At 45.4% G+C, this 72,089-nt stretch overlaps 3 protein-coding genes across 3 annotated transcripts; 2 read left to right on the top strand and 1 right to left on the bottom strand.

Moving 5' to 3' along the window:
- The first annotated feature begins 45,642 nt into the window (after window positions 1-45,642).
- Window positions 45,643-46,318, top strand: LOC101669852 (uncharacterized). Its single transcript, XM_044535222.1, has 2 exons — window positions 45,643-45,832; window positions 45,904-46,318. The coding sequence occupies exons 1-2, from the start codon at window positions 45,751-45,753 to the stop codon at window positions 46,110-46,112; spliced, it is 291 nt and encodes a 96-aa protein (XP_044391157.1). The 5' UTR covers window positions 45,643-45,750; the 3' UTR covers window positions 46,113-46,318.
- Window positions 46,319-53,047: 6,729 nt separating this feature from the next.
- On the top strand, window positions 53,048-53,760 carry LOC123113902 (uncharacterized). The gene is made up of 2 exons (XM_044535221.1): window positions 53,048-53,241; window positions 53,338-53,760. Exons 1-2 carry the CDS (start codon window positions 53,157-53,159, stop codon window positions 53,532-53,534), a joined length of 282 nt encoding a protein of 93 aa, XP_044391156.1. The 5' UTR covers window positions 53,048-53,156; the 3' UTR covers window positions 53,535-53,760.
- Window positions 53,761-67,172: 13,412 nt separating this feature from the next.
- LOC123113901 (transcription factor bHLH106) lies at window positions 67,173-69,050 on the bottom strand. Its single transcript, XM_044535220.1, has 2 exons — window positions 68,580-69,050; window positions 67,173-68,029 (listed from the first exon to the last, which is right to left on the bottom strand). Exons 1-2 carry the CDS (start codon window positions 68,847-68,849, stop codon window positions 67,544-67,546), a joined length of 756 nt encoding a protein of 251 aa, XP_044391155.1. The 5' UTR covers window positions 68,850-69,050; the 3' UTR covers window positions 67,173-67,543.
- Between the last annotated feature and the right edge of the window lie 3,039 nt (window positions 69,051-72,089).

Here is a 72,089-nt window from a genome sequence, read left to right as displayed (position 1 = left end):
TTGATTCCTTGCAATAGTTTTGCGATATAAAGATGGCAATATTAGAGTTATGCTAGTGGGTGGTTGTGGATTGTATAGACACTTGTGTTGAGGTTTTCAAGTCCCGTAGCATGCACGTATGGTAACCGTTGTGTGACAAATTTGAAGCATGGGGTGTTTATTTGATTGTCTTCCCTATGAGTGGCAGTCGAAGGACGAGCGATGGTCTTTTCCTACCAATCTATCCCCCTAGGGGCATGCGTAGTAGTACTTTTCTTCGAGGGCTAATAAACTTTTGCAATAAGTATATGAGTTCTTTATGACTAATGTGAGTCCATGGATTATACGCACTTTTACCTTTCCATCACTGCTTGCCTCTTCGGTACCGTGCATTGCCCTTTCTCACCTTGAGAGTTGGTGCAAACTTCACAGGTGCATCCAAACCCCGTGATATGATACGCTCTATCACACATAAGCCTCATTATATCTTCCTCAAAACAGCCACCATACCTACCTATCATGGCATTTCCATAGCCATTCCGAGATATATTGCCATGCAACTTCCATCATCATCATATACATGACTTGAGCATTTATTGCCATATCACTTTGCATGATCGTAAGATAGCTAGCATGATGTTTTCATGGCTTGTCCACTTTTTGATGTCATTGCTATGCTAGATCATTGCACATCCCGGTACACCGCCGGAAGCATTCATATAGAGTCATATCTTTGTTCTAGATATCGAGTTGTAATATTGAGTTGTAAGTAAATAAAAGTGTGATGATCATCATTATAGAGCATTGCCCCATGAAAAGAAAAAAAAGAAAAAAAGAAAAAAAAGAAAAATAAAAGGGGCAATGTTACTATCCTTTTTCCACACTTGTGCTTCAAAGTAGCACCATGTTCTTCATATAGATTGTCTCCTATGTTGTCACTTTCATATACTAGTGGGAATTTTTCATTATAGAACTTGGCTTGTATATTCCAACGATGGGCTTCATCAAATGCCCTAGGTCTTCATGAGCAAGCAAGTTGGATGCACACCCACTTAGTTTAAAGTTTGAGCTTTCGTACACTTATAGCTCTTAGTGCATCCGTTGCATGGCAATCCCTACTCCTCGCATTGACATCAATTTATGGGCATCTCCATAGCCCGTTGATTAGCCGCATCGATATGAGACTTTCTCCCTTTTTTGTCTTCTCCACATAACCTCCATCATTATATTCTATTCCACCTATAGTGCTATATCCATGGCTTGCGCTCATGTATTGCATGAGGGTTGAAAAAGCTGAAGCGGTTAAAAAGTACGAACCAATTGCTCGGCTCGTCATCGGGGTTGTGCATGATGGGAGCTTTTTGTGTGACGAAAATGAAGCATGGCCAAACTGTATGATTTTGTAGGGATAAGCTTGCTTTGGCCTTGTTGTTTTGAAAAGACATGATTGCTTTATTGGTACGCTCGAAGTATTATTGTTTTTTATGTCAAATGATAGACTATTGCTTTGAATCACTCGTGTCTTAATATTCATGCCATGATTAGACATATGATCAAGATTATGCTAGGTAGCATTCCACATAAAAAATTATCTTTTTTATCATTTACCTACTCGAGAACGAGCAGGAATTAAGCTTGGGGATGCTGATACGTCTCCGTCATATCTATAATTTTTGATTGTTCCATGCCAATATTCTTCAACTTTCATATACTTTTGGCAATTTTTTATACTATTTTTGGGACTAACATATTGATCCAGTGCGCAGTGTCAGTTCCTGTTTGTTGCATGTTTTATGTTTCGCAGAAACCAATATCAAACAGAGTCCAAACGGGATAAAAACGGACGGAGAATTATTTTGGAATATTTGGGATTTTCTAGAGGAAGAATCAACGCGAAACGGTGTCCGAGGTGGCCACGAGATAGGGGGCGCGCCCTCCCCCCTGGGAGTGCCCTGGACTCTTGTGGGCCACCCGTAAGGCAGTTGACGCCCTTTTTTTGCCGCAAGAAAGCTAATTTTACAAGAAAAATCTGGGCGAAAGATTCACCCCAATCGGAGTTACGGATCTCCAGATATAAATGAAACGGTGAAGGGGCAGAAACAGGGAACGCAGAAACAGAGAGATAGATCCAATCGGAGGGGCTCTCGCCCCTCCCAAGCCATGGAAACCCTTCTCCCATCTAGGGAGGAGGTCAAGGAATAATAAGAAGAAGGGGGCCTCTCTCCCCCTTGCTTCCGGTGGCGCCGGAACGCTGGCGGGGGCCATCATCATCACCGCGATCTTCACCAACACCTCCGCCATCTTCACCAACATCCCCATCACCTTCCCCCATCTATATTCAGTGTTCCACTCTCCCACAACCCGCTGTACCCTCTACTTGAACATGGTGCTTTATGCTTCATATTATTTTCCAATGATGTGTTGCCATCCTATGATGTCTGAGTAGATTTTCGTTGTCCTATCGGTGATTGATGAATTGCTATGATTGGTTTGAGTTGCATATTTTATTACTGGTGCTGTCCTATGGTGCCCTCTGTGTCGCGCAAGCATGAGGGATTCTTGCTGTAGGGTGTTGCAATGTGTTCATGATTCGCTTATAGTGGGTTGCGTGAGTGACTGAAACACAAACCCGAGTAAGTAGATTGTTGCGTATGGGATAAAGGGGACTTGATACTTTAATGCTATGGTTGGGTTTTACCTTAATGAATCTTTAGTAGTTGCGGATGCTTGCTAGAGTTCCAATCATAAGTGCATATGATCCAAGAAGAGAAAGCATGTTAGCTTATGCCTCTCCCTCAAATAGAATTGCAATAGTGATTACCGGTCTAGTAACATAGTCAATTTCTTAGGGACAATTCCACAACTCCTACCACCACTTTTCCACACTCGCTATATTTACTTTATTGTTTCTTTATCTAACAGCCCCTAGCTTTTATTCACGTGTTCTTTATTATCTTGCAAACCTATACTATCACTCCTACAAAGTACTTCTAGTTTCATACTTGTTCTAGGTAAAGCAAACGTCAAGCGTGCGTAGAGTTGTATCGGTGGTCGATAGAACTTGAGGGAATATTTATTCTACCTTTAGCTCCTCGTTGGGTTGGACACTCTAACTTATCAAAAACTGTTGCGATCCCCTACACTTGTGGGTTATCAACGCTCGCTGAACTTGGCTAGCAGCATGATTAGCTGCCCAGTGACAAGAGCCAACTCCAAGCCGAGGTGGACCGCCTGAAGGCGGAGGCTCACCAAGCGGAGCTCCTCCGCCTCAAGGGGGAGCATGAGAAGGAAACCGCCGCTAAGGACGATGAGGTAAAGGCAGCCGTCGATAAGCGCGCCGAGCTGGAGAAGGCGCTTGAAGCGTGCGACTGTGCCGGGGACTTGGAGCGGCATGGTACGTTGCTCGAAGAGCAGCACCTAGACGAGGCCTTCGCCAGTAAGTGTCTTTTTGTTGGTTTCGCTGAGTTGCGAGCCGGCTGAGTCTTTTTGTTGCTGACTGTCTTACTTCTTTTCTTGACAGGGCATTTCTCGGAGACGCAAGAGAGGACTGACAAGGCTGTGCTTGCTCAACGGTCGACCCATGCGAACGTGGGTGCCGGGCTTGACCCGAACGTCGCCTGGAGTTTCCCGGAGATTATGCATGCCGCCGAGGCCCGCCTGCAGGTCTTGGGTACGCATATGGCGCGGGTGTCCGAAGCTGGAGTGGGGATGACGGCGGCCCTCTGGCCTGGTGCCGTTGCGCTCGATAGCTTCACACGGTTGGCGCGGTGGATAGAAGCTGGACCGTCGCAGTTTCACGTGTGGCGCGTTTTAGCCGCTCGTGCTGGTGCCGACCTGGCGCTGAGGTTTATCATGTCCTGGTACCCAGATCTGAACCTGGACCAGCTGGCGGCCCAACGAGCCGGCGCGGAGCCCCAACTACAGGCGGAGGCGGGCCGGATCACCACATGGGCCAGCTACCTGGCTTCGTTTGCATTGCACGACAAGTTCTAGGTAGAGCGGACCGAAGATGGCGGGATGTGCCGCCTGACAGCTTTGGCTTGCTGCTTGATGACCCGGCGGGCAACTCCAAGAAGACGGGTGCCTACGCGAATGACGAGGCCGAGTTGGACGATACCGGTGCTTCGGTGAACCCGAAGGCTACTGCGGAGGAGCCGGCAGCTGCGCAACCCGGTGCGGGAGCCGCCTAAAGCCGCCATGTTTTATCTTTCTTGCATTTTGGTTAAGTGACAGGTCCACCCACCCATTGGGGTGTATTGGTGAATGTAATGAACTCTGGCCTTGGGCCCATATTTCTGCAATGTAAATATTTTCGCGAGTGTTTATGCCTTTGCTCTTTGTTCTCAAAGACTTTTTCCTTGCTTGCTCCATCTTTGGGCCTCCCCCCTGCAAGTTGAACAGCCAGGTTCCGATCTGTGACAAGGAGTTCGGTCCTTGGAAAGAGCCTGCAGTACTTAGGCCTTTCGAACGTTGAGCGCGAGCGAAACACTCACTGGGCCGGCTGGCGAGCAGCCGGTCATGCAGCATTTTGGTGCGGTGAGGCCGGGTTGGCCAATTCGGTAAATCCAACTTAGTGTTTCTCGGCGTGCAGATGCTTTGGCCCATAGTTATTACCAGCCAACAACCGAATCCGGACTGTGGCGTAGGGTGAAGTGGAGGGCCTTGGCTACTCGAACACACCGGGTTGTGCTAAGGAGGACGGCGGGTCGCGGCCAAGCCGGCCAACCCCCAAGCCCCCGGGTTGGGTGGGCCAACCCGGTGGTGGAGGTTTAAGAAAATTTACAAGGATGTGTGGAACACCACAACTTGGCAGGAAAAGGTAGCCCCTGAGTGTTGCTCGGGGGCCCCATTGTCTTTCATAGAATTACAAAAGGTAGTGATACATACGTGCATACAGCTAACTGTAAAATGGGCGGAGGAGTTCTGCATTCCAGGGCCAGCTTGTTTCTTCACCGGCGATATCACTCTTGCACTTGTTCGGCTTGCGTGCGTCGATGAGGTAGTATGCATTGAAGTCGCACAAGGCTTTGCTAATGATGAAAGGGCCCTCCCAGGGAGAGGCCAGCTTGTGCTGCCCGACTTGCTGCTGGACAAGCCGGAGCACAAGGTCCCCTTCACGGAATGCGAGAGGCTTGATCTTCTTGCTGTGGTAGTGCCCCAGGCTTTGCTGGTAAATGGCCAATTGACTGAGGGCCAGAAGGCGTGCCTCCTCTAGCAGGCCGACGCCCTCTTCTTTGGCTTCTTTGGGTTGAGCTTCGGTGTACATGGTGACTCGGGGCGAGTCAAACTCGATGTCAGTCGGGATGACTACTTTGGCTCCATAGATGAGGAAGAACGGGGTGAACCCAGTCGACTGGTTTGGCGTTGTTCGGAGACTCCAGAGTACGGCCGGCACCTCGTCAAGCCAACTGGCGGGCGAGTGGACGAGGGGCTCGACAAGCCACGGTTTGATCCCGGCCAGGATGAGACCATTGGCCTGCTCGACCTGGCCGTTGAATTGAGGATGAGCGATGGATGCCAGGTCAAGGCGGATGCCATAGATGGAGCAGTACTGCGCCAGAGCGCCCTTGGCAAAGTTGGTGTCGTTATCTGTGATGATGCTGTGCGGGACGCCGTAGCGAACCGTGATGTCCTTTATGAACTAGACGGCGGTTGGCACTTCCAGCTTCTTGATTGGTCATGCCTCGATTCATTTGGTGAACTTGTCGACGGCCACTAGCAAATGTGTCATGCCACCTTGAGCGGTATTGAAAGGCCCCACCATGTACAGTCCCTAGACGGTGAAGGGCCAAGTGACCGGGATGGTCTGGAGGGTTGGAACCTGCTGGTGACTGTGCTTGTTGAAGCGTTGGCAACCTTCGCATTTGAGGACAAGCGACTCGGCATCTTTGAGGGCCGTGGGCCAGTAGAAACCATGGAGGAATGCCTTGGCCACCAGGGACCTCGCGGCGGCATGGTGCCCGCACTCACCCTGATGTATGTCGAGGAGGATCTCTATGCCCTTGTCTTTCTCGACCAGCACTAGAAAAGGCCAGTCGCGCTGCACTTGACGAGCTCGTGGTTGATGATGTTGTAGGCGGACGCCCTACGTTGCACATGTCGGGCCTCGGTCTCGTCCATGGGGAGTGCTCCATCTTCCAGGAAAGCAAAGATTGGCTGGGCCCACGATAGAGCCGTTACCACTGTGAAGACGGTTACCTGGGTGGGATTTGGGGCGGCAGTCCCTGAGCCGGATCTGGCAACCCCCGGGCCAGGATGAGCAATCCCCGGGTCGGGTTCAGTAGCTCCCGGGTCAGGATCGGTAGCCCCCAGGCTTGGGGTGGGATCGGCAGCCTCTAGGACGGGTTCAGCAGTCCCCGGGACCGGGCTGGGCGGGGGCGCCGCGGGGTCGTCCGGGATGAAGATGGATTCGGAGTCCGGAGACGGCTTGATGGACGGCTTCCTCAGGTGCTCGAGGAAGACACCGGACGGGATGGCCTGCTAGGATAATCCTATCTTGGCAAGCGTGTCGGCGGCTTCATTGTCTGCACGGGGGACGTGAAGGAATTCACAACCGTTGAAGCTGCCGAAGGTGAGAGCTCACCACAACATGCTTGTTGCAGCTTGGGTCAGATAGGTTGAGCTTAATCTTCTTGGTGTCCTTGGACGGCTGGAAGGAGGCCTCGCCCGCCGATTCCCGGGCCGGGGTTGGCATAGCCGGCTCCTCGCCGGCTAGCGCCACAATTCGGTTGAGCTGGCGCCGCTCCTTGGCTATGACCAGCGACTCGGCCAGCTTGGAGCCGGCTTGAGCACATTGCAGAGACTTCTTGTAGTCTCCGACGACGGTGATGAGGCCCTTGGGCCTCGACATCTTCATCTTTAGGTAAGCGTAATGGGGGACCGCCATGAACTTCGTCAGCGCGGACCTTCCCAGCAGCGCGTGGTAAGGGCTATCAAGGTCAATGACCTCGAACAAGATTGGCTCACGCCAGAAGTGGTCGCTGGAGCCGAAGAGGATGTCAAGACGAATCCGGCCGATGGGGGAGCAGGAGAGGCCGGGAACGATGTCATGGAACACTGTCCGGGTTGTCTCCAGCTGCTTTGCCTCGATGCCGAGCTTGGTCATGGTGTCGCAGTAGAGGATGTTGATGCTGCTGCCGCCATCGATGAGGACATGCGAGAACTTGCAAGTGTGCTTTGCAGCGACTATGGTGGGGTCGAGGACCGGGGCGTAACCGCCCGGTGTCGGCATGACGGCCGGGTGGTCGTCCCGGGACCAGGTGATCAGGCACTCCGACCAATGCATGAACTCGGGCTTGGCCGGGATGACCGTGTTCACCTCCTGCCGGATATGGCGCTTGCTGCGCTTGTCGTCGCCGATGCTAGTGAAGACGACGTAGCAGGCGTTCGGGTTGGAGAAGGCTTCATCGCGCATGCCGTCAGCCGCCGGAGGCGGAGGCGGTGGAGGAGGAGGCGGCCTCCCCGCACCCGGAGCCGGAGGAGGAGGCGGAAGAACATCTCCCCTCATCAGCCTTTTGGTGATATTGCACCGCCGGAGTGTGTGGATGGACGGCTTCACGTCGTTGTGATGCTTGCAGGAAGCGTCGAGCATCTGCTCGAAACTCATGGAGGGTTGCCAAGCGGTCTTGCCAGTGCACTGCCGCCGGCTGCCGCCTTGCTCGGCAGGCGGCACCTGCTCGGTTATGGCGACTTAGCAATTGTCGTAGTGGGGAGCTGGCTCCTCGCCCTACCACTACTAGGGAAAAGCCTATACATAGAACTTTATCAGCAGCGCGTGTTAAAAAAGGGCACTACTGCTATACAGCAGTAGCGCGTGAGAAAAAACCACGCTGCAAATACATACATAGCAGTAGCGCGTCCCGCTGTAAAAGCGCTACTACAAAAAAATTCCCACCGCTAAGCCAATTGGCTACACATAGTAGTAGCGCTCTTTTAGAAACAGCGCTGCCACTAATTTTGTTGTAGCAGCGCGTTTATGTGCAACGCGCTACTGCTAACGAAAATAAATAAAATAAAAAACAAATAGAAAAGTAAATGAAAATGAAAAAAATTAGAAAAAGGAGAAAGTAAAAAAAATTAAAATTTAAAGAAAAATAAATGAAAAAGGGAAAAAGGAGAAAGGAATAGCAGTAGCGCGTTTCAGGAAACGCGCTGTAGCTAACTTAGCTATAGCGCGTTTTCGGAAACGCGCGACCGTTATGTTTCACTTAAACAACGGTTCCCCCTCGGCCACCACTTCTTCCCCAAATCCCTCGCCCTCGCCGCCGTCTCACCAATTCGTCGTCGCCCCACTTCGTCGCCGTCTCCTGCTGGCATGGACGCCCGCAACCTCACCGTCTCCTCCCGAGGCCCCCGTCATCCTCAGCGCCGCCGCCCGAGGCCGCCCTCAGCCTCACCGCCCCCGCCCAAGGCCACCCTCGACCTCACCGTCGCCGCCCTCCACCTCACCGCCACCCGAGCCCGCCCAGGACCGCCGTTGCCCGTGCCTGAGCCTGCAACTCCGCCCCTGCCTCCATCGCCGAGCACCTCCCTGATACGTCTCCAACGTATCTATAATTTTTGATTACTCCATGCTACTTTGTCTACTGTTTTGGACTATATTGGGCTTTATTTTCCACTTTTATATTATTATTGGGACTAACCTATTAACCGGAGGCCCAGCCCAGAATTGTTGTTTTTTGCCTATTTCAGTATTTCGAAGAAACAGAATATCAAACAAAGTCCAAACGGAATAAAACCTTCGGGAACGTGATTTCCTCACCGAACGTGATCCAGGAGACTTGGACCCTACTCCAAGAAGTGCCAGAGGCGGTCACGAGGGTGGAGGGCGCGCCCCCTGCCTCGTGGGCCCCCTGTTGCTCCACCGACGTACTCCTTCCTCCTATATATACCTACATACCCCCATTAGATCAGATACGGAGCCAAAAACCTAATTCCACTGCTGCAACCTTCTGTTTCCGCGAGATCCCATCTTGGGGCCTGTTCCGGAGCTCCGCCGGAGAGGGCATCTACCACGGAGGGCTTCTACATCAACACCATAGCCTCTCCGATGAAGTGTGAGTAGTTTACTTCAGACCTTCGGGTCCATAGTTATTAGCTAGATGGCTTCTTCTCTCTTTTTGGATCTCAATACAATGTTCTCCCCCTCTCTTGTGGAGATCTATTCGATGTAATCTTCTTTTTGCGGTGTGTTTGTTGAGACCGATGAATTGTGGGTTTATGATCCAGCTTATATATGAACAATATTTGATTCTTCTCTGAATTCTTTTATGTATGATTGAGTTATCTTTGCAAGTCTCTTCGAATTATCCGCTTGGTTTGGCCAACTAGATTGGTAGTTCTTGCAATGGGAGAAGTGTTTAGCTTTGGGTTCAATCTTGCGATGTCCTTACCCAGTGACAGAAAGGGTTGCAAGGCACGTATTGTATTGTTGCCATCGAGGATAACAAGATGAGTTTTTTTTATCATATTGCATGAATTTATCCCTCTACATCATGTCATCTTGCTTAAGGTGTTACTCTGTTTTACTTAATACTCTAGATGCATGCTGGATAGTGGTCGATGAGTGGAGTAATAGTAGTAGATGCAGAATCGTTTCGATCTACTTGTCTTGGACGTGATGCCTATATACATGATCATACCTAGATAATCTCATAATTATTCGCTTTTCTACCAATTACTCAACAGTAATTTGTTCACCCACCGTAGAATACTTATGCTCTTGAGAGAAGCCACTAGTGAAACCTATGGCCCCCGGGTCTATTCTCATCATATCAATCTCCATTACTTTATTTACTTGCTTTGTTTTTACTTTGCCTTTTACTTTTTACTTTGCATCTCTATATCAAAAATACCAAAAATATTATTTATCATCTCTATCAGATCTCACCCTTGTAAGTAACCGTGAAGGGATTGACAACCCCTAATCGGGTTGGTTGCGAGTAGCCATCGTTTTGTGTAGGTACAAGGGACTCGTGCGTGATCTCGTACTGGATTGATACCTTGGTTCTCAAAAACTGAGGGAAATACTTATGCTACTTTACTGCATCATCCTCTCCTCTTCGGGGAAATCCAACGCAGTGCTCAAGAGGTAGCACTCCCCGCCACCGTCTCTCCCCTCTATGTAAGTCCCCCACCTCTCCCCCACTCCTCTCTCTCTGCATTTTAGAGCAAAAATTAGTAGAGCAAAAGTTAGTTTATAGCAAAAATTTTAGTTTAGAGCAAAGGATGTTAAGTAGTAGATGTTAGAGCAAAAATTAGTTTAGAGCAAAAAAATTGGTTTACAGCAAAAGTTAGTTAGGGCAGTAGGGTTTAATTAGGGTAGATGCTGCTTGTATAGTATATAGTGATACTAGTAGATGTTAATTAGGTTAGGGCAGTAGTGGCACTAGTAGATGTTAATTAGATGTTTTTCAGTTAGGGCAGTAGAGTTTTGCTAGGTTAATTAGGTTAGTAGTGCTGCTAGTAGTAGTGGTACAGTAGGTTAATTAGGTGAAGTTAAATGAATAACCTAAATGAATGAAATTAGTAGTTAACTAAATTTTTTTCCTTTCATCATTATAGAGCACTAAAGTTAACTGAATTTTGTTCTATTAGTAGTTAAATGAATTTTCTCCTACACTTTGTTTTTGAATTAGCTTGTGAAATTTGGACATGTGGTTGCGGTGTCGAAGAGGGATATCTGAAAACTGTTTCCAGGGAATGAAGCTGAGTGGCCTATGTTTTGCTGGAATGTTGATTCATTTCCGTTCCGGCAAATTTCAGGTTCTTGATTTGTCCACTTTTTAGCAAAGGTCATGCCGAAATTTTCCGTGAATTTCGGCATGACTTGTGCTACAAACTAGGACATATCGAGTGCTCGGGATTTGCCGCACCAGGAAGGAGTCAACGTTCCTGCAAAACAATAGGACTTTTTTATGTCATTATTCATTTTATTAGGTCTAGAATTAATTGACTAGATTTAATCATAGGAAACATGGCTAGCAACAATGAAGGACAGGGTTCTGGTGATTGCGACCACGTCTATCGGGCAGCAGACGAATTTTTGAGCCTTGCCGACGATAAACCGATGTTGTTGCTGGGCCCAGTAGTGGCATCGGGGACTGAGACCGACACGCAGACCGGTGCTGAGACTGAGACCGGCGCTGAGACTCAGACCGACATTGAGACTGGCGCTGAGACTGAGACCGGCGCTGCCTTGGGGAGCAGAGCCGGTGTATAACCGAAAGCAAAGAGGCAACGACTTCCTAACAAACTCAGGACTACTAGACTGGTGGTCACAGAGGTGGACGACGGCAATTTTGAGCCAAAGGCGCCCGAGGAAGCGCGCTCGTGCTACGACAATCAAATTGGCTGCATCGTACGGACAACCGCCACCATCAACGATGAGAAACTACCGAAGATAGATAATATGAGGCCCTCCCTCCTAAAGAAGTTTCACCAGATATTCTTGTTCCCGGGCCGGAATGAAAAGGATTACGAAGATCCAGATAAGGACCCGACAATGAAGAAGATAAACAAACACGCCATGAACAAGTTTAGCGACGCGTTGGCCGCCTGGAAAACAAGGGTGAAAGCAAGGATCATCGACAAGGAACCCTACTCCGAGATTGTAAAGGATAATCCAACAATCATGGAATAGCGGTTTCAAATATTCAAGGAGGCTTGCAAGGCCGAAGCTGCCAAAAAAAGTCTAAGTACATGAAGGGGCTTCAAGAGAAGAACATTGGGAGCCACCACCTCGGAAGCCGTGGTTATGGCGGAAAGAGGTCCAAATGGGCCAAGGAGGACGCGGAAGCCGCGAGTCTGGGCATCCCATACCCCTTGTCGGAGTTCACCGTCCCGCAGGAGCGTGACGTCCTCAGGGCCCGACACCATTGGAACCCAGTGAAGAAGGTTTACAAGACAAACCCGGTCACGACGGAGTTCATGAGACTGCTGGTAATTTTAGTTTCTGATCAATTCGACTGCACACGTTAGTCATGTTTGTAAATGATCCTTGTGCCTTTTGCAGAGAGAGCAACACAGGATTGCAGCCGAAAGCGACTCGCCGTCTGAGGCATTGGCGAGGCCCAAGTGGGACACTCCATTCAACCGGGCGTTGAACATATTGAAACGACTCCTGGTGGATACTCGACCATCGTATGGACGCGTGCACGGTGTCAGAGACGGCGTCACATGGAAGAAGTACTACCGTGAGACCACGAAGGAGAGAAAGGAAAGAAGGAGGTTAACTAAAGAAAACATCGACAAGAAGGTTGAGATTGCGGTTGAGAAGAAATCGTCTTAGACAGTCGCAACAGCGGTAGCTGCCGCAAAACTGGTGGTTGCAGATATATGTATTTCCTTGGCTCCGGCCGTTTTCACTTGGACTAAGCAAAATCCAGGAAAAATGCAGCGGACTTTCCCCTTGCTGACTTCTTGGAGAGCAGCTCGACTAGCGTTGCACCAGCACCTACTCCCGCACCTGCTCCCACACCGGCTCCGGCACCGGACATGCTCGGCGGTGCTTCGTCTTTGGCTGAGCTCGACGCCCTCACGGTATCTGTCACACCGGCCCCGTTCAATAAATGTATAATCTCCCGTTTTTGTTGCCTTTCGGATGTCTCACATCGCAGACTTTTCTTTGCAGGCCGACGAAACCCCGTGCACGATATTGTACACCATCAGCGACCAGAAGGTGGACGTGGGGAAGGCGATGATAATGGAGCTAAAGGAACCATTGTTCCAGAGCCGGCTGATTCCCCCGAACATCTTCAAGGTTTCCGTGGCCAGTGTCAAACCGGGCCACGAGAATTTGCCTCCTCTGATACTAGTGGGGGATGACGACGAGACCTGTTGCGGCTTGGTGATTGTTGCAATGGGTGGGTCCTGTTGTTTCCAAAGAGCCTGCTTCGTCTGGAGGCGGCCGGGAGCACACCCACGAGCATGCAGCCTCAGCAAGGTATGAACATCAACACCCCACCTACCTAATTAGCTTCGGGTGTCGGGTTGGGCTATAGCGGACGGGGTAAGGAGGAGGCTCCATTAGTCACTGATGACGTTGCCATGGATGAGGATGAGGATGACGATGGCACTCAACAGTATGTCTATACTAGCGCCTACTCAGGATTTGAGCGTCATGAGTCGGTGCCTGAATTGCCATCTCCAGAGGCTGAACATATTATGGACGACCTTCCGGTAGTAAAGAAGTCTAGGAAGGGAGCGAGGAAAGGCAAAAAAGCTGATTCTATGATCCAGCTACCTCAGCAGCCTCGACTTTAGGACCGTATAGATATCCCGATGCGGATAAATGGCATATCCCCGGTCAACCAATCCTACCTGCAAGAGCGCTAGGGGCCAGATTCGGCGATCTAAGGAGACTTCATGACGATGTGCTGCGGATAGAGAAAGGCCTCATCGCCTTGAAAGATCCAGGATACCCACTCTACGCGGTTAACATTCCGCAGCAAATGTCGTACGTCGACTGCTTCCCCGCGGATAAGTTCTTCCTTCGATTCGATTACATATTTGACATGTTTCACGTGAAGAAGCTGGATTTTATGTTTGTCCGCCTTTATGCCTTGCACATGAACTGCATCATCAGGGTTGAGCAGATACCTCATATCTGTGTCGCTGACCCGTACTACATGCACGAGGGCTTCTTGGGAGTCTGCGCAAAGCACTGTGAATACGCGAGGGAATACATCGTCAGTTTCATGCTCGCCAATAAGGACAAGGAGGCGATTCTCGTGCCTTATCATCCCGTGTAATTCATCCGCACGGCTATCATTCCTTCGATTTCAATCATTCATTTGCACGGTGGAGGCTAATTAATTTGAGTTGTACTTATTTTGTGCAGCGGCGGGCGCGCCGTCCTCATCATCCTCTACCCCGATACTCCCACGCTCTTTACTTGGACTCGTCGAAGATCATTCACAAAAAGGATTACACCCACATCAAGGATGTTCTCGACAGTGCTATGTTTTACTACCAAGCACGGGGTGGAGAGGTCAAGGACAAGAAGAGAAGGGGCGGCAGGCTCGCCTTCAGCCATAAGACCGACTTCTGCTGCATCCAGCAACCGAGCGATTCTCTTAATGATGGATTCTATGTCCTACACCACATGCTGGAGTACAGACAGGATCACCAGAACCTTCACATGTCACCTAGATCCAGTGATGCCCATATTCTGCAATGGGCAAAGGACATAGGAGATGTCGAGGATCATCGACTTCGAGCTGAGTTCTATAACATCCAGCGCGAACTTGCCCAAATCATCACGAAGGAGGTCGTCGGAAAAACAGGGATGTTCTACGGAGAAGGACAAATGTCGCGGGAAGACGTCCGAACATGGGTAGCCTCTCAACGTCTCAACATGAAGCCTTTCACTAAGCTCAGGGACTATCTCCCTGACATGGATGGATGGCACGGCATGGTGTAGTGATTGTCGATATATGACAATGTGTCCGTTTAGTCCATACTTTCTGTATGACAAAACTTTGAGTTATGCATGCTGAAACTTTATTTGTGATGTAATTAAACCGTCCTCCTCCTCGACTAGCGAAGATCACTCTAGTTAGGGCATTTTGGGTACGATGAACTTTGTTATTTATGCTTATGATATCTTGTTTCTATTTTTGCCAAGTCTGTCTCTTTATGTTGCTCAACTATATATGTTGCATATCATCAACTCATGTGACAATGCATATGCATAGATCATCGATGGCGAAGAAGTGCTACGCCAGGAGTATATATACGACGAGTGGCCGGAGTGTCAGGCCCAGGTGTACCGGTTTCCGGTTTCTGAGCGACATGCAGTAGTTAGTTTAGGTTCACGCTAATGCGAGAGAGGGATACGAACTCATGTACTGCATAGTTCCACTCTCACTCAAAGTGATAGCTCTTCTCGCGTATATCATTGTTTAGATGGATGACGATGTATTTGCAAGTAACCGAGACTTGTATCGCTATTTTTGAGATGATGACGAGAGACCACTTTGTGTTGGATGATGATTATGATGATGACATGATTTGATGAGACTAGTTGTATGTATATGCTATGGTTACATTTGTATGTGTATGATATGCTAAAGATTATTGTATAAAGCCTATTCAAATACAAAACAAATATGTAGGAAAAAAACTAATAAAACTAGTAGTAGTGAGGGAAAAAAAGTTAGCAGTAGCGCCGCCTTACCAGTAGCGCTTCCCTATAAAAAGCGCTGCAGATAATATCGGCAGCGCTCTTCTCTAAAGCGTGCTACAACTATCCATGTATAGCAGTAGCATGGGACGACAGGCGCTACAACTATACGTTAGCTGTAGCGCCTTATCAGTAGCGCATAGTCCCGCGCTACTGATAGGCCTAAAACCCATGCTGCTGCTAGGCTTTTCCCTAGTAGTGTATGCTTGTTATTCTACTGGGGGTTCTGCTGGCGGCTACTCTTGCCAGCCGGCTAGGAGGGTGATACTGGCATTGCCTTGCCGAAAGCGTCCAACACGACTTGGACCTTCATGGCGGAGTCGGCGCTAACGTACTTGTCCGCCGTGACCATGAGCGTCGCCATGGTTTTCGGCTCGGACCGCAGGAGCTTGTGCTTGAGCAGGGTGCCATCCCGACAGCTGTTCATGAAGTACTGGATGGCCTGGACCTCGTGGACCCTCTCGCAGCTGTTCCAGAGCTCGGTCCAGCTAGCGAGGTACTGGCGACTGGTCTCCTCCGGCCCCTGAATGCACATGGTGAGCTGGCTGGGCCGTCCCTGGCGCTTGTAGGTGCCGGTGAAGTTTAGTACAAACACCTTCTCCAAGTCGAGCCAGACGTTGATGCTGCCGGCTGGCAGGCTGTTGAGCCACGTCCAGGCTAAGCCTTGCAGCATGAGGGGCGCATAGCGGACGACTAGACGCCGGTTGCCGCCGGCGATGCCAACGACGGTGGAGTAGTCGGTGAGCCAGTCTTCAGTCTTGACGGTGTCGTTGAACTTGGGAGTGTTGCGAGGCAGCGTGAACCCCTTGGTGAAGGGCTCGTCGCGGATGCATGGGCCAAAACAAGCCAGACCAGCCGCGTTATCTTCCTGGAGCTGGAGGGAGAGAGCCAGCTTCTCGATGCGGTGGCGGGTGTCGGTGTTGTCGATGTCGCACGGACCCAACCGGGTTGCAGCTGGGCCTCGAAGAGCCGGATCGGCTGGAGCTGGCCACCCACGCCGGCCGGCGGGCAGAGGAAGGTCTTGCAGGCGACGGTCGTCAGGAGCCGACTCGTTGCCCAGGTTGTCGTCGATCACAGCTTGGCTTTGTCGGGGTCAAGCGCCCCGGGTTCTCCTGGACTGGGCCTCGCTGCCAGGTGGAGAAGACACCTGCTGGGTATCTCGGAGCGCGGTCGGGTCCTTGGGGTGGCATGATCCAGACATGGCAGGGTTGTCGAGGCGCTTCTGCTGCGCTTTGGCCGTGGCGAGGAGATCCCGAACACATTGCTATCGCTCAAGCAGCTCTTTGCTCTGCAGGAGCTTCAGGCCCTCTACGCCCGCCTCCATGGTGCGCATTTTCATGATGGGGGTGTTGTAATTGGGGGGGGGGGATCACGCCTAGAGCGCGCCCGAGGGCTCCTCCTCAGACACGTACTTCGGCAACCCGGCTGGGTTCGGCTGTGGCCGGTGTAACGTTACGCAGCTTCACGCTCCCGCTGAGCGGACTCCAGCTGGCGCTGCATGGGAGCGAGCGACGTGCCCTGATCTAGCAGGCGCATGAAGGAAATATGCCCTAGAGGCAATAATAAAGTTCTTTTTTATATTTTCTTATATCATGATAAATGTTTATTATTCATGCTAGAATTGTATTAACCGGAAATTTAGTACATGTGGGAATACATAGACAAAACAATGTGTCCCTAGTATGTCTCTACTTGACTAGCTCGTTAATCAAAGATGGTTATGTTTCCTGACCATAGACATGTGTTGTCATTTGATGAACATGATCACATCATTAGGAGAATGATGTGATGGACAAGACCCATCCATTAGCTTAGCATTATGATCGTTCCAGTTTCATTGGTACTGCTTTCTTCATGACTTATACATGTTCCTCAGACTATGAGATTATGCAACTCCTGAATACTGGAGGAACACCTTGTGTGCTATCAAACGTCATAACGTAACTGGGTGATTATAAATATGCTCTACAGGTGTTTCCGAAGGTGTTTTTTGGGTTGGCATAGATCGAGATTAGGATTTGTCACTCCGTGTTTCGGAGAGGTATCTCTGGCCCCTCTCGGTAATGCTCATCAATATAAGCCTTGCAAGCAATGTGGCTAATGAGTTAGTTGCGGGATGAAGTATTACGGAACGAGTAAAGAGACTTGCCGGTAATGAGATTGAACTAGGTATGATGATACTGACGATCGAATCTCGGGCAAGTAACATACCGATGACAAAGGGAACAACGTATGTTGTTATGCGGTTTGAACGATAAAGATCTTTGTAGAATATGTAGCAGCCAATATGAGCATCCAGGTTCCGCTATTGGTTATTGATCGGAGATGTGTCTTGATCATGTCTACATAGTTCTCGAACCTGTAGGGTCCGCACGCTTAACGTTCGATGACGATTTGTATTATGAGTTAGGTGTTTTTGATGACCAAAGTTTGTTCGGAGTCTCGGATGAGATCACGGATGTGACAAGGAGTCTCGAAATGGTCGAGACATAAAGATTGATATATTGGAAGGCTATGTTTCGGCACCTGAAAGGTTTCGGAAGGGTTCGTGCATTTTTCGGAGTACTGGGAGGTTACCGGAACCCCCCGGGGGATTAATGGGCCTTATGGGCTTTAGTGGAAAAGGAGAGGAAGGCTGCAGGGTGGCCGTGTGCCCCCCTTGGCTGGTCTGAATTGGACTAGGAGAGGGCGCCCCCTTGTTCCTTCTCCCTCTCCACCTCTTTCCCTCTCTCCCTCTCTTGGAAAAGGAAGGGGACTCCAACTATGGTTGGGAATCCTAGTTGGACTCCCCCTATAGGCGCGCCCCTCCTTGGCCAGCCTCCTCCTCCTCTCTCCTTTATATACGGGGGGCAGGGGGCACCCCAAAGGATAACAGTTGTTCTCTCAGTCGTGTGCGGTGCCCCCCTCCACAATTTAACACCTCGGTCATATCGTCGTAGTGCTTAGGCGAAGCTCTGCACCGGTAACATCATCAACACCGTCGCCACGCCATTGTGCTGATGGAACTCTCCCTCGTCCTCAGTTGGATCAAGAGCTCGAGGGACGTCATTGTGCTGAACGTGTGCTGAACATGGAGGTGCCGTACGTTCGGTACTTGGATCGGTTGGATCGTGAAGACGTTCGACTACATCAACCGCGTTACTAAACGCTTCCACTTTCGGTCTACGAGGGTACATGGACACACTCTCCCCTCTCGTTGCTATGCATCTCCTAGATAGATCTTGCGTGATCGTAGGAAAATTTTGAATTACTATGTTCCCCAACAGTGGTATTAGAGCCAGGTCTACGCGTAGATGTTTTATGCACGAGTATAACACAAAGAGTTGTGGGCGATAATAGTCATACTGCTTACCACCAATGACTTACTTTGATTCTACGGTATTGTTGGATGAAGCTGCCCGGACCGACATTACATGACCGTGTTCATGAGACTGGTTCTACCGACGTGCTTTTGCACACAGGTGGCTGGCGGGTGTCTGTTTCTCCAGCTTTAGTTGAATCGAGTTTGACTACGGCCGATCCTTGTTGAAGGTTAAAACAACACACTTGACGAAAAATTGGTGTGGTTTTGATGCATAGGTAAGTACGGTTCTTGCTAGAAGCCCATAGCAACCACGTAAAACTTGCAACAACAAAGTAGAGGACGTCTAACTAGTTTTTGCAGGGCTTGTTGTGATGTGATATGGTCAATACATGATGAGATTTAAATTGTTGTATGAGATAATCATGTTTTGTAACAGAGTTATCGGCAACTGGTAGGAGCCATATGGTTGTCGTTTTATTGTATGAATTGCAATCGCCATGTAATTGCTTTACTTTATCACTACGCGGTAGCGATAGTCGTAGTAGAAATAGTTGGCAAGACGACAACGATGCTACGATGGTGATCAAGGTGTCAAGCCGGTGACGATGGATATCATGATGATGCTTCGGTGATGGAGATCATGAGCACAAGATGATGATGGCCATACCATGCCACATATTTTGATTGCATGTGATGTTTATGTTTTATGCTTCTTATTTTTCTTAGTATGGCGGTAGCATTATAAGATGATCCCTTACTAAAATTTCAAGGTATAAGTGTTCTCTCTGAGTATGCACCGTTGCGACAGTTCTTCGTGCTGAGACACCACGTGATGATCGGGTGTGATAGGCTCTACGTTCACATACAATGGGTGCAAGCCAGTTTTGCACATGCAGAATACTCGGGTTAAACTTGACGAGCCTAGCATATACAGATATGGCCTCGAAACACTGGAGACCGAAAGGTCGAGCGTGAATCATATAGTAGATATGATCAACATAGGGAGTTCACCATTCAAAACTACTCCATCTCACATGATGATTGGACATGGTTTAGTTGATATGGATCACGTGATCATTTAGATGACTAGAGGGATGTCTATCTAAGTGGGAGTTATTAAGTAATATTATGATTAATTGAACTTTAATTTATCATGAACTTAGTCCTTATGTTGTAGATCAATAGCTCGCGTTGTAGCTTCCCTATGTTTTTATATGTTCCTAGAGAAAACTAAGTTGAAAGATAATAGTAGCAATGGTGCAGACTGGGTCCGTGATCTGAGGTTTATCCTCATTGCTGCACAGAAGAATTATGTCCTTGATGCACCATTAGGTGACAGACCTATTGCAAGAGCAGACGCAGACGTTATGAACGTTTGGCTAGCTCAATATGATGACTACTTGATAGTTTAGTGCACCATACTTTACGACTTAGAAATGGGGCTTCAAAGACATTTTGAACGCCACAGAGCATATGAGATGTTCCAAGAGCTGAAATTGGTATTTCAGACTCATGCCCGTGTCAAGAGGTATGAGAACTCTGACAAGTACTTCGCCTAAAAGGATGGAGGAGAATTGCTCAGCTAGTGAGCATGTGCTCAGAATGTCTGGGTACTACAATCGCTTGAATCAAGTGGGAGTTAATCTTCTAGATAAGATAAGTGACTGATAGAGTTCTCTAGTCACCATCACCAAGTTACTGGAACTCCGTGATGAACTATAGTATGCAAGGGATGATGAAAACGATTCCCGAGCTCTTCGTAATGCTGAAATCGACGAAGGTAGAAATAAAGAAAAAGCATCAAGTGTTGATGATTAAACAAGATCACTAGTTTCAAGAAAAACGGCAAAGGGAAAGAAAGTGGAACTTCAAGAAGAATGGGAAGCAAGTTGTCACTCCCGTGAAGAATCCCAAAGTTAGACCTAAGCCTGAAACTGAGTGCTTCTACTTCAAAGGAAATGGTCACTGGAAGCGGAAGTACCCCAAATATTTGGTGGATAAGAGGGATGGCAAAGTGAACAAAGGTATATTTGATATACAAGTTATTGATGTGTACCTTTCTAGTGTTCATAGTAGCCCCTGAGTATTTGATACTTGTTCAGTTGCTAAGATTAGTAACTCGAAACAGGAGTTACAGAATAAAACAGAGACTAATTGAGGGTGAAGTGATGATATGTATTGGAAATGGTTCCAAGATTGATATGATCATCATCGCACACTCCTTATACTTCCGGGATTAGTGTTGAACCTAAATAAATGTTATTTGGTGTTTGCGTTGAGCATGAATATGATTAGATCATGTTTGTTGCAATACGGTTATTCATTTAAGACAAAGGTTAATTGTTATTCTGTTTACATGAATAAAACCTTCTATGGTCATACACACAATGCTGATGGTTTATTGAATCTCGATCGTAATGATACACATATTCATGATATTGATGCCAAAAGATGCAAAGTTGATAATGATAGTGCAACTTATTTGTGGCACAGCCGTTTGGGTCATATCGGTGTAAAGCGCATGAAGAAACTCCATAAAGGCGGACTTTTGGAATCACTTGATTATGAATCATTTGATACTTGCGAACCGTGCCTTATGGGCAAGATGACTAAAAAGCCGTTCTCCGGAACAATGGACAAGCTAATGACTTATTGGAAATAATACATACTGATGTATGCAGTCCGATGAATGGTGTGGCTCGTGGCATGTATCGTTATTTTCTGACCTTCACATATGATTTGAGCAGATATGGGTATATCTTCTTAATGAAACATAAGTCTAAAACATTTTAAAAGTTCAAAGAATTTCAGAGTGAAGTGGAAAATCATCGTAACAAGAAAATGAAGTTTCTATGATCTGATCATGGAGGAGAATATTTGAGTTACGAGTTTGGCCATCATTTAAAACAATGTGGAATAGTTTCATAGCTCACGCCACCTGGAACACCACAGCGTAATGGTGTGTCCGAACGTCGTAACTACTCTTTGTTGGATATGGTGCGATCTATGATGTCTCTTACCGGTTTACCACTATCATTTTGGGGTTATGCATTAGAGACAGCTGCATTCACTTTAAATAGGGCACCATCAAAATTTGTTGAGACGACGCCTTATGAACTCTGGTTTGGCAAGAAACCAAAGTTGCCGTTTATTAAAGTTTGGGGCTGTGATGCTTATGTGAAAAAGCATCAACCTGATAAGCTCGAACCCAAATCGGAGAAGTCTGTCTCCATAGGATACCCAAAGGAAACTGTTGGGTACACCTTCTATCACAGATCCGAAGGCAAGATATTTGTTGCTAAGAATGGATCCTTTCTAGAGAAGGAGTTTCTCTCGAAAGAAGTGAGTGGGAGGAAAGTAGAACTTGATGAGGTAATGGTACCTTCTCCTGAATTGGGAAGTAGTTCATCACAGAAATCAATTCCAGTGACTCCTACACCAATTAGTGAGGAAGCTAATGATGATGATCATGAAACTTCATATCAAGATACTACCGAACCTCGTAGGTCTTCCAGAGTATGGTCCACACCAGAGTGCTACGGTAATCCTATTCTGGAAGTCATGTTACTAGACCATGATGAACCTACGAACTATGAGGAAGCGATGATGAGCCTAGATTCTGCAAAATGGCTTGAGGCCATGAAATTTGAGATGAGATCTGTTGGGGAACATAGTAATTTCAAAATTTTCCTACGATCACGCAAGATCTACTAGGAGATGCATAGCAACAAGAGGGGAGAGTTTGTCCATGTACCCTCGTAGACCGAAAGCGGAAGCATTTAGTTAACGCGGTTGATGTACTCGAACGTCTTCGCGATCCAACCGATCCAAGCACCGAACGTACGGCACCTCCGCGTTCAGCACACGTTCAGCCCGACGACGTCCCTCGAGCTCTTTATCCAGTCGAGGATGAGGGAGAGTTCCGTTAGCATGATGGTGTGGTGACGGTGTTGATGATGTTACTGGCGTAGGGCTTCGCCTAAGCACTACGACGATATGACCGAGGTGTGTAACTGTGGAGGGGGGCACCGCACACGGTTAAGAGAACTTGATGTCCTTGGGTGCCCCCCTGCCCCCGTATATAAAGGAGGAGAGGGGGAGGCTGGCCGGCCCTAGCAGAGCGCGCCAGGAGAAGGGAGTCCTACTAGGACTCCAAGTCCTAGTAGGATTCCACCTGGTGGAAGAGGGGAAGGAAGGGAGAGGGAGAGCGAGAGGGAAAGGGGGGCCGTGCCCCCTTCCCTTGTCCTATTCGGACTCCCCATGGGGGAGTGTGCACCTCCCCTATGTGGGCTGTCCTCTCTCTCCCCTATGGCCCATGTTGGCGCATTGCTTCCCCGGGGGGTTCCGGTAACCCCTCTGGCACTCCATTTTTACCCAAAACCACTCGGAACTCTTCCGGTGTCCGAATAGTGTAGTCCAATATATCAATCTTTATGTCTCGACCATTTCGAGACTCCTCGTCATGTCCATGATCTCATCCGGGACTCCGAACAAACTTCGGTCATAAAAAACACATAACTCATAATACAAATCGTCATCGAACGTTAAGCGTGCGGACCCTACGGGTTCGAGAACTATGTAGACATGATCAAGACACATCTCTGATCAATAACCAATAGCAGAACCTAGATGCTCATATTGGCTCCTACATATTCTATGAAGATCTTTATCGGTCAAACCGCATAACAACATACGATGTTCCCTTTGTCATCGGTATGTTACTTGCTCGAGATTCGATCGTCGGTATCATCACACCTAGTTCAATCTTGTTACCGGCAAGTCTCTTTACTCATTCCGTAATACTTCATCCTGCAACTAACTCATTAGTCACATTTCTCACAAGGCTTATAGTGATGAGCATTACCGAGAGGGCCCAGAGATACCTCTCCGAAACTCAAAGTGACAAATCCTAATCTTGATCTATGCCAACCCAACAAACACCTTCGGAGACACCTGTAGAGCATATTTATAATCACCCATCTATATTGTGGTGTTTGATAGCACACAAGGTGTTCCTCCAGTATTCAGGAGTTGCATAATCTCATAGTCTGAGGAACATGTATAAGTCATGAAGAAAGCCGTAGCAAGGAAACTGTAACGATCATAATGCTTAGCTAATTGATGGATCTTGTCCATCACATCATTATCCTAACGATGTGATCCCGTGCATCAAATGACAACACATGTCTATGGTGAGGAAACATAACCATCTTTGATTAACGAGCTAGTCAACTAGAGGCATACTAGGGACACTATGTTTTGTCTATGTATTCACACATGTACTAAGTTTCCGGTTAATACAATTCTAGCATAAATAATAAACATTTATCATGATATAAGGAAATAATAATAACTTTATTATTGCCTCTAGGGCATATTTCCTTCAGGATCCATGTATGAGAACAAAGTGTGGACTTTGGTGGACTTGCCCGATGATCGACAAGCCATAGAAAATAAATGGATCTTCAAGAGGAAGACGAACGCTGATACTAGTGTTACTATCTACAAAGCTCGACTTGTCGCAAAAGGTTTTCGACAAGTTCATGTTGTTGACTACAATGCTATTTTCTCAACTGTAGCGATGCTTAAATCCGTCCGAATCATGTTAGTAATTGCTATGTTTTATGAAATCTGGCAAATGGATGTCAAAACCGCATTCCTTAAATGGATATTTCTTAAATAAGAGTTGTATTTGATGCAACCAGAAGGTTTTTTCAATCCTAAAGGTGCTAACAAAGTGTGCGAGCTCCAGCGATCCATCTGTGGACTGGTGCAAGCATCTCGGAGTTGCAATATATGCTTTGATAAGGTGATCAAAGTATATGGTTTTATACATACTTATGGAGAAGCATGGTTTTATACATACTTATGGAGTGCATGACATATTGTTGAGCGGAAATGATTTAGAATTTTCTGGAAAGCATAAAGGAAAGTTTGAAAGGAGATTTTCAAAGAAAGACCTCGGTGAAGCTGCTTACATATTGGGCATCAAGATCTACAGATATAGATCAAGATGCTTGATAAGATTTTTCAAAGAGTATATACCTTGACAAGTTTTTGAAAGAGTTCAAATGGATCAGGCAAAGAAAGAGTTCTTGTCTGTATTACAAGGTGTAATGTTGAGTAAGACTCAAAGCCCGACCATGGCAGAAGAAAGTGGGAGAAATTAGCTAGAGTAGCTTCATGTAGAGCATTGTAGACATAGAATATTTGCAAAATACATATGGCTCTGAATGTGACAGACCCATTGACTAAACTTCTCTCACGAGCAAAACATGATCACACCTTAGTACTATTTGGGTGTTAATCACATAGCGATGTGAACTAGATTTCTGACTCTAGTAAACCCTTTGGGTGTTGGTCACATGGCGATGTGAACTGTGGATGTTAATCACATACAGATGTGAACCATTGATGTTAAATCACATGGCGATGTGAACTAGATTATTGACTCTAGTGCAAGTGGGAGACTGAAGGAAATATGCCCTAGAGGCAATATAAAGTTGTTAGTTATATTTCCTTATGTCATGATAAATGTTTATTATTCATGCTAGAATTGTATTAACCGGAAACTTGGTACATGTGTGAATACATAGACAAACAAAATGTCCCTAGTATGCCTCTACTTGACTAGCTCGTTAATCATAGATGGTTATGTTTCCTGACCATAGACATGTGTTTTCATTTGATGAACGGGATCACATCATTAGGAGAATGATGTGATGGACAAGACCCATTCGTTACCTTAGCATCATGATCGTTGCAGATTCATTGCTACTGCTTTCTTCATGATTTATACATGTTCCTCAGACTATTAGATTATGCAACTCCCGAATACCGTAGGAACACCTTGTGTGCTATCAAACATCACAACGTAACTGGGTGATTATAAAGATGCTCTACAGGTGTCTCTAAAGGTGTTTGTTGGGTTGGCATAGATCACGACTAGGATTTGCCACACTGTGTTTCGGAGAGGTATCTCTGGGCCCTCTCGGTAATGCTCATCACTATAAGCCTTGCAAGCAATGTGACTAATTAGTTATTTTCCGGATGAAGTATTACAAAACGAGTAAAGAGACTTGCCGGTAACGATATTGAACTAGGTATGATGATACTGATGATCGAATCTCGGGAAAGTAACATACCGATGACAAAGGGAACAACGAATGTTGTTACGCGGTTTGACCGATAAAGATATTCATAGAATATGTAGGAGCCAATATGAGCATCCAGGTTCCGCTCTTGGTTATTGATTGGAGACGTGTCTCGATCATGTCTACATAGTTCTCGAACCCGTAAGGTCCGCACACTTAACGTTTGATGACGATTTGTATTATGAGTTATGTGTTTTTGATGATCGAAGTTTGTTTGCAGTCCCGGATGAGATCACGGACGTGACGAGGAGTCTCGAAATGGTCAAGACATCAAGATTGATATATTGGAAGGCTATGTTTGGACACCGGAAAGGTTTTGGAAGAGTTCTGGCATTTTTCGAAGTACCGGGAGGTTACCGGAACCCCTGGGGGATTAATGGGCCTGATGGGCTTTACTGGAAAAGGAGACGAGGGCTGCAGGGTGGCCGTGTGCCCCCTTGGTTGGTCCGAATTGGACTCGGAGGGGCGGCGCCCCCCCCCCTCTTTCCTTATCCCTCTCCACCTCTTTCCCTCTCTCCCTCTCTTGGAAAAGGAATGGGACTCCAACTAGGATTGGGAATCCTAGTTGGACCCCCCTATAGGCGCGCCCCTCCTTGGCCGGCCTCCTCCTCCTCCCTCCTTTATATACGGTGGTAGGGGGCACCCCAAAGGATAACAATTGTTCTCTCAGCCGTGTGCGGTGCCCCCCTCCAAAGTTTAACACCTCAGTCATATCGTCGTAGTGCTTAGGCGAAGCCCTGTGCCGGTAACATCATCAACACCGTCGCCACGCCGTTGTGCTGACAAAACTCTCCCTCATTCTCAACTGGATCAAGATCTCGAGGGACGTTATCATGCTGAACGAGTGCTGAACACGGAGGTGCCATACGTTCGGTACTTGGATCGGTTAGATCGTGAAGACGTTCGACTACCGCGTTACTAAATGCTTCCACTTTCGGTGTACGAGGGTACGTGGACACACTCTCCCCTCTCGTTGCTATTCATCTCCTAGATAGATCTTGCATGATCGTAGGAAAATTTTGAATTACTACATTCCCCAACAGCGCACATGCTCCTTGTCGAGCCGCGCCCTATCCTGGGTGTCGTTGGCGTCGGTGGCGATGGGGACGTTGTGATTCTACAGGATGGTGGGCAGCAGGTTATCCTTGGCCACGACAGCCTGGGCTGCGGTGGCTTTGGCAGCGACACTAGTGGAAGAAAAGGTGGAGCCTGTGGTGAGTACCTCAACGCAAATGCAGAGGTCCGCCATGTCACTGGGATCGACACAGTCAACGGGAAAAGGGGAGTCGGTGACGTCGAGCACCCCGCTGTGGTACTCGTCGGGCACCAACGCGATCGAGATGTGGAACACACCGAAGGAGTGTTGGGGAACGTAGCAGAAATCAAAAATTTTCTACGCATCACCAAGATCTATCTATGGAGAGACTAGCAACGAGGGGAAGGAGAGTGCGTCTACATACCCTTGTAGATCGCTAAGCGGAAGCGTTCAAGAGAACGGGGTTGAAGGAGTCGTACTCATCGTGATCCAAATCACCGGAGATCCTAGTGCCGAACGGACGGCACCTCCGCGTTCAACACACGTACAGCCCGGTGATGTCTCCCATGCCTTGATCCAGCAAGGAGAGAGGGAGAGGTTGAGGAAGACTCCATCCAGCAGCAGCACAACGGCGTGGTGGTGATGGAGGAGCGTGGCAATCCTGCAGGGCTTCGCCAAGCACCGCGAGAGAGGAGGAGGACTTGGGAGAGGGGGAGGGCTGCGCCAGGGGCAAGGGTGAAGCTCCCATGTGCCTCCCCACTATATATAGGGGTGGAGGGGGCTGGTTTCTTGCCCTCCAAGTCCATTGGGGCGTTGGCAAAGGTGGGAGGAAAGAAATCACATCATTTCCTTCCCCACCGATTATTATCCCCCCTTTTTAGGGATCTTGATCTTATCCCTTCGGGGTATGATCTTATTCCTTCTAAGGGGGGATCTTGGTGCGCCTTGACCAGGGGTGTGGGGCCTTGCCCCCACTACCCACGTTCATGTGGGTCCCCCCATGCAGGTGGGCCCCACTCCAGAACCTTCTAGAACCTTCCCGGTACAATACCGAAAAATCCCGAACATTTTCCGGTGGCCAAAATAGGACTCCCCATATATAAATCTTTACCCCCGGACCATTCCGGAACTCCTCGTGACGTCCGGGATCTCATCCAGGACTCCGAACAACATTCGGTAACCACATACAAACTTCCTTTATAACCCTAGCGTCATCGAACCTTAAGTGTGTAGACCCTACGGGTTCGGGAACCATGCAGACATGACCGAGACAACTCTCCGGCCAATAACCAACAGCGGGATCTGGATACCCATGTTGGCTCCCACATGTTCCACAATGATCTCATCGGATGAACCACAATGTCGAGGATTCAATCAATCCCGTATTCAATTCCCTTTGTCTAACGGTATTGTACTTGCCCGAGATTCGATCGTCGGTATACCGATACCTTGTTCAATCTCGTTACCGGCAAGTCTCTTTACTCGTTCCGTAACACATCATCCCGTGATCAACCCCTTGGTCACATTGTGCACATTATGATGATGTCCTACCGAGTGGGCCCAGAGATACCTCTCCGTTACACGGAGTGACAAATCCCAGTCTCGATTCGTGCCAACCCAACAGACACTTTCGGAGATACCCGTAGTGCACCTTTATAGCCACCCAGTTACGTTGTGACGTTTGGTACACCCAAAGCATTCCTACGGTATCCGGAAGTTGCACAATCTCATGGTCTAAGGAAAAGATACTTGACATTAGAAAAGCTTTAGCATACGAACTACACGATCTTTGTGCTAGGCTTAGGATTGGGTCTTGTCCATCACATCATTCTGCTAATGATGTGATCCCGTTATCAACGACATCCAATGTCCATGGTCAGGAAACCGTAACCATCTATTGATCAACGAGCTAGTCAACTAGAGGCTTACTAGGGACATGGTGTTGTCTATGTACCCACACATGTATCTGAGTTTCCTATCAATACAATTATAGCATGGATAATAAACGATTATCATGAACAAGGAAATATAATAATAACTAATTTATTATTGCCTCTAGGGCATATTTCCAACAGTCTCCCACTTGCACTAGAGTCAATAATCTAGTTCACATCGCCATGTGATTAACACTCACAGGTCACATCGCCATGTGACCAACATCCAAAGAGTTTACTAGTGTCACTAAACTAGTTCACATAGTCATGTGATTAAGACTCAATGAGTTCTGGGGTTTGATCATGTTTTGCTTGTAAGAGAGGTTTTAGTCAACGGGTCTGCAACATTCAGATCCGTATGTATTTTGCAATTCTCTATGTCATATTGTAAATGCTGCTTCCACGCTCCACTTGGAGCTATTCCAAATGGTTGCTCCACTATACGTATCCGGTTTGCTACTCAGAGTCATTCGGATAGGTGTTAAAGCTTGCATCGACGTAACCCTTTACGCCGAACTCTTTATCACCTCCATAATCGAGAAACATGTCCTTTATTTACTCCAAGGACAATTTTGACCGCTGTCCAATGATCCATTCCTGGATCATTCTTGTACCACTTGACTGACTCATGGCAAGGCACACTTCCGGTGTGGTACACAGCATAGCATACTATAGAGCCTACGTCTGAAGCATAGGGGACGGCCTTCGTCCTTTCTCTCTCTTCTACCGTGGTCGAGCTTTAACTCTTAACTTCATACCTTACAACTCAAGCAAGAACTCATTCTTTGACTGATCCATCTTGAACACCTTCAAGATCATGTCAAGGTATGTGCTCATTTGAAAGTACCATTAAGCGTTTTTGATCTATCCTCATAGATCTTGATGCTCAATGTTCAAGTAGCTTAATCCAGGTTTTCTATTGAAAAACACCTTTCAAATAACCCTATATGCTTTCCAGAAATTCTACATCATTTCTGATCAACAATATGTCAACAACATATACTCATCAGAAATTCTATAGTGCTCCCACTCACTTCTTTGGAAATACAAGTTTCTCATGAACTTTGTATAAACCCAAAATCTTTGATCATCTCATCAAAGCGCACATTCCAACTCCGAGATGCTTACTCCAGTCCTTAGAAGGATTGCTGGAGCCAGCATACCTTTTAGCGTCCTTAGGATCGACAAAAACTTTCTGATTGTATCACATACAACCTTTCCATACGAAGACTGGTAAGGAAACTCGTTTTGACATCCATCTGCCAGATTTCATAAAAGCAGCTAATGCTAACATGAATCCGACGGACTTAAGCATCGCTACGGATGAGAAAATCTCATCGTAGTCAACTCCTTGAACTTGTGAAAAACTCTTCGCCACAAGTCGAGCTTCATAGACGGTGACATTACCGTCCATGTCCGTCTTCTTCATAAAGATCCATTTATCTCAATGGCTTGCCGATCATTGGGCAAGTCCACCAAAGTCCATGCTTTGTTCCGATACATGGATCCTATCTCGGATTTCATGGCTTCTAACCATTTGTCGGAATTTGGGCCCCCCATCGCTTCTCCATAGCTCGTAGGTTCATTATTGTCTAGCAACATGACCTTCAAGACAGGATCACCGTACCACTCTGAAGCAGTACGCGTCCTTGTCGTCCTACGAGGTTCGGTAGTGACTTGATCCGAAGCTTCATGATCACTATCATAAGCTTCGACTTCAATTGGTGTAGGTGCCACAGGAACAACTTCCTGTGCCCTGCTACACACTGGTTGAAGTGATGGTTCAATAACCTCATCAAGTCTCCACCATCCTCCCACTCAATTCTTTCGAGAGAAACTTTTCCTCGAGAAAGGACCCGTTTCTAGAAACAATCACTTTTGCTTCCGGATCTGAATTAGAAGGTATACCCAACCATTTTGGGTATCCTATGAAGATGCATTTATCTGTTTTGGGTTCGAGCTTATCAACCTGAAACTTTTTCACATAAGCGTCGCAGCCCCAAACCTTTAAGAAATGACAGCTTAGGTTTCTCTAAACCAGAGTTCATACGGTGTCATCTCAACGGAATTACGTGGTGCCCTATTTAAAGTGAGTGCGGTTGTGTCTAATGCCTAACCCATGAATGATAGTGGTAATTTGATAAGAGACATCATGGTATGCACCATATCCAATAGGGTGCAGTTATGATGTTCGGACACACCATCACACTATGGTGTTCCAGACGGTATTGGTTGTGAAACAATCTCCACAATGTCTTAATTGTGTGCCAAACTCGTAACTCAGATACTCATCTCTATGATCATATCATAGACATTTTATCCTCTTGTCACAATGATCTTCAACTTCACTCTGAAATTACTTGAACCATTCAATAATTCAGACTTGTGTTTCATCAAGTAAATATACTCAACATCTACTCGAATCATCTGTGAAGTAAGAACATAACGATATTCACTGCATGCCTCAGCAGTAATTGGACTGCACACATCAAAATGTGTTACTTCCAACAAGTTGCTATCTTGTTCCATCTTACTGAAAACGAGGCTTTTTCAGTCATCTTGCCCATGTGGTATGATTTGCATATCTCAAGTGATTCAAAATCAAGTGAGTCCAAATGATCCATCTGCATGGAGTTTCTTCATGCATATACACCAATAGACATGGTTCGCATGTCTCAAACTATTCAAAACGAGTGAGTCCAAAGATCCATCAACATGGAGCTTCTTCATGCGTTTTATACCAATATGACTTACATGGCAGTGCCACAAGTAAGTGGTACTATCATTACTATCTTATATCTTTTGGCATGAAAATGTGTATCACTACGATCGAGATTCAATAAACCACTCCTTTAGGTGAAAAACCATTGAAGGTATTATTCAAATAAATAGAGTAACCATTATTCTCCTTAAATTAATAACCGTATTGCGATAGACATAATCCAATCATGTCTATGCTCAACGCAAACACCAAATGACAATTATTCAGGTTTAATACTAATCTTGATGGTAGAGGGAGCGTGCGATGTTTGATCACATCAAACTTGGAAACACTTCCAACACATATCATCAGCTCACCTTTAGCTAGTCTCCGTTTATTCCGCAGCTCTTTTATTTTGAGTTACTAACACTTAGCAACCGAATCGGTATCTTAATACCCTGGTGCTACTAGGAGTACTAGTAAAGTACACATTAACATAATGTATATCCAATATACTTCTATCGACCTTGCCAGCCTTCTCATCTACCAAGTATCTAGGGTAATTCTGCTCCAGTGGCTGTTCCCCTTATTACAGAAGCACTTAGTCTCGGGTATAGGTTCAACCTTGGGTTTCTTCATTAAAGCAGGAGCTGATTTGTTGTTTCATAAAGTATCCCTTCTTGCCCTTGCCCTTCTTGAAACTAGTGGTTTCACCAACCATCAACAATTGAAGCTCCTTTTTGATTCCTACTTTCGTGGTGTCAAACATCACGAATATCTCAAGGATCATCATATCTATCCCTGATTTGTTATAGTTCATCACGAAGCTCTAGCAGCTTGGTGGCAATGACTTTGAAGAAACATCACTATCTCTGGAAGATCAACTCCCACTCGATTCAAGTGATTGTTGCACTCAGACAATCTGAGCACAAGCTCAACGATTGAGCTTTTCTCCCTTAGTTTGCAAGCTAAGAAAATCGTCGGAGGTCTCATACCTCTTGACGTGGGCACGAGCCAGAAATCCCAATTTTAGCCCTCGAGACATCTCATATGTTTCGCGATGTTTCGAAAACGTCTTTGGTGCCTCTACTCTAAACCGTTTAACTGAACTATCACGTAGTTATCAAAACGTGTATGTCCGATGTTCGCAACATCCACAGACGATGTTTGGGGTTCAGCACACTGAGCGGTGCATTAAGGACATAAGCTTTCTTCTGTCCGCATAATTGCTACTGTCAACTTTCAACTATATTTTCTCTAGGAACATATCTAAACAGTGGAACTAAAGCGCGAGCTTACGACATAATTTGCAAAGATCTTTTGACTATGTTCAGGATAATTAACTTCATCTCATGAACTCCCACTCAGATAGACATCCCTCTAGTCATCTAAGTGATTACATGATCCGAGTCAACTAGGCCGTGTCCGATCATCACGTGAGACGGACTAGTCATCATTGGTGAACATCTTCATGTTGATCGTATCTACTATACGACTCATGCTCGACCTTTCGGTCTCTTGTGTTCCGAGGCCATGTCTGTACATGCTAGGCTCGTCAAGTTAACCTAAGTGTTTTGCGTGTGTAAATCTGGTTTACACCCGTTGTATGTGAACGTAAGAATCTATCACACCCGATCATCACGTGGTGCTTCGAAACGACGAACTTTCGCAACGGTGCACAGTTAGGGGGAACACTTTCTTGAAATTTTAATGAGGGATCATCTTATTTACTACCGTCGTTCTAAGCAAATAAGATGCACAAACATGATAAACATCACATGCAATCAAATAGTGACATGATATGGCCAATATCATTTTGCTCCTTTTGATCTCCATCTTTGGGGCTCCATGATCATCATTGTCACCGGCATGACACCATGATCTCCATCATCGTGTCTTCATGAAGTTGTCTCGCCAACTATTACTTCTACTACTATGGCTATCGGTTAGCAATAAAGTAAAGTAATTACATGGCGTTGTTTAATGACACATAGGTCATACAATAAATTAAGACAACTCCTATGGCTCCTGCCGGTTGTCATACTCATCGACATGCATGTCGTGATTCCTATTACAAGAACATGATCAATCTCATACATCACATATCATTCATCACATTCTTCTTGGCCATATCACATCACATAGCATACCCTGCAAAAACAAGTTAGACGTCCTCTAATTGTTGTTTGCATGTTTTACGTGGCTGCTATGGGTTTCTAGCAAGAACGTTTCTTACCTATGCAAAACCACAACGTGATATGCCAATTGCTATTTACCCTTCATAAGGACCCTTTTCATCGAATCTGTTCCGACTAAAGTGGGAGAGACTGGCACCCGCTAGCCACCTTATGCACCAAGTGCATGTCAGTCGGTGGAACCTATCTCACGTAAGAGTACGTGTAAGGTCGGTCCGGGCCGCTTCATCCCACAATACCATCGAAACAAGATTGGACTAGTAACGGTAAGCATATCGAACAAGATCAACGCCCACAACTACTTTGTGTTCTACTCGTGCACAGAATCCAGCAATAGACCTAGCTCATGATGCCACTGTTGGGGAACGTAGCAGAAATCAAAAAATTTCTACGCATCACCAAGATCTATCTATGGAGAGACTAGCAACGAGGGGAAGGAGAGTGCATCTACATACCCTTGTAGATCGCTAAGCGGAAGCGTTCAAGAGAACGGGGTTGAAGGAGTCATACTCATCGTGATCCAAATCACTGGAGATCCTAGTGCCGAACGGACGGCACCTCCGCGTTCAACACACGTACAGCCCGGTGACGTCTCCCATGCCTTGATCCAGCAAGGAGAGAGGGAGAGGTTGAGGAAGACTCCATCCAGCAGCAGCACAACGGCGTGGTGGTGATGGAGGAGCGTGGCAATCCTGCAGGGCTTCGCCAAGCACCGCGAGAGAGGAGGAGGACTTGGGAGAGGGGGAGGGCTGCGCCAGGGGCAAGGGTGAAGCTCCCATGCGCCTCCCCACTATATATAGGGGTGGAGGGGGCTGGTTTATTGCCCTCCAAGTCCATTGGCGCGTTGGCAAAGGTGGGAGGAAAGAAATCACATCATTTCCTTCCCCACCGATTGTTATCCCCCTTTTTAGGGATCTTGATCTTATCCCTTCGGGGTATGATCTTATTCCTTCTAAGGGGGGATCTTGGTGCACCTTGACCAGGGGTGTGGGGCCTTTCCCCCACTACCCATGTTCATGTGGGTCCCCCCATGCAGGTGGGCCCCACTCCAGAACCTTCTAGAACCTTCCCGGTACAATACCGAAAAATCCCGAACATTTTCCGGTGGCCAAAATAGGACTTCCCATATATAAATCTTTACCTCCGGACCATTCCGGAACTCCTCGTGACATCCGAGATCTCATCCGGGACTCCGAACAACATTCGGTAACCACATACAAACTTCCTTTATAACCCTAGCGTCATCGAACCTTAAGTGTGTAGACCCTACGGGTTCGGGAACCATGCAGACATGACCGAGACAACTCTCCGGCCAATAACCAACAGCAGGATCTGGATACCCATGTTGGCTCCCACATGTTCCACGATGATCTCATCGGATGAACCACGATGTCGAGGATTCAATCAATCCCGTATTCAGTTCCCTTTGTCTAACGGTATTGTACTTGCCCGAGATTCGATCGTTGGTATACCGATACCTTGTTCAATCTCGTTACCGGCAAGTCTCTTTACTCATTTCGTAACACATCATCCCATGATCAACCCCTTGGTCACATTGTGCACATTATGATGATGTCCTACCGAGTGGGCCCAGAGATACCTCTCCGTTTACACGGAGTGACAAATCCCAGTCTCGATTCGTGCCAACCCAACAGACACTTTCGGAGATACCCATAGTGCACCTTTATAGCCACCCAGTTACGTTGTGACGTTTGGTACACCCGAAGCATTCCTACGGTATCCGGGAGTTTCACAATCTCATGATCTAAGGAAAAGATACTTGACATTAGAAAATCTTTAGCATACAAACTACACGATCTTTGTGCTAGGCTTAGGATCGGGTCTTGTCCATCACGTCATTCTGCTAATGATGTGACCCCGTTATCAACGACATCCAATGTCCATGGTCAGGAAATTGTAACCATCTATTGATCAACGAGCTAGTCAACTAGAGGCTTACTAGGGACATGGTGTTGTCTATGTACCCACACATGTATCTGAGTTTCCTATCAATACAATTATAGCATGGATAATAAACGATTATCATGAACAAGGAAATATAATAATAACTAATTTATTATTGCCTCTAGGGCATATTTCCAACAAGGAGACATAGAGTCCGTGGCGACGCTGGCGGCACCCTGCCAGACGCGGGGACGACACCGTGCGTGATGTGCTCGCCTAAGAAAGCAAAGGGCCTCGTCTGGAACTTGACTCTGGCTGGCACCGTGAGCTGCCCCACGGTGGGCGCCAACTGTCGTGGTGATCTCACGGCAGATGCCATAGGATGGCTAAAGAGTAGGACAGACACAAAGGCACCGGTGGGTTCTAGAGGCAAGGTTGGCACGCGCAAGTGTGAGACACGAGACATACCTAGGTTTGGGGCTCTCCAGAGAGATAATACCCCTAGTCCTGCCGAGTGTGGTTTATATGAGGATGATACAAGCTTGCTCCTAGAGCTGTTTTGGGGAGGAAGGAAGATGAGCCCGTGCATATGCTGCTCCTTCTCTCTGTGGGTGGATGTGTGTGTATGTGTGGATTCTGCTGATGATTGCTTCATCCCTGTACATGGAGGAGCACTGGGCGGTCTTATAGGCCACCCCGGGGTTACAATGGTAATACTATATGGGCGCAGGGCCGGGTTTTCAGTGACTCGAAGCCGACGCTGACCCACCGAGTACCAGGGTGCGCCGGATTCTCCACGAATCACTGTGCCTCGGTTTGTCGTATGTCACGGAGTGGTTGAGCCGGGTCAGCTACAGTGCCAGGACGCCTAGTCACCGTCGGTCCTTGTCGATGGGACGGAGGCGCACTGTGGCTATCCCCGCATTGGTCAACGGAGTAGGTGGGCCGCTGTAGCCATGCTCGCCCCTTGTGGGGGCCTGCTTTGCCGTACGCCTGGAGGGGACAGGCGCTGACCCACCACTGGGTTGAGGGGCAGGCCATGGTTAGGCTTGTTTGTCTTCTTGGGGTTTGTCTTATTGGAACCAGCTGGCAATGCGCATGTCGGCTGGCCAGGTCACCACACTTGGTCGGGTTGTGCTGGGAAGCTGGTCAGAGTGAGCCGGGTTGAGGGGCGTTCCTGGCCCCGATGTTTTTGAAATGGTTCTGGGCTCCGTTGCCTGCCCAGGGGCCATCCCCCCGACACCGGTGCAGCGATGAACGGATCCTTCTCGGTGGACAAAGATTCATGGCACGCAAGGGCAAGGACACGTGGATTTTGGGCCACATGATTGCGCCCATGATCAGTAAAGTGGACCGGTCACATGGATGTGTTTAGACCCTTGCATGTATTTGAAGCTTAATCCCTTGTGAATTCCTGCATGAGATAGGCAGAGATAGAATGGTTCACCAACCACACCTCCCATGCCTTTTCTCTTGACTTCAAATTTTAATCCATCATATTTTTTGGGTCCAAAATCCAATTTGTATTTTGTTTGCACATTCACGCTAGTTGTAACGAGGGATTTGGAACAAGACCACTCTTGAACATGTTTGGAAAATGTTTGAAACTTCACCAAGTTTCAACTACTAAAACTTGATACGAACGAATGATAAATTAACCAAGTTTCAAAACTAAAACTTAAACACAAACCCTAAACCCTAAGTCTCTAAAACTAAAACTTAAAACTAAACTGTAAGCCCTAAGCTCTACACCCTAATCCCCAGATCCTAAACCTAGAACCCTAAAAGCGAATGAAACTTGGTGAAAACTTAATATAACGACTATCTGAATATTTAAACCTTGGATTTTTACAAGTTTTCAAAATGTATTCAAGGTCGGTCTTGTTCAAAAGTTCTCTTCACCACAAACGCAAATATGGAAATGAAACATAACTTGGACTTTGATTCAAAATATATAGTAGATTCAAATTTGAAGATGAAATGAAAAGGCATGTGAGGTGCGGTGGATGGCACATATAACTCTGGCATAAGCCACCAAAAGCATGCACGGATGGACCCCGCACTACAGTAATCAAAGGCCTTGAGACCAAACAAGTTTGTGAATATTAAAGCAATTTGACGGCTGCATGCGTGCATGCTCCTGTCCCTGCAAGTTTCTGCATTGTCCCAGCGTGCCCTTGCAAGTTTCTGACTTCTGGCAAACGGTTTCACACTCGGTGTGAGTCGGAATGGTTATTTTTTCAACATAAGGTAAATCACAGATTTGCATAGAAGATACACATAGTTGTATATTATTAATTTAAAATGATATCATCTTATGAAAATAAAAAACAAGGCCTACTACTGCAAAAGGGACTACCAGTGGCGAGCGCAAATTAGCTATCAGAGGCAGGCAGGATGGCTGCCACTAATAAGCTGCCACTGATAATACAGTTACTAGTGGCGAGCGTCCCCCACTGGTGAAAGACCCTAAAAGTGTTGAGCAAACATTCCCACCCGCCACTCAAATGCAAGGATTCGAGCACAACCAGATGTTGATGCTTTGCAGATAGTATGGGCTATGCATGTCGTAAACTTTGCGATATCGAGTCCACCTCGGGTATGAATTTCAATAAAAGTTTTTCAGTTATTTCTTTCTCTGAAGATGATATTGTTAATAAAGCTTCAAGAATTGGGGTATCTTTATTTAGTAATATTCATGAAGTTTCCTCTTAGGTGAATGAGTTGCTGAACTCAGAGACCGGCATTGTGTTGATGATGCTAAAAAAGGCTGCCAAAACACCCATTGACGATGATGATCCTAAAGGGCTTTCGATCCCCTATATTCAAAAGAATGTGTGAGTACATGAATGTTGAGGAGGTAAGTTTTTACTGGAAAATCATATGGTTATTCTGAAGACAAGGTTAAAATACCTCGCAAGCGCATGAAGAAGGTGTTTGATCTTTTTGCGGTGCAATGTATGACGAATTAGAGGATTTTTTTGGAATAGCAGAGGTCTTTGGGACCTGGCTAAACGACAATTTTTTCAGACTCTTCTTGGGAACATAATTTAGATTTCATTGCTCTTGTGGAGATATGGCTCCAAACTTTGCGGCACCATTCCTGTGTATGGGCCTAGATTTTGCTTGGTACTGCCTACCACTCAGGGTTAGGTTGGGCAGTATCTTGCTAGGTGTGAACAAATCCAAAGTTGAGGTTCTTAATATGAAGGTTGGTGTTCTTTCCGTAAAATTCCATGTGCACTCGAAAGGTGATGACTTCTCATGGGCACTAGTGGTTGTCTATGGGGCCGCACAACCGAAACTTAAGCCGGATTTTTGTAGAGTTGGTTAGGATCTGTGGGTCAGAGTCTTTACCCATGTGAGGTGGGGATATTAATATCATTCGGCGTAATGACGAGAAAAATAGTTGTAACTTTGGTGAAAAATGGTCGATTATGTTTAATGCAATCATTGAGAGCTTAGACATCAAAGAGATTGCTTTGTCTGGTGAAAAGGTCAATAGTTTACCTGGGCGAATAATCTTGAAGTTTCAGCATATGGAAGCTTGATCGCGGTTGATGAGTGTTGAGTGGGAGCAAAAGTTTGCTCTTACTGTTAGAGCCCTCTAGAGAATCATCTCTTATCATACCCCACTTATTTTGGACTCTGGTGAAGCTTCTCATTTGGGGAATAAAGTTGCCTTTTATTTAGAATTATCTTGGTTTGGTGGTTTAAAAATGGTTAGGAAAGGAGATGCAACTAATATTGATCGCTGTCAATTCAAAATCCGCCACCTTTGAAGAGGGGCGAAGAACTTGAGTGGCGCTTATAGAAAATAAAAAGAGCGTATTTTGGATATTGTCAACACTTTACATAACAAAGTCAAATCCTCACCCCTCTGCATGGCAGATTATGCACCCGAGCGGGAGGCAGATTAGTTTCTCGCAAAACTTATAAAATGGTCTCGACGTGTTAATGTTAAGTCTATTCGGGACGGGGACATTGATACTAAGTTTCTGCATTTTATGTGTAGGAAGAAGAGAATCTATCAACTGGAACAAGATGAAAGTACTATTGTTGGTCAGGACTTACTTAAGGCATTATTACCAACTATTACAAGCATCTTTTTGGGCACCCAGCCTCCAATTTCTTCATGATGGACAAGGAGGTGATTGATGATATACCTCGGCCCTCTCTTGAGGAAAATGCTATTTTGGCATTACCTTTTTCAGATATGGAAATCTTTGAAACCATTTCTCAAAGGGAAAGGAATATGGCTCTGGGACCGGATGAGTTCCCTATGGAGTTTTATCAGAACTGTTGGGGGATAATCAAGGGCGGCCTTTTACCAATGTTTGAGGATCTTTTCAATGATGATTTAGCGTTGTTTCGCTTCACTTTGGGATAATCAAGTTACTTCATATGAAGGAAGATGAAGTTCAAATTGAGCAGTTCAAACCTATATGTTTGCTGAATGTCAGCTTCAAAATTTTCACGAAAGTGGTTACTAATGGCTTATCCATTATTTCCCACTCTGCGGTTTGCCATAACCAAACTCCTTGCATGCCTGGATGGAATTTCTAGGAGGGGTGGCTGTCCTCCATGAAACTATTCATGAGCTTCACAAAAAGAAACTTGATGAAGTTATCTTTAAAGTGGACTTTGAAAAGGCGCATGATAAAGTTAAATGACCTTTTCTTCAACAAGCTCTACGTATGAAAGGTTTTCCCGCGAATTGGCGACATCAGGTTGAATCTTTTGTTCAGGGTGCGAGCGTTGGGGTCAAGTTAAATGATGGCATTGGTCATTATTTCCAGACCTTGAAAGGTTTGTGACAGGGTGATACTACGTCTCCCATCCTCTTCAATGTTTTCTTTGATATGTTGGCCATCCTTATAGCACATGCTAAGAAGGATGGCCAAGTCAGTCGACTCATCCAACACTTGGAGCATGGGGGTGTGTCTATCCTTCAGTATGCCAATGCTATAATCAGTGTTATGGAGAATGATTTACACAAGGCCAATAATATGAAAATGATCCTTTGACTTTTTGAACAACTATTTGTTCTAAAAATAAATTTCCATAAGAGTGAGCGGAAGAGGCAAAGAAATAGAAAGCCAATATAGACAACTCTCCGGGTGTGAGGTGTGCTCCCTCTCATTTACTTATCTCGGAATACCCATTCATCAGCGTAAGCTAACTAACCAAGAATGGAAAATTATTGAAGACCGACTCGAAAAAAGTTGGGTTGATGGATGGGTAAACTCATGTCATATGGGGCACGGTCAAATCTTATCAACGTGCTTCAAAAGACTAAATTTCTTCTGGCAATGTGATGAACACAAGCGGAAGTATAGACTGGCTAAATGGGATATCTTGTGTAGGCCTAAGGATCAAGTAAGGCCGGTTATAGAAAACCTGGAATTTAAATGAGGAAGGTGTCTGGCAAGAATTCCTTCATAAGAAATATCTTAATTCCAAAACCCTATCTCAAGTGGAAGCCAAACCTACATATTCTCTATTTTGAAGGGGCTTGATGAAGGTTAAGTCTCCCTTCTTTATCGGAGGCTCTTTTGTGGTTGGTGATGGCCGATCCATGAGTTTCTGGGAAGATACATGGCTGGGAGACAATACACTTGCAATTCAGTATCCATTGTTTTTCAATGTGGTGCGAAGAAAGGATGCCACCGTTCAATCCGTTCTTGGATCAACACCCCTGAACATCCAATTTAGGAGGGCCTTGATTGGCAATAACTGGACAGCTTGGCTCTATTTAGTTCACAGGTTGATGTCAGTCAACCTGACGCTTACGTCTGACGTTGTTAGATGGAGACTAACTAGAATGGGATATTTATCATTAAGTCTATGTGTGCGATCAATACGGGTCCCATGATTCATAGGAAATATATTTGGAAAATCAATGTACCATTAATGATTAAAGTTTTTATCCCGTTGGTTCAATGGTAGGTGATCCTTACCAAAGATAACTTATCTAAAAGAAACTAGCATGGATAAAAAAATGTTGTTCTGTGATCAAGAAATTTTTTTATACATCTTTTCATTTCCTGCCCTTTTTGTTTCTTTGATCTGGCTAACTACAACTTGTCATCCTCAGTAAGTATCCCAAATTTGTTTGGTAACTTGCGAGTTGGTACCAATCCAAATTTTAGGGTCATATATATATGGGTTTGTGCCTTACTTTGAGAAATTTTAAATTGCTGAAATGACTGCATTTTTAGCAGACCATGTTCTATAAATATTTTGCAGGTTATCATTCGAGTGGCATCATATATCTGTATGTGGTCACCACTTCAGCATGGGGACGCTCCGGAGCACATCTCCTTTGGGTGGAACCATCTAGCGATGGCTACTCGGGCAAATTCAACCTGTTTGGTTGGCATGTGACTATTAGATTATGTGGTTAAGTCATTTAATCTTATTTTCCGACCGGTTGTGGTCTTTCCACTTTGTATTTGAGCACTTTGAAATACTAGAACCACTTTTTAATAAATTTCGTGCATCATGATGATGTAGAGCCCACCACCTTTTCAAAAAAAAAGAAGTGCATAATATTTTTGCCTTTCCTCCAAGTTATCATGTTACCTCTTTTGTTATGTATGAAATAATTTTTGGGTTCTGATAACAGAACTGCATCTGTTTGCGTATCCGACCTCCAATTTCGCCATGATGGACGAGTAGGTGACTGATGATATACCTCGACTCTCTCTCTCTCTCTCTCTCTCTCTCTCTCTTGAGTAAAATGCTATTTTGATAGCACCTTTCTCATATACGGAGATCTTTGACGCCATTTCTCAAAGGCAAAGGAATAAGGCTCTGGGACCGAATGAGTTCCCCGAGGAGTTTTATCACAAGTGGTTGGGGATAATCAAGGGTGACCCTTTACCCATGTTTGAGGATCTGTTCAACGATGATTTATTGTTGTTCTACCTCACTTTGGGATAATCATGTTGCTTCATAAGAAGGAAGATGAATTCAAATTGAGCAGTTCAAAACTATATGTTTGTTGAATGTTAGCTTCAAAATATTCACTAAAGTGCGTGTTAATGGGCTATCCATTATTGCTCACTACATGGTTCGCCCTACACAAACTCCTTTCATGCCTGGATGAAATATCTAGGAGGGGTGATTGTCTTCCGTGAAACTATTCATGAGCTTCACAAAAAGAAACTTGATGAAGTTATCTTTAAAGTGAACTTCGAAAAGGCGTATGATAAGTTCAAATGACCATTTGTTCAACAAGATCGGCGTGTGCAAGGTTTTGCCATGAATTGGTGACATCAGGTTGAATCTTTCGTTCAGAGTGGGAGCATAGGGCTCAAGGTAAATGATGACATTGGTCATTATTTCCAGATGCTAAAAGATTTGCGAGAGGGTGATACTACATCTCCCATCCTTTTTAATTTTGTCGTTGATATCTTGGCCATCCTTATAGCATAGGCTAAGAAGGATGGCCAAGTCGTGGTCTCATTCAACACCTGGTGCATGGGGGTGTGTCTAACCTTCAATATTCCAATGATATAATCATTTTTATGGAGAATGATTTGCAGAAGGCCATTAATATGACGTTGATCCTTTGCCTTTTTGAACAACTATCTGGTCTCAAAATAAATTTCCATAAGAGCGAGTGATATACCCAAAGAAACATAAAGACAATATAGACAACTCTTCGGGTGTGAGGTGCTCTCCCTCCTATTTACTTATCTTGGAATACCCATTCATCACCGTATGCTAACCAACCAAGAATGAGAATTATTGAGGACCGGCTCAAAAAAAATTGGGTTGATGGATGGGTAAACTCATGTCATAAGGGGCACTGTTAAATCTTGTCAACGCGGTTCTCACAAGTTTACCCGTGTTTATGTTGTCCTTTTTTGAAATATCCAAGGGGTTTTGAAAATACTAAATTTCTTCTGGCATTGTGATGAACACAAACGGAAGTATAGAATGGCTAAATGGGATATCTTCTGTAGGCCTAAGGACCAAGTCAGGCTGGGTATAGAAAACTTTGAATTTAAAAATTAGTTATTGCTTAGTAAATGGCTATTAAGTTACAAAATGAGAAATGTTTCTTGCAAGAACTCCTTCATAATAAATATCTTCATTCCCAAACGCTATCTCAAGTGGACGCCAAACCTACATATTCTCAGTTTTGAAAGGGCTTGATGAAGGTCAAGTCTCCCTTCTTTATGCAAGGCTCTTTTGTGGTTGGTGATGGCCGATCCATGGGTTTCTGGGAAGATACATGGCTGGGAGAGAATCCACTTGCGGCCTAGTATCCATCGTTATTCAATGTGGCACGAAGGGAAGGATGCCACCATTCAATCTGTTTCTGGATCAACACCCCTGAACATCCAGTTTAGGAGGGCCTTGATTGGCGATAAATGGACGGCTTAGCTCCATTTAGTTCGCAGGTTGATGTCGGTCAACCTGACGCTTACGCCTCACATTGTTAGATGGAGACTAAACTATAACAGATATTTACTACCAAGTCTATGTATGCGATGAATACGGGCCCGGTGTTTCATAGGAAACATATTCAGAAAATCAATGTACCATTAAAGATTAATTTTTATCTTGTTTGTTCAATGGTAGGTGGTCCTTACCAAAGATAATTTGGCTGAAAGAAACTGGAATGGATGTAAAAAATGTTGTTTTGTGATCAAGAGAAAATAATTATACATCTTTTCATTTCCAGCCCTTTCTGTTGCTTTGATCTGGTCGTACTACAACTTTTCAGTCCTAATAAGTATCCCAAATTTGTTTGGCAACTTGTGAGTTGGTATCAATCCAAAGTTTAGGGTCATATCTATATAGGGGTTTGTGCCTTACTTTGAGCAATTTGAAATTGCCGGAATGACTACGTTTTTAATAGGCCATGTTCTATAAACTTTTTGCAGGTTACAATCCGGGCCACATCATATATCCGTATCTGGTCATCACTTCAGCGTGGGATGCTCCGGAGCACATGGCATTTGGGTGCAATCGGCTGGCGATGGTTGCTCATGTGTTATTTAACTTGTTTGGTTGGTGTGCCACTTATAGATTTTGTGGTTAAGTCATGTAATCTTCTTAGCACTTTGAAATAATAGAACCTCTTCTAATAAATTTGGCGTGTGCATCATGATGATGTAGAGCCCCCCTGTTTTCGAAAAGAAGTGCATAATAATTATTTATTTCCTTCAAGTTATTATGTTACCTTCTGTTATGTATGAAATAAATTTTGGTTTGTGACAACATTACTGCATTTTCCTTAGATAATAAGTTATTGGTATATCATGGATTGTATTCTGGTTCATTGGTCTATTCAATGGCAAGATGACATTATTAACAAATATAAGGAGAAAAGAAAACTCATGGACACTGACAAACACAAAATGGGGCAGCAAAGCACACTTTCCTTCTAACTTATGATATACCCAATAATAATTATGAGAAAATGGGTGCATGGACGGGGCATGGAAGAGGGAGAGATGGAGATATATGCCCAACAAGTCCAAGTGACGGAAAAGACACAAGACCAGGATATGTGAGGAATCAAACAAGTTTATCCCAAACACCTATCCACCAGGACCTACCGACGACGAGTGCATGACTGTTTGGGAGAGCAGGTCCCCGAAACTCCACCCTTTGTGATCCTGCGTGGGAAGAAGAGTGATAAGGTTACTGGGGAATGTCTCGGCGCGGCGCGACTACTCGCTATTGTTTGCCTACGTCCACGACTTCAACTACTTCCCCGGCCTCCCCACCGACGATATGGGTGACAACAATATCAACATCTCAAACAAGAAGGCTGTTGAAGCCTCTGCCGCCATAGTTTTGTACTTTCGAACTAGAGGGTATGATCTATACATCCCTCTCTTATCCGTTCATGTGTTAGCCATACTTTTTTTTGGTGGTGATGTGTTAGCCATACTTGTTGTTATCATAGATGTTTCTTTTTCTATGCTTATTACGTGCTCACATGTTTAGCTCTCAGTATGCGATTAATATTCTTAGCAATGTCATCATGCTTTATATGCGAATCAAAATTAATCAATAAAATATAATATGTGAAATAATAGTTATGAGAAAATAGGTGCATGCACCGGACGTGGAAGATGGAGAATTGGAGATGTATGCCTAAAGGATCCAAGCCAGGGAAAGGCCAAGCCAAGCCAGGAGTCAGACGGGTTTATCCCAAACACATATCCACCAGGATAACAATTGATAGATGACGCAGAAAATTGGCATCGAACATCTATATATGGAGTTGCTTGCAGCTTTGGGCAGACACAACCACAACAAAACCATCATTCAACGAGTAGATCGACAGGACTGGGAAGAGATTTGCTCCACAAGTTCAGGACCAACCAACGATGAAGAACAGCACGCTTGTGGCGATCCTGGTCGTCCTCCAGGCCATCATGGTCATAGGAATCCTTTCACACGCCGCCGATGGTATGTACGTTCCACTTATCTGTCCCGGCTGCAACAACATCTGCTTGGTTTGATTGCATGCGTTCGTGCAGACAATTTCCCCAAGTGCTGCGACCACTGCAACTCCTGGTCGGGGTACCAATTCTGTGACGACGTCGGCCCCAGGTGCCGCGACGGCTGCGTCAACTGCCACGTGGTGGAAACGAGCCCCGTGAAGACGTTCCGGTGTGGAGATGGACGCCCCGTCCTCGGCGGGCAAGGCACGCCCACGCCCTGCCCACCACCGTGCAAAAAGCATTGATCGCTAGAGCTCAGACAGTGAGATCGATGTTGCGCCTAAAACATAAAATAAAAAGGCTCCGATGAGATGAGCAGAGCCACTCCCAGCGTTCTCTTTCCTTTGAGAGATAATATAGTTGATGTTGCTTTAAATAAATAAACACGGGTATCAGTTTGTATATACGTCTCTGCTTAATCAAATAAAAAACAGTTTATTTGTGCGATGTATTTGTGCTGTCCAGTGCGCTGTGGTGAACGGAACCTTTTCGGTGCTCAAGCATATATCTAGGGTTGTCACACTCGGTGCGAGTTGAATGGATTATTTTTTCCCAGTTAAGGATAAACTCCAGCATTGCATCGAAAGATACACCGCTGACGTTTGTACTGTCTAGTGCAGCGATGAACTGATCCTTCTCGGTGGACGACGATTCGCGGCACGCAAGGGTGGGCCACATTATTGCGTCGTGATCCGTAAAGTGGATTGGTCACATGCATGTGTTTAGACCCCCTGCATGTGTTTGAAGCTTAATCCCCTTCGAATTCCTGCATGAGACATGTTTTGGCAGAGATAGCACGGTTCACCCACATGATTGGGTGGATTGGTCACATGAATGTGGACCCCTGCATGTGTTTGAAGCTTAATCCCCTTCGAATTCCCCCATGCTTTTTCTCTTGACTTCAAATTTTAACCCATTGTATTTTTTGGATCCAAAATCCAATTAGTATTTCGTTTGCAAATTAGTGTTAGTTGTGACGAGGGATTTGGAACAAGACCACTCTTGAGCATGTTTAGACAAGTGTTTGAAACTTCACCAAGTTTCAACTACTGAAACTTGACAAGAACGGATAATAAATTCACCAAGTTTCAAAACTAAAACTAAAACTAAAACTAAAACCCTAAACCCTAAGTTTCTAAAACTAAAACTTAAAACTGATTCGTAGCCCTAAGCCCTAAACCCTAAGCCCCAAATCCTAAACCTAGAACCCTAAAAGCAAATGAAACTTGGTAAAAACTTATATAACGACTATCTGAATATGTAAACCTTGGATTTTTTCAAGAAGTTTTCAAAATGTATTCAAGATCGGTCTTGTTCGAAAGTTCTCGTCGCAATGAACACAAATATGCAAACAAAACTTAACTTGGACTTTTGATTGAAAAGATATAGTAGATTCAAATTTGAAGATGAAATGAAAAGGCATGGGAGGTGGGGTGGATGGGGCATGTAACTCTAGCAAAAGCCACCAAAAGCATGCATGGATGGACCCCGCACTTCGGCAATCAAAGGCCTTAAGACCAAACAAGTTTGTGAATATTAAAGCAATTTGACGACTACATGCATGTGTGCTCCTGTCCCGAGAGTTTCTACCTTGTCTCTGTATGCCCTTGTGAGTTTCTACTTCTCGCTGACTGTTATCACACTCGGTGTGAGTCGGAGTGGTTATTTTTCAACATAGGGTAAATCCCGAATTTGCATAGAAAGATACACACAGTTGTATATTATTAAATTAAAACAATGTCATCCTAAAAAATAAAAAATAAGACCTACTACTGTAAAACGGACTACAAGTGGTGAGCACAAAATAGCTATCAGTGGCAGGGAGGACACCCGCCATTAATAACCTGCCACTGATAATATGGTTACTAGTGGCGAGCAATCGCCACTGGTGAAAGACCCTAGAAGTGTTGAGCAAACATTCCCACCCGCCACTCAAGTCCAAGGATTCAAGCACAACCAGATGATGATGCTTTGTAGATAGGATGGGCCATGCATGTCACCAAACTTCGTGATATACAGTCCACCTCGGGTATGAATTTCTATAAAAGTGTTTGAATAAACTTCTGAAGATGATATTATTCAGAAAGCTTCAAGAATTGGGGTATCTTTGGGCAGCAACTGTCACGGAGTTTCCTCTTCGGTGAATGAGTTGTTGAACTCAGAGACCGACATAGTGTTGGTGATGCTAAAAAAAGGCTGCCAAAACACCCATGAGGATCATGATCCTCAATGGCTTTCGATCCCCTATATTCAGAGTATGTGTGAGGACATGAACGCAGAGGAGGTATGTTTTTACCGAAAAATCATATGTTTACTTCGGAGACAAGGTTAAAATACCTTGCAAGCGCAGAAAAAATTGTGTTTGATCTTTTTGTGGTGCGGCCTAGTTCACGTGTAAAGTTTAGAAAGAAATTTCATATGAATGGGAGGGATTTTTTAGAGTAGCAGAGATCTTTAGGACTTGGCTAAACGACAATTTTTTCAGACACTTTCAGGGAACAAAATTTAGATTTCATTGCTCTAGTAGAGACAGAGCGCCCAAACTTCGCGGCACCATTCCAGAGCTTCCTGTGTAGGGGCCTAGATTTTTCTTGGTATTGCCTACCACCGAGGGCTAGGTCGGGCGGTATCTTGCTTGGTCTAAACATATTGATAGTGGAGGTTCATAATGTGAAGGTTGATGGTTTTCTCCATCAAATTCCATGTGCACTCAAAAGGTGATGACTTCTCATGGGCACTAGTTGTTGTTTGTGGGGTCGCACAGCCGAAACTTAAGCCTGATTCTGGTAGAGCTGGTCGATTTCTGTGGGTCGGAGTCTTTACCCATATTGTCAGGTGGAGATATTAATATCATTCGGTGTAACAACAAGGAAGATAACAGTAACTTTGATGCAAAATGGCCGTTTATGTTTAATACAATCATTGGGAGCTTAGACATAGAGAGATTGCTCTGTCAGGTGGAAAGGTTGATACTTCACCTTGGCGCATAATCTTGAAGTTCCAACATATGGAAGCTTGATTGCATGTTGATGAGTGTTGAGTGGGAGCAAAAGTTCACTCTTACTGTTAGAGCCCTCCAAAGAAGCATCTTTGATCATACCCCACTTCTTTTGGACTACGGTAAAATTCTCATTTAGGGAATAAAGCCGCCATCTCTTTCGAAAAATCTTGGTTTGGTGTCTCACAAATGGTTAGGAAATGAGATGTAACTAGTATTGAGTGCTGTCAATTCAAAATCCGCTATCTTTGGGGATGGGTGAAAAGCTTGAATGGTGTTTATAGAAAAGAAAAGGAGTGTATTTTGGATATTGTCAACAATTTAGATATCAAAGTCAAATCCTCACCCCTTTGCATGGAAGAATATGTAGCCAATCAGGAGGCAGATGATTTTTTCGCAAAACTTATGCAGGAGAAAAGAGTTAAAATGGTCTCGACGCGCTAAAGTTAAGTTTATTTGGGAAGGGGACGCTAATACTATGTTTTTCCATTTGATTCCAAATGGAAAGTGTAGGAAAAAGAGAATCTATCAACTTGAACAAGATGAAAGTACTATTGTTGGTCAGGACTTACTTAAGGCATATATTACCAACTATTACAAGCATATTTTTGGGCATCCAACCTCCAATTTCGTCATGATGGACGAGGAGGTGACTGATGATATACGTCGGCTGACATCACCTTTTTAGATAACGAGATCTTTGGTGCCATTTCTCAAGGGGAAAGGAATAAGGCTCCACGACCGGATGAGTTCCCTGCGGAATTTTATCAAAAGTGTTGCGGAATAATCAAGGGTGGACTTTTACACATGTTTGAGGACCTTTTCAACGATGATTTAGTATTGTTCTACCTCACTTTGGATAATCAGGTTGCTTCATAAGAAGGAATATGCAATTCAAATTGAACAGTTCAAAGCTATATGTTTGTTGAATGCCAGCTTCAAGATATTCACGAAAATTGGTACTAATGGGCTATCTGTTACTGCTCACCCCATGGTTTGCCCTATGCAAACTCCTTTCATGCCTGGATGAAATATCTAGGAGGGGTGGTTGTTCTCCATGAAACTATTCATGATCTTTACAAATAGAAACTAGATGAAGTTATCTTTAAAGTGGACTCCGAAAAGGCGTATGATAAAGTTAAATGACCTTTTCTTCAACAAGATCTACGTATGAAAGGTTTTGCCGCGAACAGGCGACATCAGGTTGAATATTTTCAGGGTGGCATCATAGGGATTAAGGTATTCCAGGCCGTGAAAGGTTTGCGACAGGGTGATACTATGTCTCCCATCCTCTTAAACATTGTCGGTGGTATGTTAGCCATCCTTTATAGCACAGACTAAGAAGGATGGCCAAGTCGGTGGACTCATTCAATACCTGGTGCATGGGGGTTTGTCTATCCTTCAGTATGCCAATGATATAATCATTTTATGGAGAATGGTTTGCAGAAGGCCAATAATATGAAATTGATACTTTGCCTTTTTGAACAACTGTCTGGTCTAAAAATAAATTTCCATAAGAGTGAGCGATAGAGCCAAAGAAATAAAAAGGCAACATAGACAACTCTTTGGGTGTGAGGTGTGTACTCCCTCCCATTTACTTATCTTGGAATACCCATTCATCACCGTAAGCTAACCACCCAAGAATGGAAAATTACTGAGGAATGACTCAAAGGAAAGATGGGTTCATGGATGGGTAAACTCATGTCATATGGGGCATGTTAAATCTTATCAACGCGGTTTTCACAAGTTTAGTCGTGTTTATGTTGTCCTTTTTTTAAATACCCAAATGGGTTTTGAAAATACTAAATTTCTTCTGGAAATGTGATCAACACAAATGGAAGCATAGACTGGCTAAATGGGATATCTTGTCTAGGCCTAAGGACCAAGTTAGGCTGGGTAAAGAAAACTTGGAATTTAAAATTTGGCTCTTGCTCGGTAAATAGCTATTCAAGTAAGAGAATGAGGAAGGTGTCTGGCAAGAACTCCTTCATAATAAATATATTAATTCCAAAATCCTATCTCAAGTGGAAACAAAACATACATATTCTCCGTTTTGGAAGGGCTTGTGAAGGTCAAGTCTCCCTTCTTTATGCGACGCTCTTTTGTTTTTGATGATGGCCGATCCACTAGCGATTCAGTATCCGTCGTTATTTAATGTGGCGCGAAGGAAGGGTGCCATTGTTTAATCTGTTTTTGGATTAACACCCCTACGCATCCAATTTAGGAGGGCCTTGATTGGCGATAACTGGATGGCTTGGCTCCATTTAGTTCGCAAGTTGATGTTGGTCAACCTGACGCTTACGCCTGACGTTGTTAGATGGAGACTAAACTAGAACGGGATATTACTATCAAGTCTATGTATGCGATCAATATGGGCCCGATGTTTCATAGGAAACATATTTGGAAAATCAATGTGCGTACCATTAAAGATTAAAGTTTTTATCTGGTTTGTTCAACGGTAGGTTCCTTTCCAAGGATAATTTGGCTAAAAGAAACTAGCATGGATATTAAAAAAATGTTGTTTTCGTGATCAAGAGAAAAAAATTATACATATTTTCATTTCCTTAATCAAGAGAAAACAATTGTACATATTTCATTTCCTGCCCTTTTTGTTGCTTTGATCTAGCACACTACAACTTGTCACCCCCAATAAGGAACCCAAATTTGTTTCGTAACTTGGGAGTTGGTATCAATCCAAAGTTTAGGCTCATATATATAGGGGTCTGCGATTTACTTTGAGCATTTTGAAATTGCCAAATGACTGCGTTTTTAACGGACCATGTTCTATAAACTTTTTGGAGGTTATCATCCAGGCGACATCATATATCTATATGTGGACATTACTTCAGCGTGGGGGCACTCCGAAGCACATAACCTTTGGGTGCTACCGTCTGGCGATCGCTGCTCAGGCGTATCCAACCTGTTTGGTTGGTGTGTCATTATTATATTATGTGGTTAAGTTATGTAATCTTCCTTTCTAGCCGGTTGTGGTCTTTCCACTTTGTATTTTAGCACTTTGAAATAATCGAACCACTTTTAATAAATTTGGTCGTGTGCATCATGAGGATGAAGAGCCCACCCCCTTTTCGAAAAAGAAGTGCATACCAAATTTTTTATTTACTTCAAGTTATTATGTTACCTCTTTTGTTATGTATGAAATAAATTCTGATTTGTGACAACATAACTGCATTTTCCTTAGATAGTAAGTTATTGGTATATCATGGATTGTATTTTCGTTCATTGGTCAATTAAGTGGCAAGCTGACATTATTAACAAATATAACAAGAAAAGAAAACTCATGCACACTTACCAAAATAAAAATAGCACGACAAAGCATGATTTCCTTTTAATTTATGATATACCAAATAATAATTATGAGAAATTAGGTGCATGCACGGGGCATGAAAGATGGAGAACTGGAGATGTATGCCTAACAAGTCCAAGTCAGGGAAAAGACACAAGACCAAGGTATGCGAGGAATCAAACAAGTTTATCCCAAACACCTATCCACCAGGACCGCATCCGGCCGACTCCATCCCAACGACGCGTGCATGACTGCATGGGAGAGCAGGTGTCCGAAACCCCGCCCTTTGTGATCCTGCGTGAGAAGAAGAGCGATAAGGTTTCTAGGGAGCGTCTTGGCGCGACTACTCGCTACTGTTTGTCTACGTCCACGACTTCGACTACTTCCTTGACCTCCCCACTGAAGACACGGGTGACCACATCAAGATCTCAAACAAGAAGCCTGCTGAACCCTATGCCGCCACAACTTTGTCCTTTTCAACTAGAGGGTATGGTATGATCTATTCATCCCTCTCTTATCCGTTCATGTGTTAGCCATACTTGTTATCATAAATGTTCATGTTCTATGCTTAGTACATGCTCACATGTATAGCTCTTAGTGTGAGATTAATATTCTTAGCGATGTCATCATGATTTATTTGTGAATTAAATTAATAAAACATAAATATATATTAAATACTAGTAATTGTGAGAAAATAGGTGCATGCACTGGACGTGGAAGATGGAGAATTGGAGATGTATGCCTAACAGGTCCAAGCCAGGGAAAGGCCAAGCTAAGCCAGGAGTCAAACGGGTTTATCCCAAACACATATCCACGAGGATAACAATTGATATATGACGCAGAAAATCGGCATGATACATCGATTCTATATATAAAGACTGCTTGTAGCTTCGGCCAGACACAACCACAACAAAACCATCACTCCACGAGCAGACAGGACTGGGAAGAGCTTTGCTCGACAAGTTCAGGAGTTAGGACCAACCAACGATGAAGAGCAGCACGCTGGTGGCGATCCTAGTCCTCCAGGCCGTCATGGTCATGGGAATCCTCTCACACTCACTGGCCGCCGACGGTACGTACGTTGCTGATCCTCATCGTCCGTCCTTGTAGTTAATTTATCTATCTCGGCCGCAACAAGGTCTGACTGCATCTTTGTGATGGCGTTAAGACAATTTCCCGAAGTGCTGCGACAACTGCAACTCCTGGTCGGGGGCCCAATTCTGTGACGACGTGGGCCCCAAGTGCCGCGACGGCTGCGTGAACTGCCACGTGGTGCAGACGAGGCCCGTGAAGACGTTCCGGTGTGGCGATGGACGCGCCGCCCTCCCAGAGAATCCCTGCCCGCCGCCGTGCAAAAAGAACTGATCGCTCGCTCGAGCTCACCACACAGGGAGATCGACGTTGCGCCGAAAATAAATAAGAAAGCTCCGACGAGATGAGCAGAAACGGCCGGTGTGGTGTACATGCACGTGGCCCACGCCCAGCAACACTTGAGAGATAGTTGATGTTGCTCCGTAAATAAACACGTGTATCAGTGTATACATATGCGTCACAGCTCAATCAAATAAAAAGTCAGTTTGTTTGTGCGATACATTTGTACTGTCCAGTTCACCGGTGAACGGATCCTTCTCGATGCTTAAGCATATGTATGGTTGTCACACGCGGTGCGAGTCGAAATAGTTTTTTCTTTCTTTTTTTCCAACATAGGGTAAACCCCGGCTTTGAATCAAAAGATACACACAACTCTGTATATTTTTCAAATATATTTTTAATTCAAAAATAATCATCTTAAAGAAAAAAGATCCACTACTGCAAAACAGGCTACGAGGCGTAGGCGCAAAACATCTATCAGTAACCCGCCATTGATAATATAGTTACCAACTCCGGGTGACCGCCACTAGTGAAAGACCCCGGCACTGGCAAGCAAGCTGTCGCTCAGTTAGAAAAAATAACGATGCATTTGCGTTTAGCTACCATGGCAGCGTTTTCTTTTGTTGCCGTGGCAGCAACTATATATAGCTAGTGTTTAAGAAACTAGTTTAACAGTGATATATATTATGTCTCAAAAAAGTACTGTAAAGTATAATACAACACTGGTACCGGTAGAAGCTATTGATGAACTTTTGGATAGCTACATGAAGTCCACTGGCAATTTTCAGAGATATACAACAGAGGAGATATTGAAGGGGGAGATGCCAGCCCACGAAGAATGTAAGGTTTCGGAGGAAAAGTCTCTGTGTCGGCTGCACGTTGGCCTCCATCGCCTGTGCACCATGCCACTTTATCTATTGACGGCTCATTCCTAGAATTGGATGGATCGGTGGCTCCAGGTATGATACTCATGAGAAATGATGGGAGTGTTATGTTTGCCATCGGTTTATATTCAACTGCAGAGATGCTTTGGAAGCGGAGACACATGCTCTTATGCAAGGGGTGACGTTGGCTATTCAACATACGAACCTCCTGATTCTTGTCCAACCGGATTCCTCGGAGGCAACATTTGTGTTTCAGGTGATGGACTTGCTCGCTTAGCTTATGGGCATCTTGTCATGGAGATTAGAGCTTTGAGGAATGGCGAGTTTATTCCACAGAAGATTCCACAGGAACAACCCAGAGTTGCAAATCGACTGGCAAACTATAGTCGAACTTTGCCTACACACAAGGCCCCCCATGTATCGAGAAGCTTTTGCCTCTTTGACTATAACACTATAATTATGGAATAAAACTTCTATTTACAAAAAATGGGATTGAGATAGTATATAGTGATAAACCCGTTGGAAGGTAGACCTGCATCTTCCGTGCGTGTTAACTTTTTTTTTCATTGAAAACTGGATTCGCTAGATGAGGGCTGCAACTGAAAATCTTTCAAACTAGCCGGAAGGAGGGAAATGAGTGGTCCTATTTGGGGCATAGGGATGTGCGGGGCGCACCAACGCACACCCCCGCGGTTTGGGATGACCCAAAGCGGCAGGAGGGGGCATTTTTTTTTGTTATTCTTTTCCTTGCTTCCTTTTAATTTTTTGCTTTAATGAAATTGAAAACTGCTCATGATATTTAAAAATATTCACAAATACAATACAAATCATGAATTATAAAGGGATGGTGAATTTAAAAATTTCATGGATTTCATAAAATATTCCCAATTCCAAAATTTTCATAGATTGGAATTTTTTTCTGAACTTAAGAAAACTGGATTTGAAATAGTGATCATGAATTCACCGTATTTTAATCATTTTTACAAATTATAAAAAAATGTTCACAAATTTGGAAATTGTTCGCATATTAAAAAATATTCATGAATTTCGAAACAAATTCATGACTTTAAAATTATTCCCGAATTTTCAAAAATGTTCATGACTTCAAAACAGTTCCCGAATTCAGAAAAATCATGAAGTAAAAAAATATCATGACTTCAATATTGTTCACAAATTAAAAAAAAAATCATGACTTCAAAATTTTGTTCCTGAATTTACAAACAAATTCATGACTTCAAAATTGTTCCCGAGTTCAGAAAAAAAATCAGGAATTAAAAATGCTCATGACTTGAAAAATTTATTCCCAAATTTACAAAAAAGTTTATGACTACAAAATTGTTCCTGAATTTAGAAAACAAATCATGAATTAAAAAATATCATGACTTCAAAATTGTTCAGGAATTTTAAAAAAATGATCATGACTTCAAAAAATTGTCCCCGAATTTTAGAAAATCTTCATGAATAAAAAAATGTTCAGGATTTAAAAAATTCGAAATTTAAAAATGTACATAAATTATAGGAAATGTTGAAATTACAAAATCTTTGAAATTTCAGAAAACAAGAATTTTCAAATATTCTCAATTTGTTTAAATTAACGATTTTTTTAGAAAGGTAGAAAACCGAATAAAACTAACAGAAAAAATCCATGAAAGAAAGACGCAGCCGATCCCGTAAATGTCTAGTTGAAAGTGGGCCGAGCCGAGAATACTGGTTGATGGGTTGGGCTTTATGTGGGTGGTTTCCAGTTATGCTTCCGATGGCATGAGTGAGTGAGAAAATTATCCATTTCTCAAAAAAAAAAGAGTGAGAAAATTATCCTCAAAAATATCCTAAAAAAGAGTGACTGAGAAAATTACGGACCCGAAAAACAAAATGGCGAGTGGGAAAATTGCAGTAATTAACGAAAAAGAAGTGGCTTTCAGATTGACGATAACGAAAATTTGGCATAGGATGATTTGAGCTTTTGAAGTCCTTTTACGTGTAGTAGGATTCTAAGCAACCCCTGTGAGTGACGGAATGGGGCGAGACGACCGTGACAGACAAACCAAGGCCAAGAGAGATCCTACCTGTGAAACTCGACCGGTGATGTTTCTTTCTTGAAAGAAAATTCGACAGATGATTTACCTAGCATGGGATACAGTCTCTGAATAAAATGAGTAAAGACCCATGTAGTGGACACATCCACGAAAGGGAGCTGAAGGCGCTGCACGACGACACATTCCCCAGAGGCAGAGCTGTCGATAGAAAGGAGGTGAAGCCTATTTCGAATCGAAAAGGAAAAAAGGAATAATAAAGATAGACTGCCGATGAGCCGATAGCTGCCTGATAACTAGTGTTGTTGACCAGAAGTAACTAGTGTTGTTGGCCGGCTAGCTTTTCCACCAAAAGCGACGCAGGATTTTTCCAGTGCGTGCTGCCGAAAACTCCCAATGGGCCGGTTGACCTCTAACAATCTTAACCTCTCTCATACCATGGCCAACTTTCGGTGCGCATGAACTGTACTTAGAAAGTGTGTACACCACCTCTGCCCTAAAACAGCAGACCGCTGTCGTGCAAAAGCCGTGACAACTCCAATCTGAAAAGAATGGCATCTTTCATTTCAACCACGCGCGCGCACACTGTTCCGCTTGGGCGGGTCTGATCATACAAATTGTTTCTCCCTTTCTCCCTTCCTGCCTTCTCTTTTGGCCTAAACCAGGAACGGTCGCTGTCTCAGCCTCGCACAGGGGCGCGGCGCCCGAGGCCTAATTGCTTACTACATGGTCGATGGACAAATTATTCTGAATCCCCCGCGGGACAAGTGCCCGTAACTGTGGCGTGCCTGCCTCTACAGTCTCAGCCCAGGCTTTCCTTTCAGCGGAAGCATGTAGCATTTCGCTCTGTCGCGTGCAGTGGGCATCAGTCACCATACTGTTCGTCGCCACAGTGCTAGTAGGATGCATGCACACGGTCCAGGGGCACTACTACAAGATTTTTGGGCGGGCCCCTGATTTTTTTTTCCTGTGGAAATAATTTAGCTCATCAACATTACATCGTAGAATAACCTAGTTGATCTACGCATGCACCACGGTTAGCTTTCTCTAATCTTGCCAAAAAGCATAAGATTAACTACTTCTTGTTCCATCCCATCGCCTCTCCTATCGAGCAATATTAAGAAAAGGTGGTGCTCGATCGTGGCGCTGATCATCTGGGTGGGAAAGTAACTTTCGGGTCGATCGAACATGGTTTTCACTCCTGACACTCACATGCACGCAGCGCTCCGTGCGAGTGCGCGCGCGCGTGTCCGTCCGCTCCGCCCGAGTCTCTTCTTTTGAGTAACCACGCATGCATGCACGGCGACTACCCCGTTGGTGAACGAGCGAGAGTGACCGAGTGACTTCTCACGATCCGAGGAACAACTCAAACCACCTTTACCTTTTTTTCACCATTGCACGCAGTGGCCAGGACAGGAGACACCCAAACATGTCACGCCAGTAGAGTAGGGCACGAAGGCTGTCGACGATCGTCTATCTCTCCATTCATTTCGTCGATCGACCATGGCTCCAAAGGTCTTTTTGCATTGGCCGCCTCCTCGTCTTTTAGCGCCTCGCCTCGCGGTTAATCATGGACTCTCGAGCGCGCATGTCAAAAGCTACCGATCATACCCCTTTCCATCTTGAGCGTGGTACATTACCGTGCCGGCTATAGCGAGAGCTAGGCGCCGTGGTTTGACCTGCGCATTAGTGATTACGACTTGGAGATCCAAAAGGCAGTAATAACTTTCCCAAGGGGAGAGCTAGCTAGATAGCCGTAGCTAGCCAGGAGATGATGGATGTATGGATGAGACTCGGGGCCAGCTTGGTTCCTAGCTGATGCTCGCCACATTGTACCTTTGGTTCTTTTCGGTAGATTGGGTAATTACGTTATTCATCTGTGTCTGTTCGTAATTGCTTTGATGGAACTAGCTAGGTTCTTCCACCTTCTTGTCAATTCGTGGTCCACACAAGAGTCGGAACTCTTTTTGTTGGGTAAGCGAGAGAGTGTGACCTCTGGCTAGCCTTTGCGTGTTTTACAAGTGTAGCAATTATGAATTCAACCTTGGTAAAAAAAGGAACATACCAATTGCTACTAACTAATTGGTCATTCTTTTTCTGGAAAAAACTTCCGCTCTATTCATCTCCAATCATGGCAGTACAACGAACACTAAAAAATTAAAATTACATCAAGATCCGTAGAACACCTAGCAATGACTACACAATCACTGAAGCGAGCCAAAGACGCGCTGTCGTCATCGCCTCACCCCCGCTGGAGCTGGGCAAAATTTGTTGTAGTAGACAATCAGAAAGTAGTTGTGCTAGGGCCCCATAGGACTAGCACACTAGAACAGAAACCGCCAACGATGAAGAGATGCGTACACCGATAGGATCCAACCCGAAGACGCACGAATGAGACGAATAAAGACAGGATCTGAGTAGATCCACCAAAGACAACCAACGGCCGAATCCTGCAAGATCCGTGGAAGGTACACCGGGGCTAGGTGGGGAGAACATTATTCCATCTTCAGGGAGCCGCCACTGTCTCGTCTTCCTGAGTACGACACAAACCCTAACAAAATCAAGAAAGCATCTAAAAACGAAGCCCTCCCACCTGCAAGAGCCGGGATCCACCACGCCCCCATGGCCCTAATGCAATGGAAGACGAGGCGGAAGACCTTTTACTGGAGAGGAGGCGGCGGCTACGTGAGGGCCAACCCTGGAGACGGTTAACTAATTGGTCGTTGGTTGTATGTTATTTCTCTTTCTGCCAAAAATTGCGCCAAATTTTGGTACGTAGAATATGCCAATATGGTTTCATCCTACAAATCGAGAGAATGGTAGTTTTGCTAATCATAAGTTGCACAAAAAAAAAGGTTGTGGGCCTTTTCGCCAAAAAAGCATGATGCTTTAGGTTCTATTTAGACATAAAGAAAAATCTCAGTCGACGTGTCGATGGACCCCACTAAATCAGTTTATGGGACTAGAAAAGCGTGGCATGCTAATGGCGGGGTTCTAAGCACATGTCTAACGTGTGCACAACAGCTGTCAAACCAACTTGGGAATTGGATTAGCGAAAGGCAGAGCCCTTTGCCTAGCTACACGGGCAACGCAACAAAGCTTGGCTTGTGTAGGTAGGTGTGAAATGAAAAGGAGAAACATACATAGGCAAAAGGAATGGAAGGAGCCGACTAGCCGGCCGAGATAGAAAGGACCAAAGAAAGAGAGAAAGGCGATGTTTGTATAAAGTGGTTAAGGCCGGGCACGCAGACGCGGTGATGATTAGCAGTGATTAGTTAGAGGAATGAAAAGGTGGCAACCATGATTAGCAATTGATAGGGAGAGTGGCGAGGTGGAGACGGGCGCGGGGCCTTTGAGCATGACGGCATGATCGTCACGTGCGAGGAGAGAGGAGAGGGATTGAAGAAAGGGACAGAGCGTTTGGTTGGTTGCATTGCATGTATGGGACCGGCAAAGGGAATGATGATTGCCGCTGACACAACTCGCAGCACGCGTGCCCCGGATCCTCTACGCCCTCCTCTCCACACCCTCTCTCTGTGCCGCCTCTCTCTCTCTCTCTCTCTCTCCTTCTCATACTCTGGTTAATTATGAAAACGTACTCGTGGTCAGTACTACAAGCCTGCTCGTTCATTCATGGCCAGTACTTTAGCCCCACATAAGGAAGCAATTAAGGATACACACATGCATGTATGATGTATATACAGTAGTACTCCCTACTTGTACATACGTACGTGTCACATATACATACGTGATGATCGAGACCGATGCAGTGAAGCTCTAGCTTGTACTAGCATACTCCTACATTCCGTGCGACAGGGGGCACATGAAATGAAGGCCGCGTGCGCGCGTAGCTAGCTAGCTGTAGTACCGTAGGTATCACGTACCGAACTGCACATGAGAGCAGCATGCAGCTCTGCTTAATTATAGAGGGAGAACGGACGAGAGAGACGTGCCTGTGTGTGTGTGTGTGTGTGAAAATTAAGGATGGTCCCGGGGCTACCGATCGACTCGTACACGAGGGTGAGGCGGACCCAACCCTGTAGTGGTACTTGCGCTCGATCCCCTTGCGTGCGGGCACGCTTCCTTTGTACCCACGCGACGGACAAGTACCCGCCGTCACCACGCCCAGCTACTTGCGCCGGTGGGGTGGCCGTCCATCTCTCTCCGCGGCTACCACGTACGTACGTGCCTACGTGCTCTGGGTCCATCCATCCACAGCACCACAACCACCGCCGTACGTACGCATTTGATGGAGCTCTAGTATCTTTTTTGATGGGGCTGGATCTTGGATGGACCTGGGGCGGTAGAGTCAGACCGACCCGTCTACGTACACAGTGGACGTGACATGCTTGATAGTACCACCGTCGATCGGCCTTGCTAAAGGTGGATGCATGATAGCTTCCCGCTCCCGTGCCAGACACGATGACAACAATTATGGGTGTTGATTCCCTCTTGAGGGCGTCGCAGTAGGTCCTCTTACGGTACCAGGGCTCCGGGGTGAGAACTTTTGTACATCCTTTCGGGCTCGACGACGGTGGCCTTGTGCCTCGTCTTCCTCTTGAGGGCACCGCCACGGAGCCCCAGTGCCCCTCGGTTGCCACTCTGTGTTTGCCTTGTCACCGACATGTAGCGTCCTCCACCCGCAAAAAAAAAAGACATGTAGCGTCCTCAACTCTAGCTTAGGGTGGTCTCGGTCTTCTGCTACCTTATAAACGTGTCCTTGTAGTCTCCATTCTTAGTCCTTACCATCTCCTGACAGGAGCGGCGCTTCATGACCCGAAGCGAGGGGGCTGTCTAAGTGGCAAGCCGCCCCTTTTCGGAGATAGTTCGGTGTCTTCGGTACCACGATGCCTGGTGATTTTCTCCAATCGACATGACTATGGTCCTATTTCAGTAGTTTTGGATGTCTCTTGATAGGTGTGTAGTCTGTTTCAAGCTTAAAGATGGACGTAGAGAAGCATGGTTTAACATTTTGGAAATGAATATATTTTCATCCCTCACTGAAATCAATGAAAATTTTGATCATTTCGAACTTAGTTATATAATATCTCGAATGAATTTAATCAATATTTGAACCTATTTTTTTATTTTAGTGCAACATTTTGAGAGAGAAAAGAATATTTTGGTACACACCAAAATTGCCGACAAAAGTTTCAACCCTAGCCGGGGAAATGGTGGCAAGTCGAGTACACGAGTAGGAAACAAAAGGCGCTGGCTCGATGACGAGGAGAAGAATTCAACTTTTTTGAAATACAAACAAATATTTCATGACAATGTCAAACATTTCATGAAAGTATGATGGATTTTGACCATTATTTCAGTTAGCTTTGAATCTAGCTCAAGAATAAATCGGCACATGCTGAAATAACCCAATTTTTTCTCGCTCTTTCATTAAAGAAACTGGCTTGTATGAAATTCGCGTGAAACTACCCATTTGGAAAAGCTTCCAAAGATAACGAATACTGTGAAGAACTCATGGTTTTGCTGCCATTCGGCGGTCGCACGGCACTGCTTTGTTGGGAGAGGGACGTACGGCGGTCGCTGTTACAAGAGAGGGGACACTTAATTGGCCCTCGTCCCTGGAAAATCAGCACGAGGATTTGGTTCTAGGGTTCATGAAGTCACATCGGCACTTGGGATTTTCCTTTTCCATTCATCTTTCAAATTGGAATATAATTAAATACGTACACACGTGTACTCCACAAGATATGCTTCGGTCGTGACGAACTCGTATTTGCCCTCTGGTTATTGTCACTGTGCAGGGCGGCTGATTTAGAGCCTTACGTACGTGCACAGCGACACATGCACATTCTCTACACACAAGGATACATGTTCAATACACATTCCCACTGGTTCGTCGTGTTGTCACTTTCGTGTACATGCACGTGTCCGTCTTGCGGCCATTTTATTTCGCTCATCGTCTGCAATCTGGAAGACGACTGGACGAGCGGCGGCCAGCCAGCTAGCGGCGCCAGTCTATCTATCTTCTCGTCTTTCTCGCGCGCGTGTGGCCTGTGGCATCACCGATGGAGCCAGCAGATGGCGGCACGGCCACGAGAGCATCTCTAGCAGACCATATATAATGCCAACCCGCATAACGCGTTTACAATTTAAGAAAGATCTGTTTTGTAAAGTGAAATCGTGCACTGCAGAATAAACCCCATATATGAAACTGTATAATTCAAAAAAAGCTTTCGCGGGAGGAATTACAACCACATTGACATTCATAGTTCATCACAACATAGTGTACATACTACATTCTACTATGGGGGGGGGGGGGGGGGGGATCCGCGGTCTCGCGGCGGTTACCAAAATGGCCGACCTCGCGGCGGCAAGGCCGACGCGGTGGAGGAGCTTAGTCCTCCTCGTCGGAGCCGACGAGGTCGATGTACATCTTTTGCTCCTTTGGCTCCCGCTTGACGGCGACGAGCTCGCCCTCCTCCGGCTCCCTCTTCACGGGAGAAGTGCCGCACCAGAGGTGAGCCACGCGGCAGAGGAAGAGCCCGCGGCCGAGGAGAGCGTCCTCCCGTGCCGGCGGTCGCACTCCTTCGTCTCGCGACGGAGGAGCGACGCCAGCGACTGTAGGCCTTGGTTGGTCCACTTCTTGGCCGCACGTTTCCTTGCGCCGTCCGCGCGCACACACCGCTCGCGCTCGGGGGCGTCGCCCCGGTCGGAGCTGCGATCGGAGCTCCACATACCGCCCCACATGGCGGCTGGAGGCGGAACTGGGCTCACCGGCGGCGAGAAATGCGATAGAGGGAATGGGGAATCGCGGGGAAACGCGGTGGCGGGGGATAAGGTTTCGACCCGTATCTGCCCCGCAAACCCGTAGTTATACGGCCTCGGGGGTAAGTTTTGCGGGCCGTGGTAAAAAGAATTACGGGCCGGGCGAGTATACCGGCTCTGATCTGGCCAGAAAGTTGGGCCAAGTCTGTATACTCACCGGAATTATGCGGGTTCATGCGTTATACGGGGTCTACTAGATATGCTCTAAAAGGAAGAGGCAGCCTGTCTCGCTAGCACTGGACAAGGACAAGAGCAAATTTAGTTAAACATGATTTGTTTTTAATGTCTTCATGGACCGGAATATAATTAATTTTCAGTCAGTCTTATAAATTTATTCATACGTTTTCTTACTCTTACAAAATTTGCTCATGTATATCCACCTTTTTTTTACTCGACTATAAAAAAATGAAATCTGATCTCGGCAGTTGTCAATTTGGCTAATCCTTAGTTGATTTACAAATTTGTTCATGATCTCGGTGGTAATAATTTGATCGTGTGTAGTGCAAAAATAGTAGGATTTTTTCTCAAAGTTCAATTTGTTTTTAATAAAATCTTGCACAGTTCTTCAACAATACCCGGTACCAATTGAGGACTAAGAAAATTCCAGCTGAAAATTAGCAAAACCATAAGTAAACACATGTTACTGTTTCGGAGGCAAAACACCATGGTGCATTTGAACACTCCAAGATAAGCTTTTTCGAGGAAACAAACACTTTGTTCCTTTTGCTCGCTCCTCGCACATTGTCCATTGCACCTCGATCAACTGTAAGGGCTTTCTGGGATTGCAGGTAAATAAAAAACGTAGGAACATGAAAAACGTGTGGAATAGGGGGCATAGGAATGGATTCCATATGAATTTTACAGTCTCAATCCTATGATCCAAATTGCCTTCATAGGGAAAAAAATCATTGGGATTCAGATCATATGAACATCTTACAATCCAAATAATCCCTAAATAGAGTGTTTGCGCTATAAAGTCAGGCCAAAGGAGAAGTGTAAAGTTTTTTCTTGCATTTTAATAGATAATTGTTCTTGTTTTTGTATTCGCAAAAAAATTGTTCTTGTTCTTCACTCTAGCCCTTGATTTTTTTGAGAACACTTAAGAGATTTGCATGTCTATATATTTGGTCCACTCAAAATTGGGAACCAGATCCAGAATTGAACACCTCAATTGAACAAAAACTATGAACCAAATTTAAAATGATCTCAATCAAAATTGTTGACCCAGTCAAAATCCTGAACCAAATCCGATATTGGACACCTAAATTAAATGAGAGAGCTCCAAAATTAAGGAGCATAGTGTATTTATAGATAGATTGCTGGTGATGACTGCGATCTGTAGCCCTTGATTTTTGTAGAGCGTCACATATGTTTAAACACTCATAATCACTAAAAATTTGCACATAATAGTGTATTTTGAACCGAATAATATATCATTTTTAAACAGATTTTTTTCATATATAATTTGTAACTTAATGAAATTCAAATATGAAGTTCTAACCTAGGTGGTCACGGATGGTGTCATATATTTTCTCCGTTCGGGGTTATAGGGCCGCACTTATGGAAAGACATTTCTCCATTATTTTGTTTGATAAAATATTAGTTATATACCATGAAAAATATATTATTCGATTCACATTAAAAATAGTTTCCAATGCGTTATGCTGAATAACTTATACTCCCTACATTCCTAAATATATGTCTTTTTAGATATTCCAATGCGGACTACATATGAAGCAAAATGAGTGAATTTACACTGTGAAAAATATCTATATGCATCTGTATGTAGTCTTTATTGAAATCTCTAAAAAAGACTTATATTTAGGAACGGAGGGAGTATTTCCATGATGATTCTATGGTTATTTTTTTATAAAATACATGCTTAAATCATGAAAACAATGCATACCCGTACGCATCATAACCCTGAACAATTAATATTGCATTGTCTCTGCTGGGAGCTCGGATCAGAACTTCTGCCATGCCCTGCTAGCTACCATCTAGCCCGGCCCTGCCCTGACATACATATGTATATATACAGTCGTACAGACACACGGCATTCTTTTCTTATCTCGATGTAGAAAACATGTGATTCCTGCAGCTGGCTCTCGTCTGATAAAAAGATTGGAACTAGCAACGACATACTAGTACTGTGCCGCAGAGACACAGCCTTACGTACACATATGCATGTGATCTTCTGAAAGTCTGTCCTCCTTAATGATGTATTAGTAGTATTGGTAAAACAATGATGGAAACTATGATGAAATAATTACATAAATCTGTGCCCACACCAGTAATTGTATTGCACTCCATGACACCATGTGTCTTTTGGCCTCTCTCTTAGCTTTCAATGATTCAAATGAATTTGTTCTTTTAAGAGTTCAAATCCTTGGAATTTTTGTTGAGTAATGAATCTTTGGAAAAAAATATGTGGAACTTTGCTCTCAGTTTTAAAGGAATTTTTTGACGGAATCTAACTTCTTGGAAAAATTCTCAATAGGTTCCTATTTTCCTCTCCTTGTCGAATTCAAACACATTATTTGGTGTTGATTATGAATTGACACATGGAATATGCTTATCTCTTTTAAAGGGATATTTCGTTCACTCAAAACATCACACCAAGATATCAAAAATGATGTCCAGTGGGTAAGATAGAACCCACCCGGGTGAGATAGGATTGGAACCCTAGGTAATCAACATGGATGCACCACTATGAACCTACCACTAGGCAGAAACCCAGACCCCACTTGAAATGAAGTCTTATCCGGTCTCTGCATAACAACGTGCCCTATCTATTTTGAATCCTATGAATCAAAGTTCTTATGTATGTTGTAACTCGATGTCTCACTATTTTCAAGTATATTGCAATATGGACATTGATGACAATTCATGTTTTCAGAAAGAAGACAGTGATTGGTTTAGTTGATTATTGCTTGCGTACATGAAATGCCTGATTTTTTCCATTTCAACTTGGCATGCCCATGGATTACTTACCATATACACAGTGTCACAATAACAAAACCAATCACATTTACTTCCACGCCCTAGATTCAAGTGTTTAGGTATGTGTATTCATGTGACCTACTTCTGCGTGCCAACTGCCAAGCTATCCAGCAAAGTAGCCATGCCATTGCCAGCCCCAGCAAGTAGCTAGTGTGGGCAGAAAGCACATCACAGCAATGGCTTGATTACAAGTTTACATTTTTACACACACCCATGTCTTCCTTTTGTCCCCACAAAAGAGCATGCACATAGACACAGTGGGTGGCCTGACATGGAGATCTCTGCCCCTCCCTCCTCCCTCTAAAAAAGCCATAGAGGAGCAAGATTACAAAAGGAAACCAGCAAGAAACAAAAGCTCATCCACCTTCCCCCCTTTCCCAGACCAGACAGGGCATGCAGCAGCAGGCATCAGCATGCATGTAGTACCAGTACTAGCAAACTAGTCCATGCATGCACTCATGTGTAGTCATGAGGGCTAGCTGCTCTCACTGCTGCATGCCACACTGGCTAGCCATACTTCTGTGCACTGCAGCATGCACCAACACAAGCAATCATTGATTGGTTCCCCTTTCCTCTCCTCCATATTCAAACAATCAAACTGGCATATGCATGCCTAGATCATTCAATATGTCCAAGCCCCAAACATTCATTCATTCACAAGACCAGACAGACAGGAAGCATGCTGCTACATTGCTATGCAATGCGTTGGAACAAACATCTTTGTTTTGATCTCAGGACTTGCCATGCATTGCTACATGTATGCATGCAAACATCTTCGTTTGATCCGAAGACTTGTCTTACATGCATGCATGCATATATGGCTAGCTAGCTGCATGGCCTGACATAATCAAAAATGGACTTGTGTGGGATCTTGTAAACAGAAATGCTTCCAGAGTTATCCAATGTATATGTAGCATATGGCAATCAAGTCTGGAACTTTGCATTGTGCATATATTCTGACATGAACTGTTATTTTAGGGGCTGGGTTTGCCATGGCTTTGAAGCAACATTTGATTAAAGCTCAAGCAAACCCTAATGGTAAATTAAAAGAGTGGTAATATATATCCCTAATTATACATGGCATATTGGCATCACCAAGGAGAGTTAGCTAGCCATATAGTGGTATATATGGAGAATTGGAAGTAATTAACCATCACACAAAACTAGTTAACTTTGAAAGCAAATTAACACGCTGTATAGTAGTAGTACCATTACCATGGCATGCATGAGATCGATCGCCATATGCAACCGTATCAGATACTATGAGCTATGGCCGCCGGCCGGCCAACTAGCTGATTGATTAAGCCGCCGCTTGCATGTTCATGTCAGCGACGCGTCTCCTCTTGGGCCGGTCGCCCGCGGCAGCCCCCTGCCTCTCCACGAGGGCCCTCAGAGCCTCCTTGAGGAAGTCGGCGCCGCCGTCCTCGGAGGATGAGGAGTAGTCGTCGTCAGCGTGTTCTCCGGCGTCGCGCGCGAGGACGAGCACGTTGCGGACGCGGCCGCCGAGGGTGGCCATCTCGGCGCGGAGCGTGCGGAGGCGGAGCGCGCGCAGCGTGTCGATGAGCCCCGGGAGGAGGTCGGAGCGGTCGTCGCAGCAGAGGGAGGCCTCGAACACAGCCGCCGCGCCGCCGGCACCGCCGCCTGAAGCGAGCACCACGATCTCGTCGTGCTCCGTGGGGAACAGGTGGCTCGCCGGCGCGGCCGCCTCGCCGACGACGCCGGCCATGCGCTGCTTCAGCTCCCGCACTCTCTCTACCGCCTTGGCCAGCAGCGTTGCCTTGTCTATCTGTAAACACACATGTAGAAGATCAGTTCATGAGCTAAAGTTCATCAAGAAACCTTGTTTGCACAATCAATCTCTCAAATGACGAACCCTAGAGCTTATGATTGATCAGAAATGAAAAAGGGTAGAGAGGAGAATGTGAAAAATTATGCAAAATTGTAGACATGGTACTAGGCACAAAAGAAGCAAATCATGAAGAGGAACAAGCCAAGAGACGAGGGGCAGCCCTAACCTGACCTAGCTAGTCAGTGTCATTCATAGGATGATAGCAGCTAGTAGTTAGGAGAGGCTCCATTCTAGTGCTACTTGCACACACAAAATCCAGCTTTAATCACAAGGATTAGCTGAGCTGAGAACCGTAGCAGCTAGCTACTCATGGGGATAGCATCTACCCACTGCAATCCACGGTAGAATTCCAGATGGATGACAGGCAATCCAGTTCTTCAATAAAAGATTTCGCTTGATCGATCTCGCATCGATCGAGCATGTTGCGCAGAAACTAAATTAGGGGGAAATCACGAGGGCACAGGACTTAGATGTGTAATGAAATTGCCTTGGGATCGCAGGCGAGGACGGCGCGGAGGCGGTCGAGGTGCGACTTGATCCGCTCGCGGCGGCGCTTCTCGGCCTCACGGTGGTTCCGCGTCGCCACCACCGCGCGGTCGTGCGCCGCCTCGGCAGCCGCAGCGGCGGCTACCTCGTCTTCCTCGGACAAGGCAGCCGCGACGCCGCCGCCCGGCGCCGACTGCCACATGGAGCCCACGAAGAAGGGCGGCAGCATGGCCGCCTCGGCGCCGGCGAACGACGCCTCCGCCGGAAACATGCCCGCCAGAGCTACCTAGAGCTTCTCGCCCAGGTTCTGCCTCGATCACACCTCGTCAAGCTGCTAGCTAACTAACTAACTAATTGCCGCGGTGGTGTTGTGCCGTGAACTAACTACTGTTCCTCGGACATGGACTGGAATCGAAGAGAGGAGAGAAGAGAGAGACGGATGGGATGGGGGAACGAGGAGAGGCGAGAATAAATAAACGGGGCTTCGAGGAGAGAGGGAGAGCGCATGTGGGTGGATAGAGATAGAGAGAGAGGGGGGAATGTTAGAGAGAGACGGGGCGACGTGAGGTGAGTGAGTGGCCGGTGGGCCCGCTTGTTGACCCGTCAGAGATAGAGGGCTGTGCCTGTACGAGCCCTGTGAGCTAGGGATGACGGGATGATGGCCGATGGCCTAGAGTGGTAGAGATGTCCCGGCGGGGGCGGTTGGACGGCTGCGATGGTGCCGACCTTGCGCCGGCCGTCGCGCTCCGACGGGATACGGCCGTGGCGGTGATGGCGATCCGTCCGGATCGACCGTTTGACTCCGGTGCAACAGCGTACGCTAGCTCACACTCCGGGGGAATGTTTGCCTTGTCTTGCCGCGTTGTTGCACTACCACTTCAACTAGCCAGTTGGATGAAAGTGAAACCCAAGTAGTTCTCTGTCTATGGAGAAGAGAAAAGTGCGTCCCGGGTTTTCCTTGCGTGACCAGTCGCCAGATCATGCTTGTATTAACAAGTTTAGTTGAAATCCAAATTAAGGATTGGTATTAATACCAGGGTATTTGGTTTACACTGGTTGATTTATTTTCTTTTTGAGAAAATACCACACTGGTTGATGATGGCAGGCCCCTGGGTGTACTCGTAGGCCGGCAGTCGGCTCATTGGGCCACAGGGCGGCCCAAGCCCACAACCTGACCAATGGCGCACACAGGGACTGATCATCAACTTCGTGTAAGCCAGTCGCGGAGCGTCAAGCATATTGAAGGACGGGCCGGTTACTTGCTCACTAGGCCATCGGTGGTTCTTGGGAAATTTTTGTAACAAGTCTAGAGAGAAAGCCAGAGACAAGGACAGGCCATGGCCCGGTTTGGTCCCCATGACACTCCGCCGCCGGTGTAAAGCCCCTCAAAATTCAACTTGGTGCACAAGAGTATCACGGCCGAGATCTAGCTAGGAGTATCCCACGAGATTAGGCTAGATTGCACCGACCAGGGAGTCATGTAAACCCTAGCTCTGCCCCCCTATCAAAGGCATGGCTAGGGTCTTCTCTCGATAAATCATCTCATGCCTACATGATCCTTGTGATCTCACCATTGTACACAAAACCCTAGTTCTCATACGAGGCTAGTCCACCATTATTACATCAAAGAAAGAGTAGGGTTTTACCTCGACGGTGAGGGCCTGAATCTGGTAAACTGCCTTGTGGGAATCCCATCTAGGCAACCAGCTACGTGCACAATCCTATGATGATTACTGTTGGATCATGAACCGATGCTGGTAATCGTGATTGTCAACCGCCCTTGTTTTTTTTTGCGAAAAGGAACAAACACAAAAGAGGGAACAAACCTCACAAGTTCCCCGATGAATCGTATTTAGTTGGCTTCAACAGACGGGAATGGAGTTGGAGAACAAAAACATGCGGCAACATCATCCGCTCTGTGATAACCCACAAGTATAGGGGATCGCAACAGTTTTCGGGGGTAGAGTATTCAACCCAAATTTATTGATTCAACACAAGGGGAGCCAAAGAAATTCTCAAGTATTAGCAGTTGAGTTATCAATTTAACCACACCTGAAAGACTTAATATCTGCAGCAAAGTATTTAGTAGCAAAGTAATATGGAAGTAACGGTAACGGTAGCAAAAGTAATAGTAGCAGTTTTGTAGTAATTATAACAGTGGCAACGGTAAAGTAACTAAGCAAAGATCAATATGTGAAGAGCTCATAGGCATTGGATCAGTGACGGATAATTATGTCGGATGCGTTTCCTCATGCAATAGTTATAACATAGGGTGACACAGAACTAGCTCCAATTCATCAATGCAATGTAGGCATGTATTCCGAATATAGTCATACGTGCTTATGGAAAAGAACTTGCATGACATCTTTTGTCCTATCCTCCCGTGGCAGCGGGGTCCTCTTGGAAACTAAGGGATATTAAGGCCTCCTTTTAATAGAGTACCGGACCAAAGCATTAACACTTAGTGAATACATGAACTCCTCAAACTATGGTCATCACCGGGAGTGGTCCCGATTATTGTCACTTCGGGGTTGCCGGATCATAACACATAGTAGGTGACTATTGACTTGCAAGATAGGATCAAGAACCCACATATATTCATGAAAACATAATAGGTTCAGATCTGAAATCATGGCACTCAGGCCTTAGTGACAAGCATTAAGCATGGCAAAGTCATAGCAACATCAATCTTAGAACATAATGGATACTAGGGATCAAACCCTAACAAAACTAACTCGATTACATGGTAAATCTCATCCAACCCATCACTATCCAGCAAGCCTACGATGGAATTACTCACGCACGGTGGTGAGCATCATGAAATTAGTGATGGAGGATGGTTGATGATGACAACGGCGACGGATTCCCCTCTCCGGAGCCCCGAACGGACTCCAGATCAGCCCTCCCGAGAGAGATTAGGTCTTGGCGGCGGCTCCGTATCGTAAAATGCGATGAATCCTTATCCTTGATTTTTTTTCTCCCCGAACGTGAATATATAGAGTTGGAGTTGAGGTCGGTGGAGCCTCAGGGGGCCCACGAGGCAGGGGGCGCGCCCAGGGGGGTAGGGCGCGCCCCCACCCTCATGGACAGGGTGTGGCCCCCCTGGTCTTGATTCTTTCGCCAGTATTTTTTATTAATTCCAAAAATATTCTCCATGAAGTTTCAGGCCATTCCGAGAACTTTTATTTCTACACAAAAATAACACCATGGCAATTCTACTGAAAACATCGTCAGTCCGGGTTAGTTCCATTCAAATCATGCAAGTTAGAGTCCAAAACAAGGGCAAAAGTGTTTGGAAAAATAGATACGATGGAGATGTATCACTCTGCATGTCGTCACCAGAGATAAATGCTAATCACGCCAGACCGAGTGCTCGGCGATTGACACCCATCTCCGACTCATCAACGCCACTCCTAGGAAGGCCAATGACATACGAAAAGCCGATGAACCACTATTCACATTGTTGCCACTGCCCCAACTTCAGCAGCGACGAAAAAACTCAATTGCCCGA

Source organism: Triticum aestivum, chromosome 5B (assembly GCF_018294505.1).
Source record: "Triticum aestivum cultivar Chinese Spring chromosome 5B, IWGSC CS RefSeq v2.1, whole genome shotgun sequence".
Classification (NCBI taxonomy): domain Eukaryota; kingdom Viridiplantae; phylum Streptophyta; class Magnoliopsida; order Poales; family Poaceae; genus Triticum; species Triticum aestivum.
The sequence above is the reverse complement of the archived record's forward strand: the minus strand, read 5'-3'. Positions and strand labels throughout refer to the sequence as shown.

Coding starts and splice junctions, on each gene's coding strand:
- LOC101669852 (XM_044535222.1), top strand. CDS start 45,751: ATGAAGAACAGCACGCTTGTGGCGATCCTGGTCGTCCTCCAGGCCATC. Junction 45,833..45,903: donor CCTTTCACACGCCGCCGATG/GTATGTACGTTC, acceptor GCGTTCGTGCAG/ACAATTTCCCCAAGTGCTGC.
- LOC123113902 (XM_044535221.1), top strand. CDS start 53,157: ATGAAGAGCAGCACGCTGGTGGCGATCCTAGTCCTCCAGGCCGTCATG. Junction 53,242..53,337: donor ACACTCACTGGCCGCCGACG/GTACGTACGTTG, acceptor GATGGCGTTAAG/ACAATTTCCCGAAGTGCTGC.
- LOC123113901 (XM_044535220.1), bottom strand. CDS start 68,849: ATGTTTCCGGCGGAGGCGTCGTTCGCCGGCGCCGAGGCGGCCATGCTG. Junction 68,030..68,579: donor TCCTCGCCTGCGATCCCAAG/GCAATTTCATTA, acceptor GTGTGTTTACAG/ATAGACAAGGCAACGCTGCT.